Raw genomic sequence first — 72,089 nt, 5'->3', positions numbered from 1 at the left:
CTCCTCCAAAGAAGAACCTTTAAGGTCTGAATTTATTGATTTAACTACAATCTGGAAATGTAGTCCTCTGCTATCTGGACCTATCTGCCTCAACTTGTTTCTCCTTTCCCTTCCTTCCTCCTTCTCCCTTGATTCTATCTTTTCTCCCTTCCTTCCTTCCTTCCTTCCTTCCTTCCTTCCTTCCTTCCTTCCTTCCTTTCTTTTTCTTTCTTTCCTTTTCTTTCTTTCTTCCTTTCTTTCTTTCTTTGAACTCAGCACCCCCAATCAACTGGATATAAGGGACATCTTTAGGCTACTTCATCCAAAAACAGTAGGATGCACATTTTTCTCAGGCTCACATGGAACATTCACCAAAATAAACCCCATTCTGGGCCATAAAATGCACTTTAAATGTAAAAGAATAGAAATCATACAATGTCTGCTCTCAGATCCTATCTTTTTTTTTTTTTTTTTTTTTTTTTTTTTTTTTTTTTGTTATTATTACATGATTACATTTTGGAATAGTATTCTTCCTTCCTCTTTGGTGAGATCTAAATTCTTTTAAAGCTACTAGTGCTGGGGTCCTAGTGTCCACCAGATCCTCACATGGCAAGTGACAGGCCCTAAAGCAGCCCAAGTCATTGCCAAGTTCAGATTCAGAGGCACAGCCATCCAGCCCCTCTCAAGGGCAGCTTTTTCATGGAGAAGTTGTCCTTGCTCATTATCCAGAGGAATACTGACTCATGGTGTTCCATGCTTTATGCCCTTGTTTTTGTCCCTTGGCCTGTGACTCAGTTCCTCCATGCTATCTCCACCTTTAGCTTCATTTTTCCCAGCTGTGACCAGTGGTCCTGGTTTCATCTCTGGCTTCCAAGTCATTATTTTTTAAAAACTTTTCCACTTTTCTGCTTCACACTTATTGCTGATATGTCTTGAACACTTTGCACTCTGCCCTTAGCCATGACTCTGACTAATTGGAAATTGCTGATCAAGGCCTGTGGCTACCACCTGAGTGCTCTGACTCTTACAGTCTTGGTGCCACCATGACTCCATTTGTGCTGTCAGAACAGTGATATTTTCCTTTTCTGAGTTATTACTGCTCATGTTCCCTGTACTCCTTATTTACTTGCTATTTGTTAACAGTGCTTTCTCTGGTGAACAAGGCCTTTATAAGTGCAAAAAATTAAACCAGGTTTAGGAGAGTCCAAAAACTACATTGCATTAATTAACAATGCAGCATAATTACATTACATTGTTAAGCTACGTCGCAAGTCTGTCCTAGTTTCTGGTCGAGGTCTGCTTGGTATCAAGGGGGCAGATTATAAAAGATCAGAAGATAAGAAGTAAATATTTACTCATTAGGAAGTAGGAAATGCTGGCATTACAAAGTGGTTATGTAAGCCAGGGGTTGGCAGGGGGAGAAGGGTGACAAGAGATCCAGAAATGCAAATAAGAAAGGACATGCTTTCCCTCACTCTCTTTCTTCTTTCGTTTCCTCTTTCTTTTTACTAACAACAGAACATGTTTCTAATGAGTAAATATGGGAAAAATACACTTGGGGAGAGATAAAGTAGAAATGATCAAGTAAGGTCAAGAGGACTGTTTCTATTTCGCTTCATGTGCTGGGTATGTTATGCAATGATAGGGAGAGACAGCTAAGGCATGTTATTTATTAATGAGCTAATCCACAATAAGAATCGTCCCAGGGGGGCGCCTGGGTGGCGCAGTCGGTTAAGCGTCCGACTTCAGCCAGGTCACGATCTCGCGGTCCGTGAGTTCGAGCCCCGCGTCGGGCTCTGGGCTGATGGCTCGGAGCCTGGAGCCTGTTTCCGATTCTGTGTCTCCCTCTCTCTCTGCCCCTCCCCCGTTCATGCTCTGTCTCTCTCTGTCCCAAAAATAAAATAAACGTTGAAAAAAAAAAGAATCGTCCCAGGAAGCCACCATGAGCACATTTGTGTTTCTCCACTCTAGGTGGTAAAGGAGATGGCTCTCTGCAGAGGAGGGAGACAGAAAGCTAAATGCTGGGATGTTGCGATTGCACTTAGCTCTGTCACCACCAAACCTTTCTCTTGATTGTCTCTCACCCACCCTCCTCCTCCTCATCCTCTGGCATGGAGACACCTTAGGCCTGCAGGGATGTATCCCACCTGGGCTCTCTCTGCATCATGCACAGAGCTTTTGAACAGAGGAAAAATCCTGGAAACATTGATAATTACTGATGTCTCAAAGTTTAAGATAATAAAAAGAGAGCAGGGCCTCTGCTTCTCAAAATACAAGAGGCAGGCATAGTTTACACGCCAGTCCGTAGTGAAAACAGACAAGAGCAAAAACGTATATCATCCTTCATATTAGAAGCAATTTTAACAAGAATGAAAACAGATAATGAAATCCTACTCAGTACATTTTATCCCTGAAATAGGTTTTCAATCTTACTGTTTTCTACCACTTTCCAGACTTTTGTATGGTGGACAAAATGTCAGTCATAATGGACTACTGTATAACATTTCACTTCACAAAACATTTATATAAAATAATGGCTTTCAGACTTTGAGTGATGCCAGTGGGCCATAATGACCTGCCTCTCACCCTCCTGTGATCTCCTGTCCACATGTCACCCAGACCTTTCCAGAAGCAATAATAGTCCGGAGCTTTCTATTGGCCCAAATAGGGCCAAACATATCAGCATGTGGAGAGAAACTTTGTCTTTCATTTGGGAGAATATGAAATTGGGTGTCTGGCAAACCTATTTCCTGCTGGAAGGGAGAAGCTGCCTACAGACCGAAGCCTGTCAAAGACAGAGCTGGGAGATGGGTAGTGGGAGGCATTTGTTTTGTGTAGTTCTTCTTCCATCTAATGAATTATACCAATGGTATTCCCAGCTATATGAGCTATGAATTCCTCTTTTAAATTTGTGACAATTTCAATAGGACTTGCATTGCTTTAACAAAAGAGTCCTAATATAATGTATAATGATAAATTTAAGAAAATGTTGAGCTCAGTTCCATTGACCACATTTGTGCATGGGAGTGAAGGAAGAGATGTAGATCTTGACCTTAGAGCATGTCCCAACACATTTAAATGGCATGAATTTGGGCATGTGCTCTCATTCAGGGTTGAGCACCTCTGTAAACAGGACTTGAGACATATTCATCTTTATGTCCCAGGGTCTTATATCACTGGGCACAGGATGAATGCTCAGTTGATGCTTAATGAGTAAATGAGTTGAGGAATGAAAAGAAAGATATTCCTGCACATACAGTCTGGTTTGATGACATTGGCTACATGAAAAGAGAAGATCTGAGGTACATTTTGCAATGAAGTTTACTGTCTCTTCGGTTAAAATCCAGAAATGAGTCATTTGTGGGGTGGATAGAGAGGCTGGCAATTTACTTTTGACTTTACCCAATTCTCAACGTGAAGAATATGGCTTTAGTGGCAGTCAAGTGATTTTTATTTTGAAACTGAGTCTTAACTTTACCTAATATGGCCTTTATGAGAATTAAGGGAGAAATACATAGACCACTTATTGCCTGGTACTACCCCACCTTCTCCCCTTCTCTCAGTTTGCAGATGCCTTTGTCTGTTTCCAAATTCCCGATTTTGAAATGTGTGTGTGGGCGAGGCAAGGTGGCTGGCTGTGTTGAGGTCACGATGACCGCCATATTGTTACAGCCTATCTATTTTCCTCCATAAGGTGGAGGCCTCTGGTCCTAATAGCATCTGTGAGCCGAGAACAACAAAACTTCTTTAGAATTGGGCCAACAGTTATAATGTACTTCCCTTTCTCTCCTCCTCTGACTTGTATAATGGGGATGCACTGAGCTCCCTTTGCTATCTGACTTCTGGTTAAACAAAGCCAATGGGAATTTCTAGTGACAGATCGAAAGATGGTAGAAGACAGAGGACAGAGAATGGTTCCCCGGCTGTCTCACTGCTGGGCTGCAGGATAGGGATGTTTTCTCACTTTGACTACAGGCTACCCATCTCTAAGCAAGCAGTCTCATTTACACCCGCCGCTGAAATCACAGCTTGCTGGAAACTGTGTCTTCACTTCATTCTTCAGCTTCAGCTCCTCATTTTTCTTGCCTGGGGTGTTTCAGTGTTCTTTTTTGATTTTTCTTAACCATGTCCACCATTTGTAAATTGTCCCTTTATTTAACTTTTCTCAATTACTCTGTTGGAGTATATATTTCCTGGAACTCTAACTGGTACAAAGCCTGTTAACTGCCAACACTTCTTACTTAGGTAAACTCATTTAATCTTCACATCAACATCCTATAGTGGAACATATTTTTTAGATAAAAAAAAAACTCGAATGCGGAGAGTTTTATTAATTTGTGTAAAGGCACTTATCTAATAGATGAGAGAGCCCGAATTCAAAGACAAGTCTTTGGCGACTTCAACCCGGGATGCATCCACTATCCTCTGCTGTCTTTTCTTTGGGAGTTATAATGCTTCCATCATTTCAGGACAACTCAGGGGATTTGTATGATTCTGTCCAATGTATCAGAGAAGATACAATTTAGTACAACTGTGTCTATTTATAAAAGTCTTTTTTTTTTTCAACATTTATTTATTTTTGAGACAAAGAGAGACAGAGCATGAACAGGGGAGGGGCAGAGAGAGAGAGGGAGACACAGAATCGGAAACAGGCTCCAGGCTCTGAGCCATCAGCCCAGAGCCTGACGCGGGGCTCGAACTCACGGACCGCGAGATCATGACCTGGCTGAAGTCGGACGCTTAACCGACTGCGCCACCCAGGCGCCCCTATTTATAAAAATCTTAACAAGTATGTACAGTTTATGTTGCTGAACACACCCCAGGTTGTCTTAAGTGTTCGCTTTATTATGACTTACAGCTATTTACTAGAGTCTTAAACCCATTTTTTTCCCTTCCTGTACTGGACTGATTGTTAGAAGAGATATAACTGACCTGTATTGAAGTGTATTTATCCACAAATCCTTAGGAGCATTCATTTGTTATGTACATGTAATTCCACATTTTCTTTATTTCTAAAGACTTGAATCAACCTTGACCAAAAATTATTATTTTACTTGCATGTCTGAATATCTAAATGCCCACAAAATTACAATCACATTTGTCAGTCTCAACTCTAAATCTGATAAAAATTTATTTTTCCAGTCCTCTATTTTCTTAGAAGCTTTCAGCCCACTTGGCACTGGCCAAGAATGAAATTTACATAGTTCCTTTGCCCTTTGTCTGATAAAGCCAAACATTATAACTTTAATGACTTCCCCTCAAATACCATTATTTTATTCCATGTAACAGATACTTGAATTTATCCCCCATAATTTTCTTTCATTTCTTTCTGAAGTTGTTTTAGGTTAATCAGTCATGACTTTCTCTCATTTCCTTGTGGCCTTGAACTATCTAACCCATCAATGAGCATTTCCTTCACTGGATTCTCTGACAACAGTCACAAAGGCACAATTTTCCACCTCTTCTGCCATGAGTTAAACAAATGCTAAATTCCTGAAAGGAAAAATTCAACTTTTTATTAGATTGTCTACCACCCGAGTAATTACTTAAATTGAGCAGTAGGTTGCTCTGTTAGTGGTCATGCCAGTCAGGAAGGTCCTGTGATATTTCCAGTCTTTGAACTCCCAAAGTTAATTTCTGTTGTTAGGTGACTAGCAAAGCAATGTGCAACTTCCAAATCAATCAAGACAAAGTTCTATGAGGAAGGCTTCCTTTTCATGGGAAGGAGAAAATAGTTCTATTATTTTGTTGAGAGGCTGGAGGACAGCATAAAATGCCTCCAAAAGACAGGGTGATAGAAAGAAAAGAATAATTGATGTGGAACCAAAGGCCCAGGTTAGGTCTTAGAACCATCTCAAATTATGAAGTCAACTGTTTTTCATTAAATCTCTGTTCTTGCTTCTCTGAATGATATAGGTAATAATGAAGAAAGAAGGTGCCTTACTTTCTCCAGTTCATCAGTGCAAGGATTGAATGGATAGTCATGCAATAGTTTTGTAGAGAGAGTAAACCCTTTGCAAACTCCTTAGGCCTTGGGAACAACTCTTACAGACCAATCTTTTGGTAGCTATCTGACTGACCACATTTACTTTTGTAATGTAAATGTAATTAGTTTTCCTGCACTGATCTTTCTGTAAAATATTGTTGCATGCTTTTCCACTTTTATTACTGGAGAATTGCCATGCAGCTACCTGACTCTTCATATATATTTTCATTTATCTCTGCTGCTTTTGTCTAGCTTTTCTTGCTTTTACTGAACCTTTAACTGAAAATATTTTTAAAGACCTTTCTTTTTTATTATAAAATTAATAGACATGCACTATATAAATTATCAGAAAAAGCAGAAAGCATAGATGAACACTGTTCAAGAAAATAAAAATAAAATGTAAGCCACAAAATGAGAGGGTCATATGTAATTTAAAATTCTGGGGGGAGTCACATTTATAACAAAGCAAAAGGAAATTGGTGAAATTAATTTAATACTGTATTTTATTTATTCCAATACATCAGTACATGATTAATTTGAGTATGAAATCAATATAAAAGTTATCAATGAGCTATCTTACATTCTTTTTTCATATTAAGTCTTTGAAATTTGGTGTACATTGTAGCATTCCTTTCATCTCCCTGGGAATAGCCATATTTCAAGAGTTTACTAGGTGTATGTGGCCAGTGGCTACTACAGTGGATGGCACAGGTATCAAGGATGGACATTAAAAGTTATTTCTCCCACCAGTAAAAAAAACACAAAAAACAAAAAGCACTCTTAAAATGTTGGTTATATTTTTCTAGGCTTTTCTACATGGATATACACATTTTTTTTTAAACAAAAAGAGTTCATTTATAAAACATGTTTTGAGTTCACATTTTCCATTTCCTCTATCAGTATGTTATGGGCATCTTATTTTTGTTCAGTTCCCCAACTGATAAAGTGCTTTTTCACTTTTTTTTTTTCTGGGAGGATCCATGGATAGTTTTATCCTTGTATGAAAGAGAATGCCATTTAGTTGCCTTTGCAGTCAAATCCTAGTTTGATTGGGCATAGATTATTGGATCACAAAGTTTACCCCTCCAAACTCTGTAGAAATTTTGCTCCAGTAAATTTTCAAGTTGTACTTTTTCAGAAGAGAAATATGTTAACCTGTTCTTTTTTTTTCCATCTATTTCCTTCTCTTTACTTTGGAGAAACTTCAAATATTTTCCATCATAGTTATGTTTCCACTTTCATTAAATATTTTTAACATTTACTTGTTCTTCAGCTCAGGAAGATCCTCAACTATTATGTCTTTGATTATTGTATCTCCATTTCCATGGTATCTCCTTCTGCAATTGCTAACACATAGCTTTGAGAGGTCTGCTGTTCTTTAGATTGCTTATCTTTTCATTTTTTTCTTTTATCTCCGGGTCCTTTATTTCTGACTTCTTCTAAATTCTAGAAGAATCTTTTGAAACAGTCTTTAGCATCACTGAGTCTGTAGTATATAATTTTCTGGCACTTCCCTGGCATTTGAAAATTTGGTGATCTTATGTTAATTTTATGGCACATAAAAAGGCTAAACTGATTCAATTTATTTTTCTGTCTAATGGAATAAGTAAATGTGGCCTAACCAAATTTCTTAACTTCTTGTGGTTGTTAGGTAGTTACCTGACATTTAACAGGGATACCTAACTTCATATTTGGGAGAAAAATGGTTTTGTACCAACAGAATACTTTCTAAAAATCGTATCATCTCTGATAGTATTTGCAAGTTTCCTTCTTGTGCAAAGATGTTAATTGTACCCAATGTTCATTATTCTTCCTTAGTAGCATAATCCTGATATATTATTCTAGGCAATGTGCTCATTTGTCAGGCCCCTCCTCCCCATATGTGAGGCTATGTCACTAAGTTCTGGTCATTGAGATGTAAGCAAAAATTGAATCCAAGAAATTGGAGTGGCTTGGCTCATGTCTCCTTGTTTGGACTGGTTAGAAGTCATGACTCACTCAACATTTCTCCTAAAGACTTTGAAGAGCACAGAAATAAATACAAAGTTTTGAATGATGCTCAATAAATGGTTGCTTACTTTATGACTGATCAGCTAATGCTGATGTGATGGGAAATAGAGAGAAAGGGAAAAACTAGTTAGATACAGTTTATTTATTATCTGGAAGCTCAATAGGGAATGAATGAAACATTAATGAATTTAAGCAAGTCTGAGTCTGTCAGGAGACAATTTTCCATGTGTCTCTCACATTTCTGCATACCTTGCAAAGACACTGTTGGTAATCACTCCAGATGATCTTTCCAAAGATGTTGTAGAGAAAACAGCCTTGGAAGATAGAACTACTTTCTTTCTCTGGAGCAGTAGGCAGGTTTGCTTACAGTCCACTCTACTAAAGGCAATGTATTCCTCTGGGATATAGATTGGGCAGTTTGCCTGTAGCTCATTATAAAAAATTGAGGTTTCATAAATAAGGAGTTGCTCATCTATGATGCGAACCTACTTTATTTGCAGAATCCACATGGGAAAGCACGAAGCTCATGCTGCTTTCTGTGTCATGAATAATCAAGTCTTTTCTCTTTGATCTAGGAGTCCAGTGTCTTCTGATTGTCTCCATGAAATTGGTCCAGGCTGACCTGATAGCCAACAAGTCAGGTCGCATCATTCTTGACAAGACTTTCTTAGTCTCACATCTTAGTCTCACATGCTCCCATGAGGGCCTGTTAAGATTATGACTAGGGAGCCAGAGAAAGGGATGCACAGAGCCAGTCATGGGTTCTGTTCACATTCTTTTTTTTTTCCTGGGGTATTTTTTTTTCTTTTTTTTTAATTTTCTTTTTTATTTTTTTAAATTTACATCCAAATTAGTTAGCATATAGTGCAACAATGATTTCAGGAGTAGATTCCTTAGTGCCCCTTACCCATTTAGCCCATCCCCCCCTCCCACAACCCCTCCAGTAACCCTCAGTTTGTTCTCGATATTTATGAGTCTCTTCTGTTTTGTCCCCCTCCCTGTTTTTATATTATTTTTGTTTCCCTTCCCTTATGTTCATCTGTTTTGTCTCTCAAAGTCCTCACATGAGTGAAGTCAAATGATTTTTGTCTTTGTCTGACTAATTTCACTTAGCATAATACCCTCCAGCTCCATCCACGTAGCTGCAAATGGCAAGATTTCATTCTTTTTGATTGCCAAGTAATACTCCATTGTATGTATATATATATATATACCACATCTTCTTTATCCATTCATTCATCGATGGACATTTGGGCTCTTTCCATACTTTGGCTATTGTTGATAGTGCTGCTATAAATATGGGGGTGCATATGTCCCTTTGAAACAGCACACCTGTATCCCGTGGATAAATTCAGTTTAGTAGTGCAATTGCTGGGTCGTAGGGTAGTTCTATTTTTAGTTTTTTGAGAAACCTCCATACTGTTTTCCAGAGTGGCTGCACCAGCTTGCATTCCCACCAACAATGCAAAAGAAATCCTCTTTCTCCGCATCCTCACCAACATCTGTTGTTGCCTGAGTTGTTAACGTTAGCCATTCTGACGGGTGTAAGGTGGTATCTCATTGTGGTTTTGATTTGTATTTCCCTGATGATGAGTGACGGTGAGCACTTTTTCATGTCTTGGTTGGGCATCTGGATGTCTTCTTTGGAGAAGTGTCTATTCATGTCTTTTACCCATTTCTTCACTGGATTTTTTGTTTTTTGGGTGTTGAGTTTGGTAAGTTCTTTGTAGATTTTGGATACCAACCCATTATCTGATATGTCATTTGCAAATATCTTCTCCCATTCTGTCGGTTGCCTTTTAGTTTTGCTGATTGTTTCCTTCGCTGTGCAGAAGCTTTTTATTTTGATGAGGTCCCAAGAGTTCATTTTTGCTTTTGTTTCCCTTACCTCTGGAGACGTGTTGAGTAAGAAGTTGCTGCAGCCAAGGTCAAAGAAGTTTTTGTCTGCTTTCTCCTCGAGGATTTTTATGGCTTCCTGTCTTACATTTAGGTCTTTCATCCATTTTGAGTTTATTTTTGTGTATGGTGTAAGAAAGTGATCCAGGTTCATTCTTCTGCATGTCGCTGTCCAGTTTTCCCAGCACCACTTGCTAAAGAGACTGTCTTTATTCCATTGGATATTCTTTCCTGCTTTGTCAAAGATTAGTTGCCCATATGTTTGTGGGCCCATTTCTGGGTTCTGTCTTCTGTTCCATTGATCTGAGTGTCTGTTCTTGTGCCAGTACCATAGTGTCTTGATGGTTATAGCTTTGTAGTATTGCTTGAAGTCTGGGATTGTGATGTCTCCTGCTTTGGTTTTCTTTTTCAAGATTGCTTTGGCTATTCGGGGTCTTTTCTGGTTCCATGCAAATTTTAGGATTTTTGTTCTAGCTCTGTGAAGAATGCTGGTGTCATTTTGATAGGGATTGCATTGAATATGTAGATTGCTTTGGGTAGTATCGACATTTTAACAATATTTGTTTTTCCCATCCAGGAGCATGGGATCTTTTCCCATTTTTTGTGTCTTCTTCAGTTTCTTTCTTAAGCTTTCTATAGTTTTCAGCATATAGATTTTTCACCTCTTTGATTAGATTTATTCCTAGGTATTTTATGGTTTTTTGTGCAACTGTAAATGGGATCAATTCCTTGATTTTTCTTTCTGTCACTTCATTGTTGGTGAATAGGAATGCAACCGATTTCTGTGCGTTGATTTTATATCCTACAAATTTGTTGAATTCATGAATCAATTCTAGCAGTTTTTTGGTGTAATCTTTAGGGTTTTCCATATAGAGTATCATGTCATCTGCGAAGAGTGAAAGTTTGACCTCCTCCTGGCCGATTTGGATACCTTTTATTTCTTTGTGTGGTCTGATTGCAGAGGCTGAGACTTCCAATACTATGTTGTATAACAGTGGCAAGAGTGGACATCCCTGTCTTGTTCCTGACCTTAGGGGGAAAGCTGTCAGTTTTTCCTCATTGAGGATGATATTAGCATTGGGTCATTCATATATGGCTTTTATGATCTCAAGGTATGCTCCTTCTATCCCTACTTTCTTGAGGGTTTTTATCAAGAAAGGATGCTGTATTTTGTCAAATGCTTTCTCTGCAACTTTTGAGAGGATCATATGGTTCTTGTCCTTTCTTTTATTGATGTGATGAATCATGTTAATTGTTTTGCAGATATTAAACCAGCCATGCATCCCAGGTATAAATCCCACTTGGTCGTGGTGAATAATTTTTTTAATGTATTGTTGGAGCCAGTTGGTTAATATCTTGTTGAGGATTTTTGCATCCATGTTCATCAGGGAAATTGGTCTATAGTTCTCCTTTTTAGTGGGGTCTCTGTCTGGTTTTGGGATCAAGGTAATCCTGGCTTCATAGAAAGAGTTTGGAAGTTTTCATTCCATTTCTATTTTTTGGAACACCTTCAGGTGTTAACTCTTTCTTAAATGTTTGGTAGAATTCCCCTGGAAAGCCATCTGGCCCTGGACTCTTGTTTTTTGGCAGATTCTTGATTACTAATTCTATTTCCTTACTGGTTATGGGTCTGTTCAAATTTTCTATTTATTCCTGTTTCAGTTTTGGTAGTGTATATGTTTCTAGGAATTTGTCCATTTCTTCCAGATTGCCCATTTTATTGGCATATAATTGCTCACAATATTCTCTTATTATTGTTTTTATTTCTGCTGTGTTGGTTGTGATCTCTCCTCTTTCATTCTTGATTTTATTTATTTGGGTCCTTTCCTTTTTCTTTTTGATCAAACTGGCTAGTAGTTTATCAATTTTGTTAATTCTTTCAAAGAACCAGCTTCTGGTTTCATTGATCTGTTCTACTGGTTTTTTTTTTTTTTTGTTGTTGTTGTTTTTTGGTTTCGAAAGCATTAATTTCTGCTCTAATCTTTATTATTTCCTGTCTTCTGCTGATTTTGGGTTTTATTTGCTGTTCTTTTTCCAGCTCCTTAAGGCATAAGGTTAGGTTGTGTATCTGCGATATTTCTTCCTTCTTCAGGAAGGCCTGGATAGCTATATACTTTCCTCTTATGACCGCCTTTGCTGTGTCCCAGAGATTTTGGGTTGTGGTGTTACCATTTTCATTAACTTCTATATACTTTTTAATTTCCTCTGTAACTTCTTGGTCAGCCCATTCATTCTTTAGTAGGATATTCTTCAGTCTCCAAGTATTTGTTACCTTTCCAAATTTTTTCTTGTGGTTGATTTTGAGTTTCATAGCATTGTGGTCTGAAAATATGCATGGTCTGATCTCAATCTTTTTGTACTCACTTAGGGCTGATTTGTGTCCCAGTATATGGTCTATTCTGGAGAATGTTCCATGTGCACTGGAGAAGAATGTATATTTTGCTGCTTTAGGATGAAATGTTCTGAATATATCTGTTAAGTCCATCTGGTCCAGTGTGTCATTAAAAGCCATTGTTTCGTTATTGATTTTTTGATTAGATGATCTGTCCATTGCTGTGAGTGGGGTGTTGAAGTCTCCTACTATTATGGTATTAACTATTGATGAGTTTCTTTATGGTTGTGATTAATTGATTTATATATTTGGGTGCTTTCACATTTGGTGCATAAATGTTTACAATTGTTAGGTCTTCTTGGTGGATAGACCCCTTGATTATGATATAATGCCCTTCTGCATCTCTTGATACAGTCTTTATTTTAAAGTCTAGATTGTCTGATATAAGTATGGCTACTCTGGCTTTCTTTTGTTGACCATTAGCATGATAGATGGTTCTCCATTCCCTTATTTTCTTTTTTTTTTTTTAATTTTTTTTCAACGTTTTTATTTATTTTTGGGACAGAGAGAGACAGAGCATGAACGGGGGAGGGGCAGAGAGAGAGGGAGACACAGAATCGGAAACAGGCTCCAGGCTCCGAGCCATCAGCCCAGAGCCTGACGCGGGGCTCGAACTCACGGACCGCGAGATCGTGACCTGGCTGAAGTCGGACGCTTAACCGACTGCGCCACCCAGGCGCCCCCATTCCCTTATTTTCGATCTGAAGGTGTCTTTAGGTCTAAAGTGGGTCTCTTGTAAACAGCATATAGATGCATCTTGTTTTCTTATCCATTCTGTTACCCTATGTCTTTTGATTGGAGCATTGAGTCCATTGATGTTTAGAGTGAGTACTGAAAGATATGAATTTATTGCCATTATGATGCTTGTAGAGTTGGAGTTTCTGGTGGTGTTCTCTGGTCCTTTCTAATCTTTGTTGCTTTTGGTATTTATTTATTTATTTATTTATTTATTTATTTCTCTCTCTATATATATATTTTTCATCTTTTATCCCCTCACAGAGTCCCCCTTAAAATTTCTTGCAGGGCTGGTTTAGTGGTCACAAACCCCTTTAATTTTTTGTTTGTCTGGGAAACTTTTTATCTCTCTATTTTGTTTTTTGTTTTTTTTTTTTTAATTTTTTTTTTCAACGTTTATTTATTTTTGGGACAGAGAGAGACAGAGCATGAACGGGGGAGGGGCAGAGAGAGAGGGAGACACAGAATCGGAAACAGGCTCCAGGCTCTGAGCCATCAGCCCAGAGCCTGACGCAGGGCTCGAACTCCCGGACCGCGAGATCGTGACCTCGCTGAAGTCGGTCTCTTAACCGACTGCGCCACCCAGGCGCCCCTTCTCTCTATTTTGAATGACAGCCTTGATGGATAAAGAATTCTTGGCTGAATATTTTTCAGATTCAGTACACTGAATATATCCTGCCACTCCTTTCTGGCCTGCCAAGTTTCTGTGGATAGGTCTGCTGCAAACCCGAGGATTCTGTTCACATTCTAAGACCGGCAACCACTATCCTGAGTGAACGCAAGGTTTTGTGATAACTCAGTGATCCATCCTCAAAGTTAATACTGTTCAATAGGATGGTGGCAGCTGCATTGTGTTGAACAGCTCCAGCCATGGATATAGTTCTTGCTAGAAGCAAAGTTTATCTTTAGACTCTTCCCACATTTCTATTTAGCAACTTTTCTGAGACTTACAATCTTAGCTCCCCATTGGGCTCTTGAGAATTATTGAACCCCATCAGTAAAAATCCATTGATGGCATGACCCATGAATTCCAGAACATCCATTCAACAAATGTGTATTTGGTAAGTGGATAGTCCCTTCTTCCCTGAAATTCCACGTTGTCCTCCCACCTTCATCCCCCCCCCAAAAAAAAGCCCTTAAAAATTCTTGGCCTTATATCCCAGAATCTTATATTCTTTCTTTGTCAAAAAACAGATCACCTCTAAAGAATTAGAACAGAATGATCAAGCCTTGTGACAGTCATGAGAATCTCAGCATTAGAGGCTCAAAGTTTGACAGCCAACAAAACAGTTATGAAAATGTGAATACATGACCTTCTCCTCTAGGGCCCTCTCCATGGAGGAGGGCAATCAAAGGACATAGTTGCATAGCCTGAGAACAATTTTAAATGTCTTCGCCTTATAAATATCTACACAAAAGGAGGCTGGACCAAGGACTTATTTTCCCAGGACCTCTTGATCATGGACACATTGTTGTCATGATTTGAGTTCTTCCTGCTGTTCCCATCAGCACCATTTTCAATTTGCTGGATTGGGCTTCTTTCAGTGGTAGTACTATAACTTCTGTTTTTACTACAAGCCTTAAATTAATGAAGGCTTATTTACTTATGGAGTATTATACCTTACACATCATTTCAGAAGAAACCTAGCATGGATTTTCCAGGGGCTAGATGGGAGGACATTTGTGCTATATAGTGCCGCACTTAAAAGCAGGGGTGAATACACTATGGCCATTGGGCCAGATTCAGCTCACTGACTGTTTTGTATGTCCCACAAACAAGGAATGTTTTTTACCTTTATTAAGCAACTTTATTAAGCAAATATTAACCTTCCCCAAAGGAATTCTGTTTTTCTCATTAGTAGACCTATATTACAAAAAAATTATACTCAACTATTATATTTCAAATGTCATCAATAAATATATTGTGGAGATATGTTTTCTCTCTTATTGTAGAAGTACCTTTGTAATATTTCTTGGCCCTTGAAGCTAAAAATATTTACTATCTGGCCCTTTACAGAAAAATTTTGCACACTCAGTTCAGATACAGAGCCAAGGTGGAAATGGAATCTTGCCATGTTGATTGTCTTCTACCTGGAAGTGAGCTTACCGCCTTCCACATATTCTTGCTCTAAACCAAGAGACTGGAAACAGCTAAAGGTTCTTTTTGGATGTAAACAGAATATACAGATGGGAAATTTTACTCTGCGTCTTCAAACAAAAATTTTCACCTAAAAACAGTTCCCTCGTTGGCCCTTGCCACCATGGTTTCAAATGAAAGTTCTTGAAGGACTTCAGTTCTCCTACCTGTACAACGGCCATGGTGATTAATAGGCCAGGTGGTAAGGATCCTCAAAGAGCCCAGGAATATATGAATTAGCTAATCTGTGTCCTAAGAAAGGATAGAACTGACATAACACAATCCAGTATTTTGGGCCATGATACCACTATTTTAAAAATATTATCATTTAAATATGAAAATATTGTGACATATCATTTTTTTTCCTCCACAATAATTCTTCAGGTGACATAGTGGTATATAGAAGCACTCATAAACACTGGGTAAAAGAAGGTGAGTTTGGCACGTTTTTATTAAAACTACTTTAGTGTTTATTTAAACAGTTTTAAAAAGCCCAAAAAATGGAGTTTGGAAGATGTGGACTTGTATATGTTATTTTTTCCAGGAAGTTAAATAAGTTGCAAAGACTAAAAATAGCAGCTGTTTTAAAAGAATAGCTTTTAATGGTTTGTCCTAAATTTGCTGGCACTAAGAATGATGATATGGTTTCATCCTGCTATGGTTGCTTTGAGAGGACAAATGAAGCCCAATTTGCATCAGGAGAAAGATTTTTGAAGGCAACGAAGACTCTTGTTTAACCTGCTTATCTGTCTGTTAACTGTTGTGATTTACCACACCTGGTCTTTTGTTGGTACTCGGAAATCACTCCTCCTCAAGGCAGGCATGAACTCCAATTAGTCTTTCTTTCTTTTCACCTACCTTTGGTACTGCTAGAACTGGCTGGTACTGTTCGCGGGAATACTCTTGCTACATCTACGTTTTTTTTTTCCTCCTGGCAAATTGGCTTTTAGCATGAGTTATAGTCACTCAGTTCTAAAGAAAAGAGAATTTTTGGGGCGCCTGGGTGGCTCAGTTGGTTAAGCGTCCGACTTCAGCTCAGGTCACGATCTCGCAGTCCGTGAGTTCGAGCCCTCATCAGGCTCTGGGCTGATGGCTCAGAGCCTGGAGCCTGCTTCTGATTCTGTGTCTCCCTCTCTCTCTGCCCCTCCCCCATTCGTGCTCTGTCTCTCTCTGTCTCAAAAATAAATAAACGTTAAAAAAAAAAAGAAAAGAGAATTTTTTCCCATCCTGCAAGCCCCCCAAAGACCTAACAGATTAATACTAAAAAAGTATTAACTATAAATTATCTGAATAGTAACACATAAGACTACCCACAAACTATGAACAAAGCTTGATGAAAAGAGGAAGATGGAATTCTTTTCATTTTATTGTTATTATTCTATATTTGTTTCGTATTGCTGTGTAACAAATTATCACAACACCATGAATTTATTATCTTGTAATTTCTGTGGGTCAGGAATCTGGGCATGGCTTGGGTGGAATCTTTGCTTAGGACTTCATCAGAGTGTTGGCTGGGGTTGGGGTCCTCATCAAACTCATTGGTTGTTGACAGAATTCACTTTCTTGTGGCTGTAAGTACTGAGTTTTCTATTTTCCCTCTAGATGTTGGTCAGAAACTACTCTCAAAGCCTCAAAGCCTTCTGACATTCTTGTAGTTCCTAGACACATGGCCCTTCCATTCCAGACCAGTACCAATGCACCAAATCTTTGTCATGCTTCAAATCTCTAACTTTTCCTTCTGTAATAAGTTGGAGAAAACTCTGCTTTCAAAAGGATCATGTGATTAAGTCAGGCCATCTGGATAATCCCTTATCTGAAAGTTCAATGATTTGTGCCCTTAATTACATGTGAAAAATCCCCTCATAGCAGCATGAAGATTAGAGTTTGATGGAATAACTGGGAGGTTGTGAGTGGACATCAGGGACTAAACTGAGGGGGGATTATCTTGGGATTCTGCCAGCCACATGTACTACACAGACGCGTGTACATGTATAGTTGTATAATTAAGTGATATTTAGAGAGAATAAAGAAATTGAGAGACTCTGAAGTTAAAATAAGAGGGAACCCTTCCCCCAGAGTTTCTTCTGTAGTTCTCGGTTTAGTAAGTGTGGGGAAACTTTTAGTAATAAAGTCTTTGGAAATATTCCTGAGTTTGAGGAGAATGTTTCCCTCTAAGAATGTCAGGCTAAGAAGGAAAGTGCCATGTGTGACTCCGATTATGGACATTTTGTGGTTTCAAGTAATTGAGACTTCCAGCCATTTTCTCCAGTCTCGATAGGGTTCCTCTTCTCAATGCTTAAAACAGCGCAGGCAACTGTTGGAACAAAGAGGGATTTTCTGCCTACAACAGTTTGGCTGTCAATAATGATTTCAACAAATGGCATGTTTTTCTGCTTCTGTACACACATTATGAAGGGAATAAGTTGTAGGTATTTAGTCTTGGCGAGGGAGGCTCAGGGACCACCAACTCAGGGTCCTTGCCATGCCCTGTGTATGTGTCTGAGCTTTTTTCTCACTTTGAGATCACTGTCCCATTGATATACTTGGGTCTCTTCTCTAATATCTCTTCCAAAGACATGCCTTCCTCTTCCCCTCTATTTCCTAATCATTGATACGTTGCCATTTGTGTTTTCTTGCTTTGTCACCCATTGAAATGTAGGCTTCCTGAGAGCAGGAACTAACTCTCCTGGTGCCTTCTATCTCCTGAGGAGGGAATTGGGTGTGGTAAGAACACTGCCCCTCTTCAAATTCTCAGTGATGACTTCTTAGGACCACGTCTTTCAGACTCCCTGTCATAGTCAATTCTGCTTTCACCTGCACTCAGTCCAGATGATGTGAAGCCATTACTTTCTAAACCCACCAATAAGTACACTGAAGAAATCCAGCTTGTGTGGGCAGAAACACGATTTAAAGGGACCTCTGCAGGGGTGCCTGGGTGGCGCAGTCAGTTAAGCCTCCGACTTCTGTTCAAGTCATGATCTTGTGGTTCGAGGGTTCAAGTCCTGCGTCTTTCTATATGAGGACAGCTCAGAGCCTGGAGCCTGCTTCGGATTCTGTGTTTCCCTCTCTCTGCCCCTCCCCTGGTCACGGTCTGTGTCTCTCTGTCTCTCAATGATAAATAAATGTTAAAAAAAAGTTCAAAAGTAAATAAATATTTTTAAAAAATGAAAAAAAATAGAGACCCCTGCTTATTCCTCCATCATTAAAATGACTATGATCTGGGGCACCTGGGTGGCTTAGTTGGTTAAGTGTCTGACTTTGGCTCAGGGCATGATCTTGAGGTTCATGAGTTTGAGCCCTGCATCCGGCTCTCTGCTGTCAGTACAGAGCCCGTTTTGGATCCTCTGTCCCCCTGTCTCTCTGCCCCTCCCCCACTTGTGCTCTCTCTCTGTCTCTCTCTAAATAAATAAATAAATGAATAAATAATGACTGTGATCTCCTTGATGTTTCTATGTGGTGATGCAAATGTCAGGAGAGCGTAACATTCAAGATGTATGGGAATTTTTTTTTTTTTGTTTTTTTACCGAGCATGCACCTACTGTTTTATTTATTTATTTATTGAGAATCAATTTGAATGAAAAGTTGGAAATTACAGAAACCATCTGGTTGTCCTGTGCTGAAAGGGAAGAGTGCATTCCTGAGGAAGGAAGGAAGAAGTAAGGCTTTGAGATGAACATTTTTTTTTTTTTTTGCTTTACAGACTTGCTGAGGACTCAGGGATCAAATTTTTGTCAAGTTATCACTGGGAACAAAGGTTTTCTTTTTAGTATTTAGTGCATTGGTTGACACCCTTGCCTCCATAAGCATTGTGGATTTTAATGTGTGTGTGTGTGTGTGTGTGTGTGTGTGTGTGTGTGTGCATGCGCACTCTCTTTGTAAATTTCGTGCATGGGGTACAGAAAACACACAGAGCTTAGGAGACAACTCTTGGCTGGCAAAGGGGATATTATGCTTCCTTTTACACCACAGCTTTTGGAGCTTTTGGTAAACTATGAATCCAAGAGGAAGTAGATTTGGAAAATAGTGATGGGAACTGCAGCTGCCAATGATAACCATTAAAACAAACAAACAAACAAACAAACAAACAAACAAACAACTATGTATTTGGACCTTTCAGTCACTCCCTCTCCTCATGCAGATCCTGTTTGCTCAGGGCCCCCATGACAGTACACACATTGGCACTTAACAGTATTTTACAAAATGCTCCCCCCTTATACCCTTGTCCAGTCTCATAACAATTGAGACCGTGAAAATTTTTGAAAAATGGTAAATTGATAAGGGTAGCTAATGTGTTACTTACCCAGTCAAATTGGTGGTTTACATTGATAAGATTAACTCGAAAATTACTAAATCCCTATTTCAGTTTGTTCTGCGTAAAAATGGCGATAGCACAATTAAAACAAATTTTCACGTAGTTAGTAAAATAGGCCTTCACCAATTATTTATGAAATTTTGGGCAGATTAAGTGTCTTAATCCTTTTGGGCTGCTGCAACAACACACCCTAGACTGAGTGGCTTATAAATAACAGAAATTTATGTCTATTAGTTCTGGTGGCTGGAAGTCCAAATCTGGGTACCGGGTATGGTAGGGTGAGGGCCCTCTTCTGGGCACAGACTTGTTGTTGTATCCCCACGTGGTGAAAAGAGGTCTGTGGGGTCTCTTTTATAAGGGCACTAATCCCATTCATGAGGGTTCCACCCTCATGATCTACTGACCTCCCAGAGGCCCCACCTATTAATATCCTCACCTTTGGGAGGGTTATGATTTCAGTGGATGAATTTTGAGGGAATGCAACCATGGAGACCATGGCAGTATGCAACAGGTTCTGATATTAGGAAACCTTTTATACATCAATACCCCATCCACCTCTTCTTAAACAGCAACACAGGACTATATTAAATATGTGATCTGTGTTCTGATTTTGACAATAAAAGTTTTGAATGAAAAGATGCATATTACCAGAATAAGTCATATAAAGAAAAAATATAGATTGAGTTTCCCACTCGAATTTCTTCATTTAAAAAACAAAACAAAAAACAAAAAAAGACTATGTAAAAGCTATAACCCCAGGAGGCCTTTTCTATAGGTAGAGCCTTTTGGGTTGATGCACGTAGATTTTGAAAGTGATATTCTGATAAATGAGGCTTTGGGGGAGCTTCAGACTCTTCTTTAGGCAGTTTAAACTGAAATCTTAAGTTGGGTTTAAAGAGGACCCCTTTAACGTGTCCAAGTCCTGAACCTATTGACAAGATGAAAGATTCAAAAGATTCAGACCAGATTATCACCAACTTTAAAAAACCTACTAAATCTGTTTCTGGACAATGTGACAGCAGGACTAGAAAACCCCAAGCTTCCTCAACCGAGAGGGGATGGGTCCCTCAAATCGGAGCGAAAAGGCCCAGATGAGATCTGCTGCTGCAGACCTCACACTTCCAAGATGCAGGGACCTGCAGGAGGCTGGGAAACGTGTGTCCAGTTTCACTTTAGCACTCAGCACTCAGCACTCAGCACTCAGATTAAGCCTGTGGTTCCCTGAGGCCAGGAGGAGAGCATAGCAGGGATGCCCTGGCTGACATGGTCATGAATGGTGCTCCCTTCACCTGGAAGAAGTGGAGAAGCACCCACTTTTTCATGGTGTGTGTGTGTGTGTGTGTGTGTGTGTGTGTGTGTATGTGTGTATATATATGTGTGTGTGTGTGTGTGTGTGTGTATAAATGTTTATTCATTTTTGAAAGCAGAGAGAGACAGAGCACAAGCAGGGGTGGGGCAGAGAGAGAGGGGGACACAGAATCTGAACCAGGATCCAGGCTCTGAGCTGTCAGCACAGAGCCCGTTGTGGGGCTCGAACCCACGAACTGTGAGATCATGACATGAGCCAAAGTCGGACGCTTAACTGACTGAGCCACCCAGGAGCCCCCATGGTATATGTTTAATTAAATTGGCTCACAAATTATATCATGATACATAAAATAAGATGAGTTGTCTTCATACTTTGTGTTTGGCCATGTGGAATTTCTCTGTGTTCTGATTGCAATGATGAACTGAGGAATTCTGAAATTACGTTTCCCAAATTTTCTTTTTTTGCAACTGGACTCAGCTACAGCAGATGAAGCATATTTTGCCAAGTCTCTACCCTGAACATGATGTCTGGAGGGGGTAGCATCATTATCACTGTTATTCTCCAAAACTTCAGGCACGTATTTATGAAAACTAAAATGGTGTTTTTACAGAAAACTTCCAGATGGAAACTTAAAGCCCAAACATACCGATACGTTTATATATGCAGATACGTGGTATTTTGTGAACCAAATTTTCAAATATTTCCCAGATTTTTCCAGTTTTTGTCTCTGGGTGTATCATGAATAGACAATTATTTCTATCATATGCCTGAAAAGGATACTTATTTTTTTTAATTTTTTTTACATTTATTTATTTTTGAGAGACAGAGTGAGACAAAGTGAGAGTGGGGGAGGGGCAGAGAGAGAGGGAGACACAGAATCTGAAGCAGGCTCCAGGCTCTGAGCTATCAGCACAAAGCCTGACACGGGGCTTGAACCCACAGACCGTGAGATCATGACCTGAGCTGAAGTCGGAAGCTCAACCGACTGAGCCACCCAGGCAACCCAAGGATACTTATTTTGACAATAAAATGTTCATCTTCATTGATATTCTATGTGCATTTTATCATGATTTAGTAAATTTAATATTTTTGTTTATGAAACAGTTTTAGATTTTTAAAAATTAAATATATAAGGAATTGCACAATGTGAATAACATGTAAGGCTCCTTCCCTCTACGGATTCTCTGATTATACATTGAGAAGCCAGGAGATTTGAGAGTAGAAGTGAATGGTTTGTAAGGACCAAAGGTTCATCACTGGATTAATTTGCAACATGTGAAGATGGTTTTGTTAGTTTAAAAAGTGATTTTTAAAGATGAAACATTAATATGTAGCCATATAAGTTTGTTAAGAATCGCCCTACTGAGTTTCTATTGAATAAATGATTCTAGGATCAGTGTTTTAGCTTAAACATGTTTCAGCCATCTCTGTAATAAACTTTTATGAATTGACCTTTCTAGATACATTTTCTTTCCTGGGTGCCTAGGGTATGTAAGAAAAACCAAAAGACTATGCATGAAAACACTTGCAGACTGCTTTTTAAAATGAAGTATTTGTGTTTAATTTCTTTTATCCTTTGCCACTACCCTCATAGCTTTCATTATTTAACAGACCCCGAAAAAATATTACTTATATGAATCAGCAGTAACTTTTTTTTTCTCTTGCCATAGCTTTAAGCAATACATATTTAATAAAAAACAGAGGCTAATTCTTTTTCAGACTTGTGTTGTGGTCTTTTGACTTCCTGAAGAAGCATGAATAGAACCACCAAGCCACATCATAAAATACTTTATTTGCTTTGAGGTATCAGTTATTATTGTTATGAGTGAAATACACTCAGAAAAATGGACCTGTTAAAAGGCAACTTTATCTTGTGTTCCTTAACTGAGTGTGAATTTCTAGTTGTCCTATAGAACACAAAACAGTTGTCCTATAGAACACAAAACTTGTTGAGAGTGAGCTTTATGCGTTTAATGGCAAAAATGAGATATATAAGTTAAGCTGCATAGTAGAAACATCACGTAGTTGGAAATCTGGGAGTACTGGTCAAGGGTGATCTTCATGCCCTTGGTTTGCCTCTATTTTTTTAAAAAAATTATTCTTATTAAGTTTTTAATTTTAATTTCTGTATAGTTAACATATGGTGTTCTATTAGTTTCAGATGTACAATATAGTGCTGATTTGCCTCTGAAAACAACGTAGCAGGGGACTTTGGTTCATGAGAATGTATAATCTAACGGTATCCAATTTCAGTTTGTAAACAAGGTAATGGACGGTACCTATCCTTGTTTATATCTGTGCCGCATATACTCACAGCTTCTGCCCTTCCTTCCTTTGGTTGAAGACGTTGGAAACCTATTAACTATATTTCTCAGACCTCTTTGCCTCTGGGGTTTAGAAGGAATAAGGACCACCAATCTGCCTCACACACATAAGATTTGGAAGTGGATGGAAGAGAGGAGCCAGGCTATCGCTGCAGGCCAGCAAGGTCAGAGAAACAGGACGCCTTTTTTCCAGTTTTGTACTATGCATTCTCCGGTTCTCAGGGTGTCAAGAAGCAGAGACAGACGTGGTGGCACCTGGATGTGGCCTTCAGTTTCAGAACTGTGGCTGCCGATTATCCATTCTCTAGCCGCCTGGATGTGGAGAGGTCACTGGAGCAGGTCATCTGCGCTTCTTCCTTCCAGCGGAGCTCCACGGGCAGCACTAGTGGGTCAACTGTAATTATTCCCAAGGTCATTCCAGTTTTGGTTGTTCCCAAGGTCATTCTAGGCCAAGACTAGAAGTTGTTCTTTCAGATTTTCAAATGATTTTGTAAGCACCAAATTCCCTATTTTAAATCTGTTGCTGCCTAAAACCCTTAGAGCAGTTTCTCTGTCCTTCCCTGAATTCCTCCTAAGACATTAGGCAAGCAAATAAAGATGTGAATATTTGGAGTACAAACTTCTGTTTCACGTTTAACAGTGATCAGTATTAACGCTTTGAAGTTATACGTCCACTTCCACCCTCATCAAATAATGAAAGACCCGATGTGACCAAATCCCAGTTTACAATCAGATAAGTGAGAAAGTAAATTTTCATAGTAAAATGTATTTTTTTTAATTTCATAATAGTCTGAAGTGTTAAGAAAAATAAGGGTCAGTTTATATTTGACTAAGATATAAATCATGGGTGTCCTTAAAATAGTCTTAAAAAGTACATATAAAATTTCAAAGCCCCGATATATTGTGGTAAGGGAAGAATGCAGCTGTACTTTAAAAATAAAGAATAGTATTCAGTGAATTTAATAGTAATAATCATGTGTGTGTGTGTGTGTGTGTGTGTGTGTTTCCCTGTCTGGGTAGACAAAAGGCTTATGGAGTCTGGGTGAGCAGACAGTTCTATAGACATAAATTCTCTATGGAAAACTCCTTGGAGCCCGTTCAAGGCAAGTGTTGTCTGAGCTTGGTTAAAATGATGGCTCAAAGTGATAGCCAGCCATGAAGAAAAACTCTGGCTTGGATACCAAGAACCCAGACTCACTCAGGGAAGGTCTCATGAGGATCACTGGACCTAACACAAAGTGAATAAAGTGAATATTCTCTGTCTCCTGGTTTGGTTTCCATGGGAATTCGTGTTTATGGGGGAAGCATGAGATTGTTTCTTCCTAGCCAAGATGTCTGAAGTGTTCAATCAGTTTGGCCATTCACAGAGTTCGGCTGACTGAACGTTTTGTCTTTGTGGCTGGTGCAAAGTGCTGATAGGACCAGCCAGGTGAATAGCATCCTCAGGTCTCAGAGTGTGTGTACTTTTCTGCAGGCTGTTGGTGGCTAAATGTGGCTTAGGGTTGGCTCATGGGAAGAAATGGTATGAGCAATTGAACTGAGTGAACTAGGTGGGCCGTGGGTGAATTTGAATATTTCTTATTCCAAACTCCTTGTGGTTATTTAATGATCAGCTCATAATCGTATTTTCCCTCTGAGGGTGCAAGCAGATGATTCCTCACATTGGTATGGTGTCTTCATCGTGTTTATGCTGCTATCATAGAAGTGAAGGAAGGACATAAAATAGTAAGATATCCTTTCTCAAAGAAGGGGTCTCTAATGCATTTCTGGAGCTTGTCCAATCAGTTCAGTCTAATGGAAAAGTATTTGTTGTACCCTGAGTCTGTGTAACTGATGGTGCCTTGCAGTGGGCATAAATACAGGCATAACACGTGTATCTCTCCTCAAGGCTTCGAGTGGTGGTTCTTGGTAGTGGCTGTGTGGTAGAATCACGTAGGTGGCTTTAAAAAATACTCCTGCCTGGACTCCCCTGCAGACCACTTATATTAAAGTATCTGTGGACTTGGACTTAAGTGCCAGTGTGCTTTTAAAGTTCTCCAAGTACTGGGGCATCAAGGTGGCTCAGTCAGTTAAGCATCCAACTTCAGCTCAGGTCATGATCTCACGGTTTGTGAGTTCGAGCCCCGCGTCGGGCTCTGTGCTGACCGCTCGGAGCGTGGAGTCTGCTTCGGAGTCTGTGTGTCCCTGTCTCTCTGCCCCTCCCCCCTTCACACTCTGTCTCTCTCTCCCTCAAAATAAATAAACATTAAAAAAAATTAAAAAATAAAATAAATAAAGTTCTCCAAGTGGTCCCCATCCATAATCAGAGTTAAGAACTATGTTTAGTGGAATAGAAATACATACACATAGAATGTGATGAATGCTAAAATTTGTGGCCAACATTAGTCGGGTATAGAGCTTTTCAATACACTAATGTTTCTTTTTTGGATCATTTCTTTTCACAAGCACACAGCGTCTATTATGTGCCCTAAGACTAAGTCCCCTTCAGCATTTGCTGCCATGGTAATTTATACTTAACTTTTCCTAATACATGTAATCATACTTAAAATTACATGTCATTATCTGTCTTCCTTTGTAGAACGGAAGTTCAGTGAGAGTAAAGAACACATTGCTCTCTTACCTAATGCAGTGCCAAGCACATTGTAGATGTCCAACATATAATTTTTTAATGTTTATTTATTTATTTTTGAGAGAGACAGAGAGTGAGCGCAAGTGGGGGAAGGGCAGAGAGAAAGAGGGAGACAGAGAATCCCAAGCAGGTTCAGCACTGTGAGCGCAGAACCTGATGCAGGGCTCGAACTCATAAACCGTGAGATCATGACCTGAGCTGAAATCAAGAGTTCGACCCTTAACTGACTGAGCCACCCAGGCACCCCAACAAATAGTTTTTTATAATTTTTTTTTAATGTTTATTTATTCTTGAGACAGAGACAGAGTGTGAACAGGGGAGGGGCAGAGAGAGAGGGAGACACAGAATCTGAAACAGGCTCCAGGCTCTGAGCTGTCAGCACAGAGCCCGACGTGGGGCTTGAACCTATGAACTGTGAGATCATGACCTGAGCTTAACCTACTGAGCCACCCAGGCACCCCCCAACAATTAATTTTTTTTTAATGTTTATTTATTTTTGAAACAGAGAGAGACAGAGCATGAACAGGGGAGGGCCAGAGAGAGGGAGACACAGAATCTGAAACAGGCTCCAGGCTCTGAGCTGTCAGCACAGAGCCCGACACGGGGCTCAGACTCACAGACTGCGAGATCATGACCTGAGCCGAAGTCGGCTGCTCAACCAACTGAGCCACCCAGGCCCAACAATTAATTTTTAATGGAATGAATGAATGAATGGCTTTGCCAAAAGAACATTGTGGAAGTCATCTAAGCCATTATTCATTACTAATGATGTTTTAGCTATAAACATGGTCATGGATCTTTCCTGAAATATGCTATATAGAGTAAAGTAACAGATCCAGGCTCAGGACTACTTGGAATTACTTTTGTCCATCATGCTTCAGGCAGGCTCTCCTGCAGTGAGGAAATGAAATAAGTACTTGTATCTGGGGTTTTATTTTTTTGCATACTCAAGGTTCGTTCCTCTATTTTTTCTAATATCATAGTAAAAAATATTATCTCAATTATATGCCAAGTCAGATGCCTTCTTCTCAATGGAAATTTAATTGCTCCATTGTCAGACTGTCTTCCTCATTCTCTTTTTGGCACCATTCTAAAATTGTATTTGTCTTAAAAACTCATTTATTTCTTGCTGGTGACCAGGAGACAGTGTTTTGTGAACTGTGTGCCTCTACAGCTAACAGCAAAAAGCTTAGCTAACTCAGAAGTACGAAATCATTAGCAAATTCACACATTATCTTTTTGTTTAGACTTCAAATCCAAAGGCTACAGGTTAACATGATACTTTATCTCTTGATCAAAGGGGTTTCCATTAAAAAATGTGCTTAGAGTTTGGCTCAACTCAATGGTCAAAATATAAAACTTCCCAAATCCCACAACCTTCTCTTTAAAAACTAAGCAAACATTCTCTGTTGAAGACAGAGTAGGCTGTTAGCTAAAGAAACAGTGTGTTTGAATTTTAAGCAGAGGATGATCATTTCCAGGCACAAATGCACATATATATGACAATACAAAAATTAGATCCATGGCAATTAATAATGCATACACAGATATGTAATTGGCTACAAATAAGGAAAATCAAATTTACTAGAGACATATGTATATGGCAAGTGGAATACAGATTAATAGTAGACAATCTTCTTTTAATTCAAAAAGGCTCTCAAAATAGAGTTGACTATGACTGACTGGATAGACACCTGCTCTGGAAATAGAAGGAATTGAAGTAGGTTTGGCCTCCAGGGAGCCCACTAGTGTCCTATGATTCACGGTGAAATCAACGATGTGGATGATATTTCAAGGGGAAGGAGAAAACATTCTCTAGCACAAAAAATAGCCATCTTTCTTATGCACAGCTCCCCAGTATATAATCTTTAAGGAAGACAACAAAATTGAAATCATTAGTTGCCAATTCTTCTTAAATGTTTATAACATGATAAGAAGGAATTGGATTATCTAGACATTTTCCTCATAAAATGCTGGCTTTTAAAAAATGTTTAGTTATTTATTTTTGAGAGAGAGAGAGAGAGAATAGAAACAGGGGAGGGGCAGAGAGAGAGGGAGACACAGAATCTGAAGTAGTTTCTAGGCTCCTAGCTGTCAGCACAGAGCGAGCCACGGGGCTTGAACCCAAGAACTGCGAGATCGTGACCTGAGCTGAAGTGGGACACTTGTTCGACTGAGCCACCCAGGCGCCCCAATGTAAGTATTTGCTCATTAAAGGACAGCTTGGCATAGGGGAGTAAAAACCCCGACTTTGGAGCTGGACTGCCAGGTTCAAGTCTCTCCTCTGCTTCTTATTGGCTTTGAGACTAGAAACAAACCTAACTTTTTTTTAAGGCTTCCCCTTCCCCTTCTGCAAAATGGGCATAATGACAGTATTCATCTCAGATGGTTGTTCTGAGGATTAAATTAGTTAATATTTACAAGGTGTTCTGAATTAATATTTACAATGATTCAGAAGGAAGAGCAGTATGTATCTCTTATTAGAGAAATAAACTATTGGAGATTCACAGAATAGATCTCCAGGCTTTAGAGAAACATCTGAAAATCCTCTCGATCTTGGATGGAGCCAGCTGTGTGGTTGGGCCAGGGCAGCTCAGAGAGCACATGGATGCCTTTCATACTTTCCCAGAAAAAATATTTCCTGGAAGCAAAAAGTACATGGCTTGCTCTCTAGTGTGACATCAATAAAAAGCTAAGCTGTGATAAGGAGCATCCCATAGCTGTGGTAGATGTAAAGAGAGAAGAAATAAGGCACTTTCAGACATGCCTCCAAACGTCCCATTCCTGTGCCGATTCTACTGCCTGTAGTGCTGCCCACGTCCCACCTGCTCAGGAGCAGTCTCGGTGAAAACCTTCCTTCCTACCCCCCTATCACAAACGGGGCCAGCTACTCACCCCTGGCTCCACTCCAGCCTACAGTTCATACCTCTTGAGGCCAGACTCATCATACTGCTTCAGGGTCATGTGGTGTCAAGAGACATGAACTCGAAACACCCACTTCCAAATCTGGTTGTTTCCCTCCCCAACTTCCTGAGCAGTTATTTCCAAGCCTTCACCAGTTCAGTCCCCTCCTGTCTTCGTTTCTGCTCTCACCAGAAAATAACGGTTCTTGGAAATGAATTTTTTTTAACTTTCTGGCTCCTCATTACTTGCCCCTTTGTTAACTCGGACATATGCATCACACTCCCAGTTAATACCACCCTTCTGTATGCCTTGGGGAACTTGGGTCCAAAACGTATTCCTTTTCTGTATCTTCTACACCTTGCTCTTCACTGATGTTATCTTCAGCCTTGAGCAAGTTTTCTTTTTTCACCTTTAAGATGAAACTCGCCCTGGACTCACTTTCCCCATGTAGCTACTGTCTGGATGGCGCTATTTCTTCTCTCCTATTGACATTACGAATCACTGCATATTGGCTTCCTACCTCACCTTTTTGTTGAAAATTTTCTAGCAACCCTCAACAATGCCCTCCAAGGTATTAGAGCCAATGGGAGATTTCTATTTCTCTTCTTACCTGACTCTCTTTATCACATTAGTATTGTTTACCACTTCCTCCTCCAAGTTTCACTTCCCACGAGTTCTCTTCCATTTCCCTGGCCACTTTGCAATGTCCTTTGTAGCTCTTCTTCCTCTGATGCCAGTGTTGGGATTCACCAGCATTCGGTTCTTCGTACTCTTCTCTTGTCATGCCACCTGGGTAACTTTATCTTCTTCCATACCTTCATCTGCATTCAGCTGCTGATGGGTCTCAAATTTGTGAAAACAAATTCCTTCCTTAGGTGAGTTCCAAAGGAAAATATTCTGTTTTGACCTGGATATCTCCATCTTTCGTCGTGTTACTGAGCTGATCTCCTCACCTCCAGATTCTTCTACCATCTTTGCTGGGATCCTAGATGACACTCCAATTGCCATTCTTACCTTATACCCAGCATTCATCCAGTCCATCACCAAATTCTGTTAACATGCTTCCTCAATGTCTTCTTCTCCACCGGCTCTGTTGGAGCATCAACTCATCAACTGCAGGCATCTCTTGCCTCAATTGCTGTACCATTCTTTCTGCTTTTAATCTCATTCTTCACTTGCTGGTTCTTTATGTCTGAAATCTTCTTAACCAATAAACATACAATGGATTTAATTACCCACAGGGTAGAGTAATACTTATTTAGCTGAACTCTGATAGCTCATGTACACTCATCTTTTAATATTCAATCCCCTAACACCTCCACTAAAACTCTTCGCACATGTGCATGTACACACATGCACACACCCACACACATACACACACTGCTGAATTGATCATATTAGTTGAGTAGACTCTCTTTTTTTTATATAAATGTTTATTCATTTTTGAGAGAGAGATCATGAGTGGGGAGTGGGGCAGAGAGGGGGACAGAGGACCTGAAGCTGGCTCTTAGTTGACAGCAGCAAGCCTGATGAGGGGCTTGAACTCACAAACCATGAGATCATGACCTGAGCTAAAGTCCAGCAGTCAACTGACTGAGCCACCCAGGCATCCTAGACTCTCTTTTCTATTGCGTTTATGCTGCTTTATTGGCCGAAATGTCCTTCCCCTTTACCCAGCAAATGCATGCTTATCACTCAAGTCTTTTTTTTAAAGGTTGTTCTTTTTTTCCATTGACTTTTCCCCTGAGTTCTTATGTGGATCTGGGTATGCCTCCTCCTTAGATCCTACAGAACTCCATACTTAACTCCATAATAGCAACTATCTCCTCACACTGTAACTTTTGTTCACCGGTGAGCTCTCCATTCTAAGCTAAAATGAAAGACCCTGAGCCTTCGTCTCTGTTTGGCCAGAAACACAGCTAGGGAAGAGCAAGCTTGGCAGAGCCATTCTGCAATGTTTTGGAAATGGCATAAACTTCTTTTCTGGGGCAAGAAGAAAGAATCGAGAAAATTTTGTTATGTAGAAGGTGAAAGAATGATTTCTCCCACATCATTTCTTCCATGGCACAAGGCTGATACAGGGAAGGAAGCCTAACAGGACAGGAGAAAAGGTGGAAGGGATGTGGTTTCTTAACAAAAGATAAGAACTGTGATGGTAATGGAGCTGGAGGTTGTGCTGTGGGTGGGAGCTTGCTCATAAATCCGGTTTGTAGAAATATGTTAATGCCAACAAAACCATTTGTTTTGTAAGGCATAGGGATCAGGGGAAGGATGGGGTCAAATGAGTATTTTCATAGAATGTCACCTACGGAAACATAAGAAAACATAAAAGTGAAGTTAATTAACTAATTAATTAAACAGACATTTTTAAACACCTACCATGCTCTAGGTTATTGTTAGATATAACAAGGATTCAATGTGAGCAAAACTGGCAAGCAAATTAAAACCAAAACCAACCCACCAACCAACCAAAAGGAAAAAAAAAAAACCCAACAAAGAAAGATTGCTCTACCTTTGTGGTACTTGACATCTGGTAGTGGGAAGACTGAAATCAATTAAAAATCATATCAAAGCATATGTTTGGATAAATGTTAGGAAAAAAGACTTATGTGGCATGGGGAAAACCAGGAGGACTTAATCTGCAGCTGATGAACACAAAACTCCATTACAAACACAGGTTCCCATGTAAACCGAAGCAGAAGGAAACCAGAGAGGCTGAGTATGTTGCATAGCGTGTAGGTCTGGGATGTAATTTCCATCAGGCCCGCCCCAAATTCATTCAGCCCCCGGGCATATGGAATGAGGGAGTGTATTCCAGTGCTGGTACTGCTAGGAGTTACAGAGGATTCTTAAGGTGGGAACATACTTTCTGGATCATTTATTGTGGATTTGCTGCAGCGGGAGCTGCTGCAACATGAGCTGTGGAAATGCATATCATTGGAATGAAACGTCATTGAAGCCAATTAAGAGAGATTTAGTTAAGCCAAAGCCTACATCTTCTGTGAGAGAGGAAACAATGCTACCAGAAGCTGGTAAAATCTTGTGCAACTTCCTTCTCCCAGGTGATGAAAGCATTTCAGACATCATCATCAATTCTAACACCACTAATACATTGATATTGATTGACAGCACACAATTCTTTTTTTTTAATTTTTTCATTATTTTTAAGAGAGAGAGAGAGAGAACGAGCGAGAGAGAGAGAGAGAACAGGGGATGGGCAGAGAGGGAGACACAGAATCTAAAGCAGGCTCCAGTTTCTGAGCTGTCAGCACAGAGCCCGATGCAGGGCTTGAACTCACAAACTGTGAGATCATGACCTGAGCCGAAGTTGGTCACTTAACCGACTGAGCCACCCAGGCGACCCAGACAGCACACAATTCTTAATGAGGAAAAACACAACCAGAAGGTAGGTGGCTTCTGGCATTGTGGGACTGACGTTCTGTCTGAGTTTTGGAATTTTACTTGGCAACTACAAATAATTACGTAGATAAACTAGATTATGGGAGCACTGATATCAGAGATGTTAAAAATGGATGGATTGAAAGATTACAATAATGTCTAACATTTATTTATTGAATAGTTATGTGTCAAGGAGTTTGAAAATTTTTATACTTATCAAATGCACACCTTACCTCATTAAGCTATCCCCACTCCCAATAGGTATGTCTAATAAATTCCACCAATGTTGTCTCTGCACATTTCAGCAGCTATTTTTTTTTTAATTTTTTTTCAACGTTTATTTATTTTTGGGACAGAGAGAGACAGAGCATGAATGGGGGAGGGGCAGAGAGAGAGGGAGACACAGAATCAGAAACAGGCTCCAGGCTCCGAGCCATCAGCCCAGAGCCCGACGCGGGGCTCGAACTCCCGGACCGCGAGATCGTGACCTGGCTGAAGTCGGACGCTTAACCGACTGCGCCACCCAGGCGCCCCTCAGCAGCTATTTAATAACTGCAAAGAGCACCGAGTGGGACATTCACACTTGGATTTTTATAACCCATACCACTCAAAATTACCTTTTAGAGTAAAATAAGAATATTTTGACACAGAACCATTAAAGTGAAAATTAAAATATGCAAAACAGACACAATACCTTCCTGAAGTATATTGAAGGGATCCAGAAATGCTGGCCCTGTTAGAATGGAGTTGGAAAAAGAAGATGAAAAGTTCTGGAAATCAAATACACAGCATGGTAACCATAGTCAATAGTTATATATTGTATACTTGAAATCTGTTAAAAGAGAGGTCTTAGGTTTCTCACTACACACACAGAAAGGGTAACTATGTGAGATGATGGATATGTTAATTAGCTTGATTGTGAAAATTATTTTACAATATATATCAAAACACTGCACTGTATACCTTAAATATGTATGCAGTTTTTCTTTGTCAAGCATATCTCAATAAAGCTGGAGAATTAAGAAATATATAAAAATACGGGAAAATTGAAAGAATCTATGCACACTAGTCAGCATGAAGGGTTACTTTATTCAAATACTCCAAATGGTCCTTACTGGAAAGAATCAGCAGTGTAATTCCTCGATATTGCAGGTTTTCATGAGATACAGCATGGCAAAAGATAAAGAAGTCACACTGCTTCATTTTATGTTGGAATAGTCATTATTTTCTATGAAGGAACAAGTTTTTAGTTGGATGAATGTTAGGCTAATCAAACACAGAAACCCTTGGTTGACTTTAGGCACAAAGGGGAAAGTCAGTGAGCATGATCTTTAAATTTCCATTCTCTCTCCAGGATGAAATGTGGAATTGGTATGTTTTCTTCCATTTGAAGTCATTTGTGACATAACACTCATGATCTCCCCACCTCCACTTAAAAAAAAAACCAAAAATCGCTATTCTTGTTAATGTGCTTCTTAGCCAGGAAAAATGACATTAGGAAAAACACATTGTACAGGTTATGGGAAGGGCAAAAACGGCAGTGTGAAAGTAAAGTATTCTCCATGAAAAAAATCATCATTTCACATCTCTTTGATGACAAAAATACCACCACCTTTTGGAAACCTTTTATATTTAGTTTTACTCCTCACTACTTTTAAGAGAGCTGGGAATACAGATTTCCTTGATGGATAGACCTAACCACAAATTACTGCTACACAGATCTAGAAAATTTGCTCCCTGTTTTACGAATGCATTTTTAGATATTGAAAAAGTGAAAGAGGTCTAGTTTAATTTTCTCCTACCCCCATAAGTATCCATTTCCTTTGCTTCTCAAATGAAAATATGCCTTAAAATGTTCAAACTTGTTTCTCACCTAGGATGTCTGAATTATGTCCACATATTTGAAGACTAAAAGTGTCTGATGTATGTTGATGCATAAGCTTTATCTCATTTATCTCCAAAGAATTAAGGGAACTTAAGGAGAAATCAAATTTGTATTTTTTTCAAATTTTATCTGCTCTGATGTGCAAAAGAAAAAAAATCAAAAACCTTTCAACCATTTGGTACCAGTTATCCTGGTGCTTATTAAAGTAAAGCTCAGTTTCCAAGTTACTCTTAAGTATTTTAAAATCCACATTGGAGATGGGAACATATTTCTAATGATTTGTTTAGTCTGGTAATTATCATCAACCTTTAACATGGGCTGAACCAATCCTCTCTTATCATCTGCTACATTGTTATTAAGCAGACATGTTCTCATAGGAAACGCTAGGACAAGTTACCCTAGTCCTTTCAATTAAGATGTCTGTTCAACAATTTAGTCATGTAACTAGATTCGAGGTTGTTCAGCAGAAGCCAGCTTTTCATCTGGTTTTTCCTTTTTGGAGCAGATGATGGAGCAGGGTTCTTGTAGAGAGAAATGGACACTGAGAACGTCTCAGAGGCTGTTTCCTTTTCTAAAAAGAGCAAGGCCTTGTGGGATAAAGTGTCAGTTTTGGGGACTTCTTTATTGCTACATAGCTATCTGTGTATCCAGTCATTCCTCTTGAACTCCTGACATCTTTGATGAAGTCTGTGGGCTCCAGTCCTTGGTGCTTCAATTCAACCACACAGCCATGAATGCCTAATCTGGCCAAGATGTTCTTCTAAAAGCATCTGAAAGATGTGATGGTCACCTCAGCTACTCTACAGTTGAGGGAGGATGCAGTGGGCAAAAGCACACTGAAAACAACTATCATAATAGATCTCCATCTACTAAGTACCATCTGCTAAGCGGAGCCTGAGGAGAAGTTCCATGGAGGAATTGACGCTAGAGAAGGATTTTGACAGAGTCCCGAGTAGGCCTCTAGGCAGAGCAAACATTTGGTTTTATTTCTCGACCAATTGACCTGAAGTTACATTTACAGTTTTGGCATTTGTTATTTAACCAGTCATTTAGTTAGACAGTCAAATATATTTGCATACGTGGGTTAATTATTTCTGAATACGGAGGAAAATGACCCCCATACTCACAAAAACTAGCATGGGGCAAAAAATTCCCTGCCTTTATGGGAAATTCTCAGAGAATAAACTCTCAGTTGGGAGGTCTCTATTGTGGGATGAGATAGTGTTTCTAGTATTGAAACCACTGGACTTGAGATCAGTTGAAATGGTCACGCTCAGAAAATTGTAACACACACAAGATGAGAAACTCATGAGAGAGGCAGACTGGGCCACTGACTTGCTTGCTTTATTCATTTTTTTCACTGGACAAGGAGGTTTTGATTGTGGATCATGGGTCAAAATCAACGCCAGGACCGGAGGCAGAGGAACTTGGCAAACAATGATTATCTTTTTAAAGAATCCACAATTTGAGAGGGGAGACTGGGCCTCCAACATCAAGTCTTAACCTTGAGAAAAGAGAAGCATTTGCCTTAAGGTAAGGGAATGGGGGGTACATGTTAGGAAACTTGCGTTGCCTTGAAGGGCTAGCAGATATGCAGAGCCACGTGGGAGGAGGCAGGTTATTCCAGGTGGAGGAAAGTACACGCAATGAAATCTGTGCAGTATGAGAGAACATGAATCATTCAACGTATTTGTATTGATTCTGAGACCTGCATGTGGACCAGAAGGTTGAGAGCCACAGGCGAGGGTAAGAATGCTGTCAGGATGGAAGAGATACTGGGGCCAGTGCATGAAGGGCTAATGCGAGGTTGCAGGACACTCGTGTGGGACTGAGCCACAGAAAGATTTTAGGATAGAGCATCATAGAAGCAATATTTGATAAGGTATATAATTATGGCCTGGAGAATGGGTGCATTCTAAGGCAGAAACTATGTGGAGAAAAGATCTGAGGGATAGAGCTTTAGAGTTAAGTAACACACACAGGTATTGCTGGGCGAGAAAACCAGGAAAAAGTAAGCTGAAGGAAGCCAAGATAAAAGATTGTCAAGATGGTCATGGAAGACAAGGCAGAGGACTGTTAACAAAGTGTCAAGCATACGGAAGGAGTCCTGTAGAATACAAACTGAGGTCACCTGATGTGGCAATAATAAAATCGTTGGTGACCTTTAAAGCATGAACTTGGTGCATTGTTGGAAACGGAAAGCAAATTACAGGGGGTGAAGGGGGAAGTAGATGGAGAGGAAATAGAGGTAATGGGCATAGAAAATTCACTTGAGAAATCTGGCAGAGCTCTTCCCTGGCAATGAATGGCCAAAGAGAGAACAGAATTGATAGCTAAATGAAGGAACGTGTTATCATTTTCTTCTTCTACAAAATCCATGCACCAGCCCAAATCACCTAATCTCAGTCCCTGAATGTGTATTTGTCATTTCCTCTTTCGCACTCAGCTCCCTAAATTGTGTTTGCCCCTCTTCTCTTTTCATCCAAAATGTATCACCCATTTAATTTAAGACCATGCTGGGCATGCAGTAAATGTCCAACAAATTTAATTGATTGAAAAGTTTCCTCTTTGCTTCATTGTTTGGAATTCCCGTGAATATAAGACAATTCCAAGAGAAAGAAGAATAAAAAGGATCAATGGCATCTTGGAAAGAAGGAGCATTTAAGATCTCTTACAAAGGAGACATCATATCTCATCATATTGAAGGCATACATGAATTTTCTTTTCTTGCTACTTTCTATGGGAGATGTGCAACTACAAACTGTAATTTTAGGCCAAATCATCCACTGAGAAAAGGAACAGAGGGGAACAACTCACTTCCCCCGAACCTACCCAAGGAAAATAAATTCATATTCGGAATTACAACACTGTCTTGGGATGATAGCTTAAGACATGCAAAGACCTAGAAATTTCCCCTCTATTCCTTCTACAGAAATATCTAACACTAAAAAATCAATAACATTTCCAACAAGGGAAATAAATGCTGATTTTGTATTTGTTAATTAACAGTATGTTAGGAGTTTTTATGTATGTTATCTCACTTTCTTCCCACAACAATCTTGAGAGAAGGGTAATATTAGTATGAATTCAAAGATGAGTAAGCTGAAGCCCAGAGATATCTGGAAACAGGTCTCAAGTGATCTTAAGTCATACTGCCTCAACATTGACATTACTGTTATATTGCATAATGATTTTATCCCAGAGTTTATATAAGGAATCACTAAAATCTTTATTTTTCCAAAAAGACTGCTTACTATAAATGTTCAAAAGCTAAAAGAAAAGAAGAAAAGAAAGAAAGAAAGAATAAAAGAAAAGAAAAGAAAAAAAGAAAAGAAGGAAAAGAAAAGAAACCAGATTCCACTATTGGTGAGACAACGTGTCATGGAAATATTAGAAATATCAACACCAAAAATAATAGCAATGCTAATGATGATGCTACTACCTTTCATTCTGTCACATCGTACTTCAACTATTTTATAAACCATTTTTTCCCCCACATGTGCTCTTATTCAGTTGTGTGGAACCGAGTGCTGGAAAATCCAGAATCTTGCTGCACTGTTTTAATAAGAATCTTCTGGTTTGGAAAATGTGCTGAACTACGTATGGTAGAAAAGGTTGGACGTAACAAAACCTATTACTTTCTATCACAGCAGGCCAAACCCGAACATGCAGAGATATCAGAAGACCAAAGATGGAAAATGAGAGCTCCATCTTATAGTGGGAGTTGGTCCTGTGGGTTTGGAATGTGGCTTGTGGGTCCCCAGCTCTGGAACACAGATGTCAAGTAGAGCTGGCCAGCTCTGGAAATTTTCAGAGATTTCTGGCCGGTCTGCTAGGGCCTGGCTGGCTGGCTTTGGGGAGGCCGTACTCTGGGTTCTCCCTGGTCCAGAGAACAGTAAGCATAGCCAGCTGGCTTCCACATCTGGCCAAGTTGGCAGATGAACTGATTCTACATTTGGGGGACCGAGAGTCGGAGAGGCCCATGATCAGCAAACCCGGGAGCAGGGAAGAAGATGATAAATTAGAAGATGGATAGATTCCAGTCACCAGGGGAAAACTCAATAGCCTAAAAGGATGTTCTGTTTTCACAGTACTGACTCAGGTACCGTAGGACTTATATATTAACGAGTTTGGTAATTAATTGGGTGGCCATAGGGAATGAATGGGTTTAAAGTCCTAAAATATGGACATCATAAAGATTCTGGAGGCCACCTAGCTGAGGTGCTTCTGGAACCTTGACCCATAGAAACAGTGAGATAAAAGTTTGTGATTAAGCCACTAAGTTGTGGGGTAATTTGTTATGAAGCAATAGTGACCCACCTTTACCCACATGATTTACCTGTGATTGGAGTAAAATAGCCCTACCCATACATGCAGATCTTACATTAATGCATTGTTTCTATAGACTGTTACGATTAAAGAAGATACAGAAGGAATGATCAGGGCTTTTGTTTAAAGCAGAAGTTTCTTAACTGGCTGCTGCTATGGTTATAAGGGAAACAGATATTCCTACTTTTATTTCTTCTGGACAGATTCCATCTGTTTGGATATGTGCCATGGGTATCCATCTTCAAATAAAATTCAAAATTCATACAATGAGGTCAGAAAATACTTTGGGATTCCTCTCACCTACAGTGCAAAATTATTTCCTAAAACCATGTGACTGTCAACTGAATCCACTTTCAAGTGCCTTACATGATTTATATTAATTCTTCTGTTTCACTGGAGAGGTCAAGTACAGATAAAAAGTACCACTTCTGTGGGAGACTTTCATTCTTCATTTAATCATGTACAGATTATTTTCTCAGCAGGCCAGCTGTGCTTGCTGGGCTGAGTCCATCTTTCTTTGTACAGATTCCCCTGTATTTATCTTACTTCACCCATTTGATCATATCCACCCATTGTCAGGGTGGATACCACCTTCACCTTGATTTCATTCGGACTGTGACACAATCGCTAAAATAAAAATACATTATCTGCATGAGCGCTCTCCATGTAGTTAAAAGTTATTTTATCTACAGGCTGTTAGTCATTTTAGGTACCATATGCTCAACAGCCCCCAAATTGGGGGAGAATTTTGGAACTAAGTTTCTTTTTATGCCTGCCGGGGGACAAACAGCATTATTAAATAGTATTACCTATTAAATTCAAGCAATGTTAAAGAACGCATTGCTCATTCGGTATTAAACATAAGAAAAATAACAACAACAACAACAAAATCCCTACAGCGAGCCGTTTTCCCGTGGCACGTACTTTACCTGTAAGAACACAACAGCTTTTTGAAATAGTTGTTGCTGTTATAAGCATTTTACACATGAGGACGTGGAGGCACAGAGATGTGAAGTTACTCTTCCAAGGTCATATAACTAGTCAGTGGTAGACCTGCGGTTTAAACCCAAGGCAGGCTGGCTCCCCTGCCTGTACTAATAGCATCCTCTGCACGATGTTGTCTCTCAGAAGAAGCTGTGATTATGTGCTCTATAAATACAGGTGGAACTGTGAGGTTGTTCAGAGTGAACAACGCTTTCTTCTTTTTTTTTAAACCCTTGTATTGCCTATCAGTAAGACCCTTGGGAACAGCCTGTGTTTCTTGACCATGATTTTAGAACCACTTCCCTAGGCCCCCCTTCCTTGAAAAGCAAAATTTCCATTAAGTCAAACCCCAGATTGGTGCTTGAAAGATAAATAAGAATATTTTTTGTGGTTGTATGTGGGTGGGTAGGTCTACGTAGGTGTGGGTGTATGTGTGCATACTTATGCATATATGTGTGTGTGTAGACACATTGTGTACAGTTCAGAATGAAGTCTCAGCTTTTTAAATCAAAACAGTCTCTAATTGTGGTGGGAGAATAACACCCACCCCCACCCCTGGCCAGAGATATCCACATCTGAATCCCTGACACAAGTGAATATGTTATCTTGTTATCTTACATGGCAACAGGGATTTTGCAGAAAGGATCAAATTAAGGATCCTGAGAAGAAGAGACTATCTTGGATTATTCACGAGGGTCCTGATAAGAGGGAGGCAGAGAGACTGGAAGATGCTATACTGCTTGCCGGAAGATGGAGGCAGGGACCATGATCCAAGGAAGACAGGTGATTTCCAGAACCTGGAGAAAGAGAGATTATTCCCTTAGGACTTTCAGAAGAAACCAGCCCTGCAGACATCTTGATTTAATTCAAATAAAACCCATTTTGGACCTCGGGCCTCCAGAACTGCAAGACAATAAATTCGTGTTGGTCTAAACCCTTGTTTGTATTGATCTGTCAGTCAATTAAGGCGCCGACTGTGACTCAGGTCATGATCTTGCAGTTCATGGGTTCAAGCCCCGCATCCTGCTCTGGGCTGACAGCTCAGAACCTGGAACTTGCTTCAGATTCTGTCTCCCTCACTCTCTGCCCCTCCCCCACTCGTGCTCGCTCTCTCTCTCTCTCTCTCTCTCTCTCTCAAAAATAAACATTAAAAATAATTAATTAGTTAATTAAAGTAATTTAAGATTGAATTTTCCCATGTTAAAAATGAAGAACTCCAAATTAGAGTTTGGTGGCATCCATGTCCCTGTTATCTTGAACAGTGCTTCACTCTTCTCATGCTTGTTTCTTTTTCTCTGAATTAAACTGTAATAGTTACTTGTGGGCAGTTGACACTTATTTTATTGATTTCATTCGCTTATATGTATTTCGTGAACTGAGCATCTTGTTAGTAATTTTCCTGGAAAAATAGTAACTACAATATAAGCCAGGATGTAGTTCAAGAAATGACTGTCCTTTTTCTCCCTCTTCATTCCTGTTCTTTGAAACATTTAATATAAACTTGATTTGTATAAAGATGGCTCTCATACCAGAGCTATTACAGAATGTATAAAATACATTTTCAGAGAAAAATAACATAAAACAGATACTCCTTTTCTCCTGATATTTAAGAAAGGAAAATGGATTTGTTTCTGTCCAAATTCTTTGTGTTCAGAAAAAGTATTCTCGAGCTCCCAATGCCTGTTCCCACCTTCCCATTGGCCTGTGATTTTCTGCATATTTCTATACCCTAACTTCATCCTTTTGCTATGTGCTGTTTATTTAGATGTCTGAACAATGATGTTATTCAATTTATATGCAAAATGGTCTTACACAAGGATGTGTCATGAGTAAGAACTTTAATTTTCCATGGAATCTAAAGTTCTAAAAGATGACATTCTGATCTTCCAACAGAGTTATTCCACAAAAAAGTATTTGTCTCTGCAAAATCAACTTGGTTTTTATAATTTGTTCAGACAGTTCTAACCTGCACAAAATGAGTTGGCATTTTCCTTAATAAAAGTTGAATTACTCATGAATTTCTGACTATGCAATCATGCTTATGTATTTTATACCCACACGTACACACACATACATACATTGTGCTTTTTGAGAGTAAGGGCTTGTTTAAAGTAAGAAATCTTTTTTTCATCTTTAATTAGCTGTGACTTGAAAAAATAATCTAATAACCAGTTCATCATGTGTGTTCTTTTGATGAGCACCTTAGATATTTATAGTCATATTTTTTGAATATTAATTTGGTAAACTGAGGTTGTGATCTTCATCTAGAAAAAAGGCAGGCCAGGTAGGGCTCTTGTGGGGACAGGGACAACCTGGTCACCTTGTTTGCCTTCTTTGTATTATACTTTTTTTTTTCCTCAGAGGCTATAGATGTGTCCGGGTCCCTCCATTCTGCAGTGGGGCTCTTCCTAATTGAGGAGCAAATGGATAGAAAGCCTAGCACAGGGCCTTATGGTAAATTACAATCCTTGATTGAAAACCTTCAGGGAAGGTGGGCTGAGTTTTAGGGATTGAGCACCAAGCCCTACTCCATATTCCTGACAGCTGTTCCAAAGATACATAGATGTTATGATGAAAAGTAATCACATGTAAATCAAGGGATCTAGAATACTACAGTATAGATGCAGCAGAAACAGTTTAACCAACCAGAAATAAAGATATTATTCAGCATTTGTGGAAAATTTATGTAAGAATAACATGGTGGTCTTTTGTGGATGACGTTTTATTTAGAAGAAATTTTTTTTAATGTTTATTTTTGAGAGAGAGAGAGAGAGAGAGAGACAGAACATAAGTGCTGAAGGGTCAGAGAAAGAGAGAGGGAGACACAGAATCCAAAGCAGGCTCCAGGCTCTGAGCTGTCAGCACAGAGCCCACGGCTCGAACCCACAGACTATGAGATCATGACCTGAGCCAAAGTCCGATGATTAACCGACTGAGCCATCCAGGTGCCACTGTGGATGATGTTTTAAACAGTGTATTGAATATTGCCTCTGTGTCCCACTGCACGGATAGCTAGGGGTCTGGGAGGAATGTCCCAGCCTGGCCAGAAATGCAAAGAATATTCTCTAAGCCACATGGAAGAGAGTTACAGCATAAGGAGGTGGAGGAGTACGGCTGGATCTCCTCCCTTTAAGACTCTGGGTAAAGCTTCTTGTCCCCTTAGTGACTCAAGAAGCAGAAAGTGAAGCCTGAGAGACTCTTCCCTTTGGAGCACAACAGCCCTCTTCCCTGTCCCTCTTCCCTCCCAATAGAGTCCAGTGAATATCCTGGCCCCTCTAATCTACTAACAACTGCTCTATCTTTGAGCAAAGTGGGAATTTCCTTGTCCCTCCAGGCTAAGACAGAACCAAGAGGAAGGGGCTCTGGCCTTACTCTTTAGTCATGACCATTTTATATGCCATGTGTATGCTTAGAGGGCTGACAGGGATGATCTTAAGGGTCTTAGATTAGTTATTCTTGATTAAACAGTAGAAATAAGCCCACACTTTGGTTGAACAGCTGTAAGACCAGAAGCATTAAGACTGAGCCATTAAATTGAGGTCTTTAGAATGTTCGTAAGTGGGCAAATAGACTCACATTTCTATTTTGAAGGCATTATATAATTTACTGGTTTGCAGAGACTGAGTTTGTGGTATTTACCAAGTTTTCCTTTTATACGATTTGCCATCTCTATATCTACATATCAGTCATCTATCTTCATCTGTCATCTACCTAACCAAATAGTCATACAGACTTTTAATCTTAAATTTGAATGGAGATGGTTTGGATTTCCTCTTATCACTTGGCTATTCCTATACCAACCTTCCAGGTATTTAGAAAAGTATATCACTCCCTAAAAATTCCAAATAGTTTCTAGATTTGACAATTTGAATGTCACTTTTGGCTTTCTTTCTTTTTTAAACACAGGCAGATTAAAATAGAAGATGTGGCATCTATAATGTAATTTTAATCCATTTGAGATAATTGAGATAAATATTTTACTTCTAATATTAGTTCTCTTAATTTTTCCCTGAATTTAGACAATTGTCTAGTATTCTCTCATTTTATGTACAATCATGCACTTAAATATGAAGACTGAATTCAACCTATGTATTGCAAAAATTAATTTGTTTATTCTGTTAAATTTGTACAGTTGCACATGCCATCATTCTACAAAGAGGTAAAAAAAAATTAGCTGACAATAGAGAAATGAATGATATAATGGTCAACTTGCAGCCCAGAGTTTACCTCTTTCATTTACTTAATTCTGGGGAAATAATTTTTGAGAATTTTATTACGGCATAGCATTAACCACAAAGGTATTAAGCAAAACATGTTCTTACCCAGACCACTGCCTTGATGAAAGTTTTTTGGCTTTGTGGAGGACCCCACAGAAATCTGAATAGCCTGGGATTGTTTTATTGGACTTCTGGGCTTCAGTGTTTTTTAATTTTCAGAGTGCTTAAACTTTTACTGCAAAGGGAGTGAGAAATCATTATACAGCTAATGTTTTGTAACCCCTTTCATATATATCTTTCAATGTATTCTTAAAGACATTTTCAAATTTGGTAGGATTCTAAGACAACACCTCATTATTGGATTTGGGATGACTTTGTACCTGCTTTGGGAAGTTTGTGTTTACCCAGTGGTGGGGTGTTTGAACCAAGTCAGAAACACAACACTGGAGTAAAATTTTAGTCTCTTATGTATTTACTTACTTACTTACTTACTTACTTACTTACTTACTGTTTACTTTCACTTATTTAGTTTCCTTTTTAGTATGTAGCAGCTGAATTCTCATATTGAGTAAGAAACAGGCTCCAAACAGACAAGAGTGCTACTTAAAAACTAAAGTTTTTTTTTCCTTAACAGTACAAATAATAATAAAATAATAAACAATTATAATACAAATTCTGATCTCAAGCCAGTGATGCACAATGCCAGTAAGAAAAGAACTACACCTGAGTCGGACCTAGAAAGATCCAATTATAAATTTTCTCAAAAAATATGGTTCTAGTTTTCTGATAGGTGTAAACACACCCCTGTATGCATGAAATATGATGTTCTATTTTGTGGCAGTTTCATAACCAAGTTTTGTTTATTGTTAAATTTTTTTAATAGATAAAGTCCATGTTTAATACTTAGAGTGTTATTTCCCATGGAAAAGGAGATGAAATAAATGAAATCTATCATGGCACAGGACTTGTACTATATATCTTTCAAATAAAATATCAGATCTGGAGTTTACACCTTAGATTTTATAACTTTGATTAACTATATTTAGAGATAGTATGTCAAGTATTTTACTGTCTGCAATTCACAAAACCTTCTGAAGTTGAGAAATCGTTTCCATTCGTGCATCTAACTCATACCCTAGTTTTCAAGGCAGAAAACCAGAATGTGAGCCACCTAGATTAGGTTTCATCTGTAGATGAAAGAGGGGGCTGTGAAATCACAAGGGATCCATCCCACAGGGATTAGACCCAGTCCCACTTTCTGGTACTTCTTGTGGCGGCCCGTCAGAGGATGCAGGTTACCTGGGAACCCTGGCAACGGGAGGCTCATGCCATACTGTTCTCAGACCTATGGTATCCCATGACTGCAGTGCTCCAGAGCCCGAAGGGGAATTGGCAAGTACAAGTGCTCAAAGTGTACAAAACTGACCTCCTCCACAAAGAAGATGGCTGCTTCCCCAAATGGCTAAACATTTTATTTTCATTTTGATTTTAGTACATCTTTCATGTATCTATGCAGTATTTGTCCTCCATTGTTTAAGGAAATCTCATTTCCAATGGTTTATTCATTTTGATTTGTTTCCTACTTTCAGACAATGGGATGCAGTCAACTGGGTCTCCTACAGCTGCTCTGTGAACGCAGCCCACCTCTCTTGAGCGATCTCACTTGCTAATGATCTGTGACTACTTGCTCTCCCTTTCTCGACTCAGGTCGTTGCATTCTTCAGTCTCTCAGCATCCTTCCCTCTCCATCTTCATCCCACTTTAACCCGTTAGCCTTCTTGCACCTCAGTATTTCTTTTTGGATCCTGTCTTCTGTCCATACAGTATTTGTTCTCATTCTCACTGACTCTAATTGCCCTGAAATCCATTAGCACCTGTGTTAGGTCAGTGTCCTTCACCAAGTTGCCACAAGGAACACCCTGATTTCTTTTACATTCGGCCCCACTCTCTTTCAATAGTCCTACTTTTATATCTCAATGACCTGCATACAGGGCCATAAATGCCAGATAGATTGGTCTTTTGTATGCAAGTCTTAGAAGCAGTTAACTTGCATCATCTTAAGCACCAGAGTTCAAAGTTTTTGTTTTGTTTGTTTTTTAGTTTTTAGTCTTCCCATTCTGGAGCTTGTTTTCATTTTTTTTTAATTTTTTTTAATTAAAAAAATTTTTTTTAACATATGAAATTTATTGTCAAATTGGTTTCCATACAACACCCAGTGCTCATCCCAAAAGATGCCTTCTTCAATACCCATCACCTACCCTCCCCTCCCTCCCACCCCCCATCAACCCTCAGTTTGTTCTCAGTTTTTAAGAGTCTCTTATGCTTTGTGGAGCCTGTTTTTAGAGAGCAATTGTCAAAGCATGACAATCCATTGCTTCGGATTTTCAATCTCCATGAAAATTTTCAGAAGTAGAGGTGGTTTACGTATTTTAACTTGTGAATAAGGCTTTCGTATTCAGAAGAAACTAGATATTCCAGGAATCTATACTTCTAGTGTCCTTTTCCTTTTGCCTATGTATTCATTTATTTGAAATATATAATTGGAAGGAAAATTCTGCTCTCATTTCAAATCAGCAGATGAATCTTGTTTGTCAGCCAGTTGCTGCTGTTACTAGAACATAGGGATTAATCTCACTCCTCTAGCTGGGAAACATCCCTCTAGATCAAAGTTTGGCTTGGTGACAGCACATGTTTCTACTAGTTGATTGAGGTCAAAAGGTAGATAGCACTTGTATTAATTTTGGGATCAGACCTGTGACAGAATGGAGTTTCACAAAGTTAGCAGGTAGGAAGCAGAGTGCGTTTATCAAGCGAGGTAAATCTGTGAAAACCAGCAATTATCCATTAAATAATCTCACTTAGATAATCACTTGAGCTTGGTTGGCTGCTGGGCATATGCAAGTGAAAATAGCCAGTCCCTCTCTTCTTTAAGGATGACAAAGAATGTCACAACTTTTAATAAAATGGAAGGTAGAATGTCAAGCAATCATGATCAGAAAAGAGGAAAGGTTACCCAAAAAACCATATGTAGTGCACAATGGAGAATTCAAGAATTAGTAGTAGTTAGAGGTGGGCTTCTATCAGTCATTCGTGCTATACTAATGCTGTATAATAACTAGCCACAATGAACATTTATTTTTGCTTTGGTTTTGAGGATCAGCTGGGTGGTTCTACTGATCTAGGCCAACCTTGGCTGATGGTGGCTGGGCTCATTCACATATCTACAGCCAGTTGGGGGGTCACACAGGGATTGGTTGATTGAAGATGTTTTCCGCTAAGATGATCCATCTCTGCTCCATGTAGTCCTTCATCGTCCAGCAGGCCTGGACTTGTTCTCATGGCAAAGACAGAGTTCTGACATTGTGAAAGTTCACAAAGTCTCTCTTGAGGCCTAGACTCAGGAGTGACCCACTGTCACCTTCACCATATGCTAATGGCCAGAGCAAGTTATAAGGCCAGCCCTGTTTTAAGTAGTGGGGGCATAAATGCCACATTTGAATGGGAAGAGCTGCAAAGTCATATTGCAAAGGGTGAAAGTAGAGGGAGGCTATTACTTGGCTTCAACACAGTCTACCACAGGACTCATGCCATAGCCAACTGCAAAGTAAAGAGTCTCTGGGGAAAAATTTACCCCCTAATAAAATGGGACTGACAGAAATTAGAAAATAGAGAATACACATCTCTAGAAAATAAGGCAGAGAGGTTGTGAACTGAATAAATCATCTGGAGCTCAGAGTCCCTCCACTAGAGCAAGTTCCTTTAGCACATTGCCTAACTACAGAGTGTAATGAAGTGATTTCTGCCAATTCAGGTGTAATTCATCAGTCACAGCTGGGTTAGGTGCCATCTTTTCTAGTACTGGTTGGAAATTGGTATTAACCCTGACTTCACACTGCCAAACATTTCAGATCTGAGTCAAACTGAGATATTAACCAGAAGGGTTTGGATAGAAAGAAGGAAGGAAGGGAGGGAGGGAGGGAGGGAGGGAGGAAGGAAGGAAGGATGGAAGGAAGAAAGGAAAGGAGGGAGGAAGGAAAGAGAGAAAGAGAAAGGAAAAAAGAGAAAGAAAAAGAAACGAACAAAAGAAAATAGTGACTCAAATTATTAGGAATGTGCTCAATGTAATACAGAGGGCATGTAATGCAAACATATAAAAAGATTTGAAGACAAGTACTCATTTGCCCATTAGGTAAGAACTGAAACAGATAGGCTTAACCTGCAATAAGGAAATACAGAGTCATGGAAAACTATGTAATTAAAACCAATATAACAATGGAACATTAGCTAAAGGTAAATTTACAATCCCTGCCAGTGGAGAATTAATGACTAGATTTAAACCTTCTGCAGAGAATTTTCAGAGAGCGCATATTTTGTGTGTCAGACGGTTGGCAGGATAAACTCACCTTAAGTGGTTTAGTGATTTTTTTTGTATTTATATGGAATGCATCTTTCTTACTTTTTAGATTTATCTTAATAGAGGGAGTTTCTCTTTCCTCCAAATATTCTCATGGCCAAGTTATGTTTCTTTAGACGATTTCTTGCTTCCAGTTCTCTAGAATATCCATCAAGTAACATTCTAAAGTTTGCTTCTTTACATTCTTCAGAAGAGGCTTTTATACAACCAGGTGAAAGATTAACTATCAGAGAGATTATTATTATATCAGAGACTTACTGTTTATGGTTGATTGCGCAGGAGTCACATACCTGGGTGTGAATTACAGATTTCTGTTTTGCAAGTTGTGTGAATAAGGCCAGGTGTCTTCAAGCCTACATTTCTCCATCTGTAAAATGGCAATGAAAATAACAGTGTTTACTTATGTCAATCAGATAACTGCAGCAGAAGGGGGAAACCTATCATAACTGCTTAAAAATAAGAACAGGAATTATCTCTTGTCATAGGAAGTCCCAAGTCAGGGATGCAGGGTTTAATGATATCAGAAGGGTCCTCTGTTCTCTATATTGTTCTACCTTCTAAGAGTTATCACCCCTTAGACATCACACCTAGAAATTACAATGTTTAAATAATCAAGTGGAGAAGAGCTTTTCTGGGTTTCTCCTTTTATTCATGCTATAAGCTGAATTGTGTCTCCCTAAAATTCGTATGTTGAAGTCCTTACCCCAAAACCTCACAATGTAGCTATATTGGGAGATGGGGCCTTTGAAGAAGTAACTAAGTTAAAATGAGGTCATTAGGGTGGGACGTAATCCAGTCTGACTGGTGTCCTTATAAGAAGAGGGGGCACCAATGGCTCAGTTGGTTCTTATCATGCTCTCATGGTTCATGAGTGTGGAGTCTGCTTGAGATTCTCTCTCTTTCCCTCTCTCTCTGCTCCTCCCTCCCTCTCAAAATACAAAAATAAACTTAAAAAAAAAGAAGAGGGGCGCCTGGGTGGCTCAGTCGGTTAAGCATCCAACTTCGGCGCAGGTCATGATCTCACAGTTCATGAGTTCAAGCCCCGCATCGGTCTGTGTGCTGACAGCTTGGAGCCTGGAGCCTGCTTCACATTCTGTGTCTCCCTCTCTCTCTCTGCCCCTCCCCTGCTCATGCTCTCTCTCTCTCTGTCTCAAAAGCAAATAAACATTAAAAAAAAAAAAGAAGAGGAGATTAGGACACAGACAAGCTCAGGGGGAAGACCATGTGAGGACACAAGGAGAAGCTGGCCATCTGTAAGTCAAGGAAAGAGGCCTTGGAAGAAACCAACCCTGCCACACCTTGATCTTCTTGGACTTCTGGAGTTCAAGAATGTAAGAAAATAAATTTCTGTTCTTCAAGTCATCTACTCTGTGGTACTTTGTTATGGAAGCCCAAGCAAAGCAAGATAACATATGGGGAAACCTTTCTCTAGAAACCACTTTATCAAGATCTCTGTCACAATTGGTCACAATTGTGCTATGCGTTCCTTTCTAATTCACTCACTAATAAGGGGGATGGGATGATCATAACTGATTTAATGAGGTCTCAGGTCTTTGGAAGACAGTGGACACTAGGGGAAAAAAGTAGGTGTTGTTAGAAGGGAAGAAAAAGAAATTCTAAGAAGGAAGAATCAACATCCAGTGTTATCTCTACCTTATGGTTTGTTTAGAGGATTAAACCAGAAAATGTGTGATACATTTAGTATGGTGTCTGGCACATTAGGTGGTGAGGATGAGGATGAAGAAGATTATTAAGCTTTATTAAGTTGGAATTCACAGGAACAATGCCTGGCAATTCTTTAGAAGAGAATGTATTGCTATTTTAGTAATACTCGTTTTGGGTAAGAACATATCTCATACAAAATTCTCTGAAAGCAGCGCTATAGTGTGATTCCAACATAATTCTAACAAGAAATAGCAAGAATATCAGTAATTTTATTTTCTCATTTGAAGAAGGGATTGCATAATAGTTAATATATTTATTTTTATATTAATCCCATGTGCTTTTCTAAGAAATAGTTTTGCAGTGAAATACAAACTCTGTAGTGAGTTGAGTGGTGACCAATTAGAAGATACAGCCATGTTCTAATTCCCTGAATCTATGATTGTTACCTTGTTTGAGAAAAAGGTCTTTGCAGATGTAATTAAGGTAAGGATCTTGAGATGAGGAGATCATTTTGAGTTCTCCAGGCATTTACTAAATCCAATTATAAGTGTTCTTATAAGACACACAGAGGAGTAGACATACACACAGGGAGAAGTTGAGGTGAAGACAGAGCAGAGTTGTGGCCACAAGCCAAAGAATGGTGATAATAGCTAGAAACTGGAAGAGGGAAGGAGGGATTCTCTCTCAGAGACTCCAGAGACAATGCAGACTTTGCCAACACCTTGATTTGAGACTTCTGACTTCCAGAACTGTGAGTGAATAAATTCCTGTTGTTTTAAGCCACCAAGTTTGTCACAGTTGTTACAGCAGCCTCAGGAAACTAATGCAAACCCCATGCCTGTTGACTTCAATTATTTTGATGTGCTGTTGGCATGTGTAATTCCTCAGCTATTATGATTTTTTTTATAAACAGTTTCCTGTGTTGATTTATCTAAGGAGAAAGCAAAAGATGAAATCAAGTTGAGATGCTATAGGAGTATGAGTCTGAATGTCTAATTTGCCACATTTTTGCATGTTCTCCAAGGGCTGTCCTTCTAGAAGATGAGGATTTCTTTTAGGTGTCAAACATTTCATGGACAATCACATTCTAGATATTTACTTTTAGTGTCCAAGAGTGGGCAGATGTATTTTTATCCCAAGGTATTTGTAGACAGCAATAATAATAAGTTTCTTTTTACTAACTTTGAGGCTCTCCGAGGGTCTATAGCCCATTGAGCCATTTGCAATTACCCACTGTACCCATTTCTGAGAGAGAGAGAGAGAGAGAGAGAGAGAGAAAAGAGGAGAATGAATATCAGGATGCTATTTGATAGCTATAAGGTTATGCTTAAAGAGGAGAATTTGTTCCATTATTGGCTATCTTTTCTAGCTTTCTAAGTTTTACTTTCTATCATATATAGCAATCAAAAATTAAATTCATTAAATAATTGGACAATTATTATATGTGGTTTCCTGTACCTATGTACCTAACAAGGTATGAATAATTATCACATTGTCACAATAAAACTCAACACTTGGGGAAAAAAACAACCCTAAAGTTAGATCAGATTAGGCTCATACTGGCAAGTGCTATCACAACTAAGAAATAAAAGATACCCCAGTTTGGAGATGCACACAAAAAAGCAGAAAGAAAAAAATGTCTAGAATTATAATATTGAATTATACAATAACTTTACTTTTTTTCACTTTGATTTTACATAGTTGACTTTTGTCTTTTGTAAGTTTAAAACCATTCCAGTGGGGAAAATAGTGGTGTTCTATTATTTGAAATTTTGTTTGACTCTGTTTCTTGGTGTTCCTGCCCGTGGTCTACAGGCTATGGGCAAAATGTGTCCTTAAGTAAGTATCAAGTTCATCCTAAGTACAAGAATAATAAAGACCTCCTAAGAGTGTAGGGATAGTTTGTAATGATTAGTTCTGGGGTTCAAAAATACCCACATTGTAGAAAACTCAGGTAATTCCTACTATTAACATGGTCTTTTCACTCATTTTCTAAAGAAAAAAAGGAAAATAAAAATGGTTAATTTCTTGCAGGCACTAAAGATCATATTAAAGCCTTTACTTCATTACTTTCACTGGTTTTGTTAAGCAGTAGTGTATTCTGGCCTCTAGCAGGTTTGCAGGGTTTACCCTAGTTCCAGAGGAAGAGGTCATTCTGAGAATGCCATGTCTAAGCAGGTAACCTCACCACCGTCTGCAGTTGCAAAGGAAATGAGGAAACTTGAACTCTTCTGCAAAATTGATTTGCCAAGCTGTGTGTTTGTGTTTTAATTGCAACTACTTGCTTTCTGGTATTGGTTTTACTTTTGTTATCCCCACATCTCTTTGACTCTGTTTCTACGTGCTGGTCTCCAGTGGGATTGTAATAAGAGCAATCTGGCAGGTACCATCTCTAACAGTTTTACTTGACTTCTTCGCTTACTTGCAACCATAAATCTTAGGAGGAAATGCATAGAAACATTTTGTTATGACTTTGATTTTAATTTTAGTTTGCAGCAGTCATTTGTATTTATATGTTGAGTGCTGTGAAAATCCTATTGTGAAGCAGTTGGGAGTTTTCTTTGGCTCCTTTTCAAGATCCAATTTGCCTCTTCAAACCTAGTGAGAGTAAGGTCTTTATGTCGCTTCCTCTCCGTCTTATTAACTTAGTGAACACTGCATTCATCCCTAATATATGCTTGTGTTAGGAAAACTTGTGTGGGGGATTCAAATAGTAGGGTAGTAATCTGTTGGGATGTGAAGACTGTCTACATACACTAAAGTATGATAAATCATGTGGTAGTTAGAATTAAAGAAGTGAGGAAAATAGCTTATTTTCAACTAGAAATGTAGAGTAAATATGAGTAAACATGATTAAACTGCATCTTCAGAAATAGGTAGGTTTTTTCAGGTAGTTTTATTCAGTAAATATGGAGGTAAGGGAGCTGGGGGAGAGTGCCTAAGAGTTGCAGATGTATGTGGTGGGAAAGATATTTTCCAGAAAGGACAAAAATAGTATGCCTGGTTTAGAGAGTTTGGCTTGAAAAGTAGATCCAGGACAAGTACTCAAGTACCTTGAGTACTTATTGATTATTAATTAAGTGACATGAATTAGTTTTCCTTTAGTATGATTCATGTGACCATCACTCAAAGACAGTGATGCATATGTGATCCACAGACCATCTGCATCAGAATCACATGGGGATGCTTATGAAATCTACAGATTATCTACTATATTGGTTTATCTGTGGGATCTAATGTTCTGAAAGTGATTCTTATCCACAAGGAAGCTTAAGCACAACAGGAATAGAGGAGAATATGCGGGGAGGTTGAAAGACCAGTTAGGAAGTAATTAAAATACTCAGGAGAGATTAAAAAAATACAACTCATGTAGAGGAGGGGAAGCATAGGCATTAGGTCAAGATACATCTGGATTTAACACCATCTCTACCACTTTGAACTTTGTATGGCCCTAGACAAATTTCTCTGAGCTTTAGTTTCCTCATCTATAAAATAACATTAATGTTTTATTATCTAAAATCTATAAAGAACTCACCAAATTTAACAACCCAAAACAAATAATCCAATGGCAGAAGACATGAATAGACAATTTTCCAAAGAAGATATCCAGATGGCTAACAGACACATGAAAAGATATTCAACATCACTCATCATCAGGGAAATGCAAATCAAAACCACAATGGAATGCCACCTCACTGTCAGAATGGCTAAAATTAACAACTCAGGCAATAACAGATGTTGGCAAGGATGCAGAGAAAGGGGAACACTTTTGCACTGCTGGTGGGAATGCAAACTCGTGCAGCTACCCTTGAAAACATTACATAAGTTCCTCAAAAAATTAAAAATAGAACTATCCTATGACCTAGCAATTGCACTACTAGGTATTTATCCAAAGGATACACAAATGCTGATTTGAAGGGGACATGGACCCCAATGTTTATAGCAGTGCTATCAACAATAGCCAAATTATGGAAAGAGCCCCAATGTCCATCGACTGAGTGGATAAAGAGGATATGGTGTGTATATATATATATATATATATATATATATATAATATACACACACACACACCCATACACACACACACATACACACACACACCCATACACACGCGCGCACACACACACACACACACACACACACTGGAATATCACTCGGCAATTGAAAGGAATGAAATCTTGCCATTTGCAACAACATGGCTGGAACTAAAGCGTATTATGCTGAGTGAAATAAGTCAGTCGGAGAAAGACAAATACATAATTTTACTCCTGTGGAATTTAAGAAACACACAAATGAATATAAGGGAAGGGAAGGAAAAATAAGATAAAAACTTAGAAGGAGGAAAACCATAAGAGACTCTTATATACAAAGAACAAACTAAGCGTTGCTGGAAGGGAGGTGGGGGGCACCAAATGGGTGATGGACATTAAGAAGGGCACCTGGGATGAGCAGTGGGCTATATGTAAGTGATGAATCACCGGGTTCTACTCCCAAAACTGATACTACACTGAATGTTAACTTGAATTTAAATAAATTAATTAAAAAAATAACATTAATGTTGCCTACTCACAGAACTTAAAAATGTTCAAAATTTGTAAGAATTTCTGTTTTTCTGTCCAGTTATTGACCCATTTCTCAGCTTTTTTTTTAAAGAGCAAAACCCCTTACAGATGTTATATGTACTCATTGACTTATTATTCTGCCTTTCTCTCGAATCTACTTCAGTCGGATTTTTCTCCCCAAACCTTCATCCAAACTGCCCTGATCAAGGCCCCAGTGACCTCCATGTTGTAAAATCCACCCATCAATTCTCAGTCTTGATCTCAATCCACAGTTGATCACTCACTTCTTTGGAAGCATTTCCTTCACTAAATTTCTGCAGCACCATTCCCTTGGTTATTCTACCTCACTTACTCTTTTAATTTCTTCTGTGGATACCCCTCTTCTTCCTCTTAGCTCTGTGTTGAAGTGCCTCAAACGTCAGTGCTGTTTTTTTTTATATCGACCATAATTCCCAGATAATATCATCTAGTCCCATAGCTTTGTAAACTTCTGGTGGCTCCCACACTTACACCTTCAGCTCAGGTATCACCCCTGAAATTCAAGACTGATCTACTGTACTACCTAGTCATTATCTCTACTGGGATATTGAATGGATAAAAGTGTCCAAAAACAAATAATTACCTTTTCCAAATTTACTCCTATTCAGGCTTCCACATCTCAATAAATGGCACAGATTTTCATGTAATTAAACCATTTGTTTAATTCCATGGGAAATTCATTGAAACTTTCGTTTAATATATGTTTACTTTTATTTAACCCACAATTATAAGAGTCTCAATCATATTTTTCTCAGTCAATAGCAGGTAAACTGAAAAATAAAAATAGAAGAAAGCCTTCAGAGGAAGGCTTATAATTCCTGAATTCCAAAGAAGAAGAGAGCTAATTAAATATGAAGAAAAAGTGTAAGAGCTGATATTCATTATTATATTGTTGCCATCAGTAAAAAGATAATTTGCTCATAAACACTATCTGTGAGAGTGCTGAATTCACCTGATAAAGCTTTCCATCAGAATGGCTATGAAATTATAAAAAGCGGGCACGTGCAGATTCAGATTAGAAAGCATTTAATTTCAGCATCTTATTCTTTGACAATACCATCAAAATAAAAACGAATTTACTTCTTCATTTTACATTATGCTATTTGTGGTCATCAACAAGATAGACATAATGTAAGTGGCTTACAAGAAAATCAACCCAGCATCATTTGTTTTTGTATCTTCCATGGTTTTTGATAGCTCTTTCCATGTATCCTTCTGTGACATGGGATCACGACTTGAGTTAAGTATGCTTATGATTCCTGTCGTCCTTTACATTTCCTTTCTAAGAATTCCTGCCTATACAATATTTCCTTCTTTTGTTAGTGTTAAATTTTTCTTGTGCTCTGGATTTGTAAATCTGTGATAATTATTTGGAATTATCTCAGCTGATGTAAAGTTACTTTATGTATAATGGAGAGAGTAACAGACTTCCTGTTTCTTTTGAATGCTACTATGCATTACAAAGAGGCAAATGTGCTTTAGCCTTATGAGTTCTATGGCGGAAGTCAGTCTTAAGTGTGTATGTGTTAATTGGATGATGGAGATCTTTTATTTTTCTTTATATGCCATCTGGCATGTTTACAATACACTTAAAATGAACATTTTTATGTAATCTCATTTACCATGTATTTATTGAGCAACTAGTGGTGTTGTGCCAGGAATAATGGGAGGTGTAAAGGAAATGCAATCCATGGTGTTCATCACTTGGGTGCATGAGTCCAGTAGAGTAGAAAATGTACACAGACAACAAAGAGAGTTACCAAGGCCAAGTTCTAGGAGGTTAAATACTTGAATAAAGTGATGTAGCCAATAGAGGAAACCCCATAGTATGACAAGGGAGAGTGAAATGACCTCAAGATCATTTCTTTAACTTGTGGCCACATGGGGCGCCTGGGTGGCTCAGTCGGTTAAGCAGTCGACTTCGGCTCAGGTCATGATCTCGCGGTCTGTGAGTTCTAGCCCCGCGCTGGGCTCTGTGCTGACAGCTCAGAGCCTGGAGCCTTCTTCAGATTCTGTGTCTCCCTCTCTCTGACCCTCCCCTGTTCATGTTCTGTCTCTCCCTGTCTCAAAAATAAATAAACGTTAAAAAAAATTTAACTTGTGGCCACAAAGTGTCTTACCTGGAACCACAGACATTTTCTCCAGCTGTTGAGATTAAGAAAGAGATTCTTTTTACTCTAATAAATTGTGAAATCCAAAAGTTTCAATGAAAGAACCAGAGAATAGAAAAAGGGTTAAAAAATAATTCTTCAAATTCTCTCAGCGTAACAAAATATGAATAAACAATTCACTGAATTCCCTTGGGACTTTCAATGTCTTTTTAACTGTCACCATTGATTATATTATCATTCTTATCATTTAGACAGTGAATTTAATTTCTGAAGCAGCCAAAAAGTATTTTATAGTGAAAAAGGTGAGTCTGGGGACAAAAATATAGTGCGATTATGAAGCACTGAGGCTGAGTTTAGGGTGGTTTCATGCAAAGATCATTTCATTTTCAAAATTATGAAATCTGTTTATTTAACTCGGTTATAAGCCAGTCTCTATGTCTTTCTGTCATCTAGTTCTTATAACAATTTTGGGAGTTGTTCTAATTCCCTCCAGCTGAGGAGTGAAAAAACTACTGGAGAATAGATCATCAGTAAGAGGGATAAGTAGATTCTAGCTCAAATCTGTCCTTGTTCTAAAACCCATCCTTTTAATTTTTATAACATAGGACCTCTGAATTAGTTAGAAAACCTAAAAGAAAATCCCGGTTTGTATTTTTTTTAAATGAGTTTTGTGATGTTAGGCAAGTCTCTTAAATAATCTAATGCTTAATTTCTCAGTTTTTCAAAACAGGAAAATTATACCTACCTTAAACTTACATGATGAGATTCTGGTAAGGATTAAATAAGACAATTACTAAAAAAAAAAGACTTTGTAACATATCAAGAAAAATTACACATATGTAAGATAATGTGAGGAAAACTAGAAATAAAGCATTTGTTTATAATATTTTGAATAATGACATAGCCTTTGGTAGTATCTTCTTTGAAAGAAACTATTTGGATGTGGATATATGTGCAAAGAAAGAAAGAAAGCCTTATTATGTAGCATACAGTTACCACTCAGACTACATATGTTCACCAAAAAAAAAACTTTCAAATTCATGTAAAATATAGTCAGTCTGGTTTTTGTCTTCAAATAGATTAAATGCATAGATAGTTCAATTTTTTTACTCTGGGTAATTACATCAGCACCGTGTAGAATCAGATTCGGAGATACGCATACACACAGCAAACACACACATAGACATGTACACACATATATGTAAATGAGTACATGGACGAATGGCCAATGACTGTGGAAAAAGCATTTAGAGAGGCTGTTTTTAAAAACTACGATTAAGTTAGTAAGGGCTGGCCTCATAAAAAGAATGATAATTTTTAAGACTATACAAAGTATACCGGACATAATTTTGATGCTTGCGTGTTTGTCCTAAGACCCCCACTTAGTAGTCTGTGACTTGGACTATTCATTTCCTCACATTTAATCCCTGTGAAAACACCTTAAAAATGCTTGTTCTTCCTGAATCACAGACTTCAGAAGTAAGCTAGTGCCTAGAAAAGAGTGACTCTATTTTATCCTTTTTGGCATCCTTAAAACCTTGTTCATTATCTGCAAAGATAGACGCTTGAAAAATAGAAATTAAAGCAATTTATAAACTGAATATATATTAATATTTTCCCTTCTCATTAAAAAAAAACCATTTTTCAGGTATCTAGTGTGCTACCTGTTTCTACATGACTCTGGAGCAGTGGATAGTATTCAATTGTTTCAACTCTGAATACAACCTTGGTAGTCATTTTGATATGAAGCATTTAGACCATACATACGTCACCTGCTTCTTGTGCTCAGGCTGGCTCAAATGTCAGCACCATAAATTAATGAGCAAGATTAAGTTAGTACAATGCAAATCATATAGTAGGAGTACACTTGGTTTTCACTAAGTTATTACTCTTTTTAAATGAGGCCTATCATTATGTCATCTATTGATGTAAAAATCATCTAATGTCTGAATGGCAGGCTTGTCTGGAGCATGATTGTTTATTACCTAATGATTTTACAACTGGTCTCGCCAAATACAATATTCTAAGGCTTATCCTTGAACTAATTGCTCTGGTGATCACTCAGTCGCATTCTCTCAAAAACAGAAATTGTGTGAATGAGATTGTGATTATTAACTAAGTTTGTCTTAACTAAAGAATTATGTTACATATGCAAATGAATTCCTTTTTTTTTTTTAAAGCATAACAGTATTTGCCACAGGAAAGAAAAGCTTCCAGATCTCCTAATTTTGAAAGAACAGACTAAAAAATGATCAGAAAGTTCAAAGTACCTGACTCAGTGTTGTATTCTGAATAACTGCCAGTTAACTGCAAACATCACTCTTTAACACATAAACTTTTCTGCAGCATACATCTAAAACTATTGTCTTTTAGGGAGATTTAGCAACCAAAACCTTATTCTGATGCCCAAGGTCCAGGGAAGACACTAACCATGTTTTTATCATAGTCTTTCATAGACTTGGTAGAAAACCAGAATTTTGGTTAGGATACAAGGTACAGGGCTGGAACACAAAAAGATGCTTTTTTTTAAACACTAAAAAAAATTGTACTTTATTTTTGAGAGAGACAGAGACATGAGTGGGAGAGGGGCAGAGAGGAGAGAGGGAATCCCAAGCATGCTCCGTGTTGCCAGTGTAGAGCCCAGTGTAGGGCTCGAACCCATGAAGCTGTGAAATCATAACCTGAGCTAAAACCAAGAGCTGGGCACTTAATTGACTGAGCCACTCAGGTGCCCCAAAGCAGATGCTTTTTAAGAAAAAATCCCATAAGATAGTGATCAGTACGAATCACAAGTGTCTTTCTCCTGAAACCCATCAATTTCATTTCCAACTTAAGTTCATATACATTGTTTGAGTCTGTAAGTGTTTAAAAAGGAAATGTCCATTACAGATTGGAAACATTCTGGAACTGGGAAAGATTTTTTATTTGGACAAAAATTTATTCAACAAGGATGTGTTGCCATTCAATGAACAACCAATAATTGCCTTGGTTACTTTTCTGGACATTTTTTGATTAAAGGTGATCAGATAACCCAAGAATAGGTCAGAAGAATCTTAGCCAGTATGTACCTGATTGTTTTGTCCAAATCAGGTCTGACACTTCAGGGTTTTAAATCCCTATCAGGGTTATAAGTCCCCTTCCCTTACTAACAACATCATTGCTTTAGGTAATACTCAGATGAGTGCTTTTACCAATATGCAGTGACTTTGGCATATTCATATACTCTGTGGGAATAAGAATTCCTACTTTTCTGGAAAGAAATTTGGCACTATTGATCAACATTTTTAAAAAAGTTAATGTCTCCTAGCTAGGTAAATTCTAAGACTCAATCCTAAAAAAAGAATTAGAAATATATGAAGGATATGATTATGTGTGAGTGTTCATAGGAATACTTTTATATAAATAAAAATATGAAAAAAACTAGAAAATTCAAATACAGGCAATTATAAAATGTGGTATGAAAGCCTTTTGCTAGCAATCATCATCATGTGTTTGATTATAAACAAATTTAATGTTTTATTAAACATTAAAACATTAAATGTTTTAAAACATTAAAACATTAAAAAAGAACAGAATTGGAAATCCCTATCAAAATAACACCAGCATTCTTCACAGAGCTAGAACAGACAATCCTAAGATTTGTATGGAGACAGAAAAGACCCCTAATAGCCAAAGCAATCCTGAAAAAGAAAACCAAAGCTGGAGGCATCACAATTCTGGATTTCCAGCTCTATTACAAAGCTGTATTCATGAAGACAGTATGGTACTGGCACAAAAACAGACACATAGATCAATGGTACAGAATAGAGAACTCAGAAATGGACCCACAGAAGTGTGCCAACTAATCTTTGACAAAGTAGGAAAGATTATCCAGCAGAAAAAAGACAGTCTCTTCAGCAAATGGTGTTGGGAAAACAGGACAGTGACATGCAGAAGAATGAACGTGGACCACTTTCTTACACCATACACAAAAATAAACTCAAAATGGATGAAAGACCTAACTGTAAGACAGGAAGCCATCAAAATCCTTGAGGGGAAAGCTGGCAAAAACCTCTTTGACCTCAGCTGCAGCAACTTCTCACTTGACATGTCTCCAGAGGCAAGGGAAACAAAAGCATAAATGAACTATCAGGATCTCATTAAAATAAAAAGCTTCTGCACAGTGAAGAAAAATATCAGCAAAACTAAAAGGCAACCGACAGAATGGGAGAAGATATTTGCAAATGACATATCAGATGAAGGGTTAGTATCCAAAATCTGTAAAGAACTTATCCAACTCAACACCCAAAAAACAATAATCCAGTGAAGAAATGGGCAAAAGACATTCTTCTCCAAAGAAGACATCCAGATGGCCAACCAACACATGAAAAAATGCTCACCATCACTCATCATCAGAGAAATACAAATCAAAACCACAATGAGATACCACCTTACATCTGTCAGAATAGCTAACATTAACAACTCAGGCAACAACAGATGTTGGTGAAGATGCGGAGAAAGAGGATCTCTTTTGCATTGTTGGTGGCAATGCAAGCTGGTGCAGCCACTCTGGAAAACAGTATGGCGGTTCCTCAAAAAACTAAAAATAGAACTACCCTATGACCCAGCAATTGCACTACTAGGTATTTATCCACAGGATACAGGTGTGCTGTTTCGAAGGGACACATGCACCCCCATGTTTATAGCAGCACTATCAACAATAGCCAAAGTATGGAAGGAGCCCAAATGTCCATCGATGGATGAATGGATAAAGATGTGGTATATATATATACAATGGAGTATTACTGGGCAATCAAAAAGAATGAAATCTTGCCATTTACAACTACGTGGGTGGAACTAGAGGATATTATGCTAAGTGAAATTAGAGACAACACAAATATCATATAACATCACTCATATGAGGACTTTAAGATACAAAACAGATGAACCTAGGGGAAGGGAAGCAAAGATAATATAAAAACAGGGAGGGGGACAAAACATAAATGACTCTTAAATGTGGAGATCAAACAGAGGGTTACTGGAGGGGTTGTGGGAGGGGAGATGGGCTAAATGGGTAAGGGGCATTAAGGAATCTACTCCTGAAATCATTGTTGCACTATATGATAACCAACTTGAATGTAAATTAAAAAAAAATAAATTTAATTTAAAAACAGAAATAGTAGAAAAAAGACAGGCAAATGTGAAGCTTGCTTAGAAAGACAGGGGATCTGATCTGATAAACAGCTTCTGGTTGAAATTATGATCATCTTGGTAATTAAGAAAAAAGGGAGTTTTATGTTAAAGAGACTCTTTCTTGGATTTTATGAAAGACTCAAGAAAATAATCTTTCCTCAAATAGAGCTCTTGATACACGGAAATTAACATGAGTTTAATTGGCAAAGTATTTTGAATGTAATTATGAATTTCTTTTAAATAATAAAACAAAATTCTCTGAAAAAAATAAAAATGAAAAGTAAAAGAAACAAAAAAATATGAATTAAAGTAACTTCAGATAAAAAATAATGATAGGGGATGCCTGTGTGGCTCAGTCAATTAAGCGTCCAACTCTTTTTTAAAATTTTTTTTAATATTTATTTATTTTTGAGAGAGAGAGAGAAAGAAAGAGCACGAGTAGGGGAGGGGCAGAGAGAGAGGGAGACACAGAATCTGAAGCAGACTCCAGGCTCTGAGTTGTCAGCACAGAGTCCAACCCGAGGCTTAAACTTACAAACCATGAGATCATGACCCAAGCCCAACCAAGTGAGCCACCCAGGCGCCCCCATCTGACTCTGAGTTAAGGCTCAAGTCACAATTTCACAGCAGTGAGACAGAGCCCTGAGTGGGACTCTGCTCTGGGCTTGTAGCCTATCGAAGAGTCTCTCTCTCCTCTCTCTGCCCCTCCCCCACTCACTCGCACATCTGTGTGCGCACATGTTCTCTCTGCCTCTCAAAAAATAAATAAAATAAAGTCACTTATAAAATCACTACATGACAGTGAATTATAGTCATTAGAATAGCATTACAGAAGTATGTTTATTTACATGAGAACTTATTAGGTAAAAAAGTAGCTATTCCAACAGCATATACTCAGTGTTCTTACTCAAGCATGTATTATATGAAATATACGTATCTGGACACATACCCACACATATTCTCCTGAAAGACATAATAGTTTTATTTTTTTGTGCTGTAGGATACAGGCTGTGTGTGTGTGTGTGTGTGTGTGTGAGAGAGAGAGAGAGAGAGAGAGAGAGAGGGAGGGAGAGAGAGGGAGAGAGAGGGAGAGTTCTGGTGTTTGGCAACTGTTCTACAATGAACACTTACTAATTTTGTCATCAGAAATAAATTCTTCCAGTATAGTGCAAAAAGGGTTTATGCTTTCAGGCATTTCCTCAGCCTCTGTCCTCAGGCTAAACTAAAAATACAAAGGATGTTTATATTGGCAGATTGAGATTTGAATTCTGCACACAAAGGTAGGAAAAGGTGGAAATAATGTTGATCCAAATGTCTTTGTGGGAAAGGGATAAATTGTGGCAGGAGACTTTCTTCAAAGTTAATTAGGTAGTTATTAGCCTAAAGAAGCAAAAGGTCAAAGTTGCATAGTTTTAGAGATAAAGCTTAAAAGGCTCATTAAAAGGAAATGAACACAGGAAGTTCCAGAGCAAAAGCACAAGCCCCTGGTTCTTATAACTAAAAACGTTATCTTCTGATCATTTTAACTCCTGTTTCTCCATCCAAGATGGCAGGGAAGAAAAGTCTGTTACTGCCTCCCATAGAAAGATAGTAAAGGTAATGTCGGAATAAAGAGGTTTAAAATTGGCTGATGTTTCCTAGTTACACTTAGTGAAAATGTTCAATTTTTTAAATGTTTATTTTTGAAGGAGAGAGAGACAGAGTGTGTGTGGGGGGGGGGTAGAGAGAGAGGGAGACATAGAATCCGAAGGAGGCTCCAGGCTCTGAGCTGTCAGCACAGAGCCTGACATGGGGCTCGAACCCACAAACTGCGAGATCATGACCTGACCTGAAGTCGGACGCTTAACCGACTAAGCCACCCAGTTGCCCCCAAAATATTCAATTTTTTGAAGTTTATTTATTTTTGAGAGAGAGAGGGCCTTCCCTCCCCTTCCCCCCCCCCCCCACCCCATTCCACACTATGAGCACAGATCCTGACTCAGGGCTTGATCTCACAAACCAGGAGATCATGACCTGAGCTGAAATCAAGAGCTGGAGTCTTAACCAACTGAGCCACTCAGGTCACCTGACAATGTTCAATTTCTAAAATCAAAGAAGCAAAGGTGGAATGCATAAAAATTTAAGACTGACTAAAAAGGAAGGTGCTGTTAAAACCACACTCTGTTGGCTTAAGAGTGGTAGCACCAGTGACAAAAAACCAAAAATAACACTTAGAGAGAGAAGTGTTAAAGGCAGAGTCATTTCAAGAGAAGAAATGATGGATGTGTTTTGGTTTGTGTTAAGAAGTGTCCATATAGATCTATCTAGATAATAGGGCAGGTACTAACAAGTTGGAAGCTATCCACACCACCCTGATTGTGCTAGAGCCCCTCCTGAAGGAATGTGGTGAAAACATCAAGACACAGGAAGGCAACCTGACTATGTGGGTGTGCGTGACATTCCTCATGACTCTGTAACATAGACCGCTCATTCAGACTGTATGTTACCATACATGGGAGACAAAGAACCAAAAATTGTACAAAAGGCAGCCGCCCTGCTGCACTCAGGGCTCAGCCTTTGGGTCTTAGCCCGCTGATCCCGTGATGGCACAAATAAAGATGCTTCCTGGAAAGAAAAGCCTCAGTGTCCCAACTCTCTCTCTGTGTGTGATGCACCACTACATGATTACTGAGGCAATGAGTATAAATAGGGAAAGCATAGAAAAGAGAAGAAAGGAGGTCAAGGATAAATTGTCCTGATCATCAGCATACTCTTGAAAACTAATCAAAGACTTGGTAAATAGAAGTGAAATTCAGATAGCTTGTTGAGACTGAAACAAGGGAAAATATTTTTAGAGAATACAGATGGGTTGAAAAAGAAGCCATTGATGAAGAAAGTAAACATAAACATGAAGAAAACTGTTTTAGAAAAACAATGAAGATGCACCTAAGAGATATAGCACAAGTTTGTGGAGGAGCGCATCAAGATAGCTTTAAGACAGTCCCTGGCAAATATCTGAAACCCACAAAACAACAGCAGATAAATTCTTAAGTTGGAGGATTATTCAGATAATTGGGGTATTATCATTGATAAATAAGGAGCAGTAAAATGTCAGGGAGGTGTCATGATGTTTTAGGGACAAGCATGGGTTTGGGAAGCAAATAAACCAATGTTAAAATACCGGCCTGGGTGACTTGGACACCTACACTTTTTGAGTCTCATGTTTCTTTCTATGTAAAATAAGGAGGACTGTAGTCAATTCACACATTTTTTGGGAAAGGTTAATAGAAATATACCAAACATGCTATAGGACACATAGTTATTATTCAATAAACGATTCTTGTTTTCAAAGGTACAAGTACTATATAGGCATCTATTATTATCAGATTAATTACAGACAAGGAAAGTGTTTATAATATCCAATGCTTGGTCATCCATTCAACAGATACTGAGCATTTTTGAGGCAAGATATGGTCAATGAGACAAACAAGGCAAATAATCCTACACAGCCTTCTGCCCTGTAAAGGCAGATAACAAACAAATAAGTAAAGACAAATACCATATAAATATAAGAGTAGTTTGCAGACCTAAAATAAGATAGCTGGTTTAAATTGGATTGGTAGGGAGCCTTCTCCAAAGAGTTGTGGGAAGAAAGAGTCAGCCAGCCATGTAGTCCAAGCAAATGAAAGGCTTAGGAAAGCAAATATATTGGCATGTTTAAGGACCCCAGAAAATTGTCAGTCCAGCTGAGGATGTCCAGTGGATGAGGGGAAAAGTGGTGTCAGGGAAAAGAAGTCAAATGGACCAGATCATGTAGAGCTTGGTAAAGAAAGAAGTGTGGATTTTAGTCAATGTGAAATGGCACAGCCCTGGAGTGCTGTAGGCAACCCAGTTAAAGCGATCTGATTTGCATTTGTAAAAGATCACTCTGACTAGTGGGTAAAGAATGAAATATTAATGGGCCAAAGCAAAAGAAGGAGACAAAATCACAAGACCATTGGGGTCCTGTCCAGAGGAGACAAGAGTAACTTGAACAAAAACTGGCAAAAGTAAGACACAAAGGAGTGTGTGAACTGAAAATCTGCCACCCAATATAAATGTGAGAAAAAGATAAGAATCAGTGGTAACACTTGAATTACTGTTAGATACAAGTGAGTGCATACGTAGGTGCTAACTAATGATGTCAGAAAGCAGAGTTGTGGAGGGTGGAGACAGTGGATAGGTAGAGACATGTTAAGTACACAACTGGATAAGTATACCTAGATAATTTGGGGCAAGATTTACAAATGGTCAGCAATTTAGATGGAATTTTAAGCCATAGGACTAAAGGGACAAGGTATAACAAGAAGAAACAAGATTTCAGCATTCCCACTGGGACATGCCAATATTTCAAAGGTTACACACAAAAAGGAAGAGTTTGTAAAGGAAAGAGATGGGTATGAAGACACCAGTGAAGGAGAAGGAAACTCAAGAAAGTGTGGAGTCAGGCAAGCCATGAGAGGAGGATATTTCCAGAACAAAGAAATAGTCATTATTGTCCAGTTCTGTAAAAAAAGTACCTAACATAACTTTTTTAAAGGTGGGTCCATTGCATTTGGCAGCATGCAAGTCATGGGTAACCTTGATAAGAATAGTCTTTGTGGAAGGATGGGGACTAAGCCCAAGTAAGATTTTGTGTCCTTTTTATATACACTAGGATCCTAAGCATTCCCTCACTGTACTAAATGTCATCAAAGGGTAATTTGATCTACTGTAGTTGTTTTCTTTATTAAATTAACTGAACATGTATTTGTTTAATTTTTTAAATGTGATCATGTTCATGTGCTACTTAAATATTTTTTTTCTTTCCTTCTTTTGCTTTACCTTACACTCAATACCACATCTCCTTAGCCATGACTTAATCCACACTCACCCCAGTAGTTATCTTTCTGTATCTTTCTGTGGCTACATAATACTATTCATGCACATGGATGCATACCTGTATATAGAAATATATGAGGCTTTCTTCTCTGTCCTTGTATTGTTTTATCTAGATGGAGTCATCTCATAAATACTTTTTGAATCTTGCCTTTTATTCGCTTGTATCTTATGGACATCCTGAGTCAACTGGTATAGTTCATCTCTGCTTTTTTTTTTTCATACACTGTCTGCTTTATCTATCTATCTATCTATCTATCTATCTATCTAATCTATCTTGTCTTATTTATTTATTTATTTATTTATCTATTTTTAATTTAAATCCAAGTTAGTTAACATAGAGTGTAATAATAATTTCAGGAATAGCATTTAATGATTCGTTATTTACATATAATACCCAGTGCTCATCCCAACAAGTGTCCTCTTTAATACTCCTCACCCATTTGGCCCTTCCACCCCACCCAACACCCCACAAGCAACCCTCAGTTTGTTCTCTGTATTTAAGAGTCTTTTATGGTTTGTCTGCATCTCTGTTTTTATATTATTGTTGCTTCCTTTTCCTTATGTTCATCTGTTTTTGGCTTAAATTCCACATATAAATGAAATCATATAATATTTATCTTTCTCTGACTTATTTCACTTAGCATAATACCCTGTAGTTCTATCCGCATTATTGCAAATGACAAAGTTTGTTATTTTTGATTGCTGAGTAATATTCCATTACATATATATATATGTGTGTGTGTGTGTGTGTGTGTGTGTGTGTGTGTATACCACATCTTCCTTATCCATTCATTAGTTGATGAACATTTGGTCTCTTTCCATACTTTGGCTATTGTTGATACTGCTGCTATAAACATATAAACATTGGGGAGCATGTGTCCCTTCGAAATAGCACACCTGTATCCATGGATAAATACCTAGTGGTGCAATTGCTGGGTCATAGGGTAGTCCTGTTTTTAATTTTTTGAGGAACCGCCATACTGTTTTCCAGAGTGGCTGCACCAGTTTGCATTGCCACCAGCAGTGCAAAAGAGATCCTCTTTCTCTGCATCCTCACCAACATCTGTTTTTTCCTGAGTTGTTAATGTGAGCCATTCTGACAGGTGTAAGGTGGTATCTCATTGTGGTTTTGATTTGTATTTCTCTGATGATGAGTGATGGTGAGCATTTTTTCATGTGTTGGTTGGCCATCTGGATGTCTTCTTTGGAGAAGTGTCTATTCATGTCTTTTGCCCATTTCTTCACTGGATTATTTGGTTTTTGGGTATTGAGTTGGATAAATCTTTACAGATTTTGGATACTAACCCTTCATCTGATATGTCATTTGCAAATATCTTCTCCCATTCCATTGGTTGCCTTTTAGTTTTGCTGATATTTTTCTTCACTGTGCAGAAGCTTTTTATTTTAATGAGGTCCTGATAGTTCATTTTTGCTTTTGTTTCCCTTACCTATGGGGACATATCTGGTAAGAAGTTGCTGCAGCCAAGGTCAAAGAGGTTTTTGTCTGCTTTCTCCTGAAGGATTTTGATGGCTTTCTATCTTACAGTTAGGTCTTTCATCCATTTTGAGTTTATTTTTGTGTATGGTGTAAGAAAGTGGTCCAAAGTTTTGAATATATTGATCATGCATTTGTCTTTTTAATACAGTGAACTGTGTATTTATTATATTTTAACATGTTAATATTGAGAATATTCATTTTCTTTTCTTTTTTTTAACGTTTTATTTTTATTTATTTTTGAGACAGGGAGAGACAGAGCATGAACGGGGGAGGGTCAGGGAGAGAGGGAGACACAGAATCCGAAACAGGCTCCAGGCTCTGAGCAGTCAGCACAGAGCCCGATGCGGGGCTTGAACTCACAGACAGTGAGATCGTGACCTGAGCCGAAGTCGGACGCTCAACTGACTGAGCCACCCAGGCGTCCCTTCATTTGCTTTTCTAAAGGAATTGTATAATTTTTATAGATTAAAAGATACCACCTCTTTAATGAAAATAATCTTTCCGCTTTTACAGATGTCTTTTAATTTTAATGTAATGTTATTAATAAACAAATGTTAAACATTTTTTATATAGATGTCTTTTTTAACTTTCTTTTGTTGCTTTTGTTTTTCTGGGATGACCTAGTCAATAGATAGATCACACAAATATATAAATTCTCCTAAGTTTTGTTTTTAAAAAAATTTACATGTCTTGGTATAGTATGACATATGGATCCAATTTATTTTTTCTAAATATAATTATTAAGTTTTCTAAGACCAGCTGTCAGACAATTCATGCTTCCTAGTGATTTGACATGTCATTTTATCAGATACTGAATTCTTACATATAAAATAATAATATATGTAATTTGTTCTTTATTGTGGTGGGGAGTTGTTTTTTTCCATTGTTTTATCTTCTTTTGCATAAATATATATATGCATATACATAACATAAATATATATACATACATATATATACACATACACAGACCTGTATACATATATACATATATATATATACATAACATATATATATACATATGCACATATGTATATATACATATACACACATCAGTTTGTGTACATATACAGATGCACAGATGCATGTATACACAAATACATGCATATATATTTATAAACACACATAGTATATACGTACATACTCTCTTATTATGAGTGTTCATCAGTCTTTTTAATACTTTCACCCATTGTTTTCTTCTATGAGTACTTGAAACAATATTAAGTTAAAGTGAATTTCATTGGGATTTTGAGAGTATGTTAACATGTTAATTTGTAAGGAATTTGCAGTACTGAATCTTACTATCTTAAAGACATTAGATCGTAAAGGAAAGTTTAACATTTTCCTTTTATACTACTGACTTTTAAAACTTTAATCTTTGATATTTTGCAAAGGTTGTTACTATTGTAAATAGGATTGTTTTTCATATTTAATTTCTTAAATGTTTCATTATTTGGTCCAGCCATATTACTAAATTCTATTATTTCTACTGATTTTTAATGCACTATTTTGTTTCAAGACAGGATTCTTTTATTAGCCATTACCAAGATCTAGCAGCTTCAGGACACTGGGCTGTTGTTGGCCTGTGAGAAGCCCTAGCAGGGCAATTTTATCAGTATAGTTCATGTTCATTTTGGTGACTATGCTGCTGTAGGTTGGGGCACTTTATATTGAGTTGACTAGTTGTCCTCTGTCCACTTTGATATTAGGTCAAAAAGATTTGCTCACATTTGACCATTGATGACCACCTATCATCAGAGCAGTATTTGATCCAGAATTCCTCCTAGCCTTCTGTGGTGGCTTCACAGAGAAGCCATGAAACATCAGAGACAGGTGCCTAAGGACTGAAGCCCCACTCATTAGCTTTCCATTTATTCTGTCCATTCTTGTCTTTGGTCTTCCTGAATTACTATTTTCTTATTAAATTCGACTCTAGTCTGTGAAAAGGATTTTAAATATAGTGCTTAAATACTATTTTACAGCCTTGTTTTCTAAATGCCATTTAAAAAATTCTTATTCTACTCCTTGTGTTATTTCAGGGGCTTTGAGAGTGCTTTATTGAACTTTCTGGAAACTCTCAGTTAATGTTTCTGCTTGAATGGTCATCACCTCCAGAAGCATCTATTTTAGTTCTTAAATTGTAAATTCTTGTCTCCTAGATAATTAATTAGAAAGCACTTTAACTCTATGTTTGAATTTATGAAGATCTGTCATTTTCTTTCTTTCCATAAACATACACTACGTACTTGACATATTCTAAGTGCCGTGCTGCAAGGTGGGAATACAAGCTTGGGCAGGACTTGTCAAGGTGAAACTTCAGAAGAAGAAGAAGTCATGTAAATGGACACTTACAATGCCATTAATGTGTATCTGCAGTGGAGATGATTGGTGAGAATGTGGGCAGAGCAGTCGTAGGCTTGGTGGTGGAGGAGTAACTTCAACCAAATCTCCCGAATGGGTATTGCCACCTGGGCTGCACTTTAAAAGTGCATAGCAGTTAGAGATGACTCCTGCATAGGAGTCACAGGATTGAACTTTGTGACAGTTATGATTTTGTCTATTGATCTAAGAGTGGAATGAGCTATAATTTGCCCTCTTGAAGCAGGATGGGCCAAGAGATACTAAGTGAGCAGTGTGGCTCATTTTACAAACTAACTGGGTCCTCACTCCTTTGCTATTTGCATGTGTGTGTAACCAGTGGTGAATGATAAAATCACATATGTGTATTTTTATAATGCACAAAACATTTTAGGTCTATCCTTTTAGATCTTAATAGTCTTCCCCCTTCTTTTAATAATTTATTAAATAAAGTAAATGGTTTAAAGAAATTCACATTCAACAAACTGTTCTTAATGGCAATATCTAGCTACAGTCACTTTTACTTATTTCTAGACATGTGATTGATCCTTACTATTTATGGTAAATATTAAATTTGTTCCTCTTCAGACCATATGAATTTAGGATAACATGAAAGAGTATGATAATACTTTGAAATATTAAAATATCTGTAGAAATATTAGGTATTTGTATTATTTTTAAATCTCCATAAGTTTAGGGACACTTTGTATAATGTTTGCTCTGTGTAATATTTATGTAAATCAGGCAGAATGACGGATATAACATTTATTATATGATTCAAAAATTATAGACCTCAAAAGAGTTAAAAACTATATCTAGTAGTGAAGCCACTCCTTTTAAGAGATGTGGAGATGAAGGTCCAGAGAGGACATGTGTCTAATCATAGGGCTGATTGGAGGGAGAGCAGGAGACTAGACCCTGTTTATTTTCATTTTGATGTCCTTCACAATGATCTCATCAAATTTCTCATTTAATGCAATCATTCTGCATTATTAGATCAAGATCAAAACAAGATTGGATCATATTCCTTTCAGTGAAAGGAACTTATTCCAATAATGCCAAACAACTTATCAAAATTTTAATTTATATTTCTAATTAGTTATTCCCAGAATGGAATGTACTCTCCCCTTAGTTTCCAGGAAAATGTGGCTAGAGGCACGAAACCCCACCCTCCCAGGACCCTACATGTTCTTACCATTCTGAAATGTCTCAGGGAAAGAAGACAATGTAAAAGAAGCTATATATGTAAATGGAAAAAGTGTTGTATCCTGGGGGAAGGGTGGGTGGGGACCCTGTATAGAAGGAAGTTTGGAGCCATTTGTGTATTCTTTGCGTGTTTGTGTGTGTTTGTGTGTGTGTGTGTGTGTGTGTGTGTGTATTCACCGAGACTGTCCAATTTATCTGTCTCCATCTGGAAGGTATTTCTCAGACTGTTCTGAAATCTAGATAACTTTACCGAATGGGATGTGGTAGTCCTATCTAGTAACACTACTCTCAGATGCTGGGGATAAGACTTTTGCTCTTCGAAGAATTGGTAGGTCATTCATTCAACAATTCTTATTTACTCGATGTACATTAATTCATTCAACAAATCTTAAGTACCTTCTCTGTGCATGGTCTTCCATGAGTTTCTATTCTAGTGTGGGAATCCAGACAGTATAGACTAGGTAAATTGTACACTGTGTTAAATAAGTGTTAAAGAAGAATGTAAACGTAGAAGAGTGTAAGAGTATGGATATTGGCAAGGTGGCCTTTATTGACCTCTTTGCTAAGCATTCTTGTATGAGGGTTTTCCATGCATTATCTTATTTATTCCAGGCAACTGCCCTGCAAACATAGAAACAGAGGCACTAAGAGGCTAATGACTAGGTCACACAACTAGTAAGGAGTGACCCAAAATCAAAATGTAGTACTCTTGACTCCAAGAACCCTTGGCTTCTATAGTAG

The sequence above is a fragment of the Lynx canadensis genome, chromosome C2, assembly GCF_007474595.2.
Source record: "Lynx canadensis isolate LIC74 chromosome C2, mLynCan4.pri.v2, whole genome shotgun sequence".
Classification (NCBI taxonomy): Eukaryota; Metazoa; Chordata; class Mammalia; order Carnivora; family Felidae; genus Lynx; species Lynx canadensis.
Note: the sequence above shows the minus strand (reverse complement) of the source record.